This window comes from Dipodomys merriami, unplaced genomic scaffold (genome assembly GCF_024711535.1).
Source record: "Dipodomys merriami isolate MVZ:Mamm:240054 unplaced genomic scaffold, mDipMer1.0.p SCAF_37, whole genome shotgun sequence".
NCBI classification, from domain to species: Eukaryota; Metazoa; Chordata; class Mammalia; order Rodentia; family Heteromyidae; genus Dipodomys; species Dipodomys merriami.
This window is the reverse complement of record NW_027205270.1, coordinates 4,388,503-4,460,591: the sequence shown is the minus strand read 5'-3', so window position 1 is coordinate 4,460,591 and position 72,089 is coordinate 4,388,503. Positions and strand designations below refer to the sequence as shown.

Below are 72,089 nucleotides of genomic sequence, written 5' to 3'. Positions count from 1 at the left end.
TTATTTTATAGAAAGAAGTCTTTTCTGGATACTAATTTTATATTAATTATACCAAAAATTAAAATGTCTTCCAATTTTGTTGCTTGCTTTTTCTCATCCTCCTCCCAAACAACTTGTCTTTTTCTAAAAAACATTTTTATACAAGTCTTATCATATTGAAATCTTAGAGTTTTGTTTTCAGCTTTATATTGTCAAACTATTTTAGTCTTTATAATTTCTGCTGTTTTGTATCTTGTTTAAAAGTTCCTTCCCTTTCCAGGGCCAATAGATTTTTTTTTTAAGAAATAAAGTAAGATGATGATTCAGTGGTATTTTTCAGCAATGAGAAGTTTCATATGGAAATCAAGTTCCCCTAAGAACTTGTATTGCCTTATCTGCTTTATACCTAGACTTCCTTATAGCAAGGACCATTTATGGGCTATTTATTCTATTCCACTAAGCAATTTGTCCATCTCCAGGTCGCTGCTCTCTTACTTGCTTCCTGTCTTTACTATTTTATATTATATTAAGATTATATCACTTTTAGGTCAAATTCTTCATTTCTGTTCTTCTTTTCCAAAATTATCCTGGCTCTATATTTTATTCTTCCCTAAGCAATTTCAATGAAAACTTCTCTTGAGACTTTGATTAGGAACACATAGAATTTATAGGTAATTTAATTAAAATATTGTGACAAATATATTTCCTCCTTCAGGTCTATTTACCCTTCTCTATCATGATTTCTCTAGAAGAGTGGCTTTTCCTCCATTATCTTTATGCATCTCTACTTCTTGATCTCTAATATGGGGGGCTAGAAGAAGAATACTACTACTGAATTTTATAAGGAATAAATATACCTATGTTACAGTTTGTATGTAAAATGTCCCCAAAGGCTCATGGATTGGTCCCCAGCTGGTGGAGCTACTAGAGGAAATTGGCTAATAAGGATGTTAACTTCCTCAATACATTAAACCATTGATGCAAAGCTAAATAGTCTGTTAGGAAATGGGTAGGTCCCTGCCTTTGAAGGACTTATGTTGTTACTGGTTCATCTCTCTCTTTCTCTCTCTCTCTTTCTATGTGTGTACCTATATATATATATACAGTTATATAATATATAATTATATATAATAATATCTAATTATTATACATGTATATATAAAAGCTGATGGTCCATTTTCAAAGCTAAGTATCTGACCTGTCCCTGAGTTCATATTGGCAAACATACAGTGGGTACACCTGGAAAATCCCTAAGCAAACAGTGCATTAAAGGGTAGCCAGTTAATAGGAGAAGCATGGACCATGATAAAATGAGAAAGTCAGTAAACATTGGATGCATATCCAAAGGCACATACTCAGAAATGCCTTCCCACCATTACAGGACAAAGCAGGAATGCCTACTTTTAAAATTCAACCAATCCCAAAAGGTGCATATGTCAAAATTGCTCAATAGAAAACAATGAAACTTAGGTGACACCCAGGAAAATTGTACAAAGAGGAATGGGGGAAGGGGACTGCACACTAGCAGGATGAAATGCTTGCTGTAACTACTTTGGCAGTCTCCTCCCACCAGACACTTGATGCTGCGAGGTTGCCATTTACTAGTAAAATCTTATTTTCATTGTTCTCCATGTCTCCAAGTTGGTTCCTTGAGCTTGGACAAGTGAGTGAGTGAATGTGTTCCCCCTCTCCCTTTCCCTCTCCTTTTCTCTCTCCCTTTCCCTCTCCTCCTCCTCCTCCTCCTCCTCTTCTTCCTCTTCTTCCTCCTCCTCCTTCCCTCCTCTCCTCCTCTTCCTCCTCTCTTCCTCTTCTTCTTCCTCTCCTCCTCCTCCTCCTCCTCTTCTTTACCTTCTTCTTCTTCTTCCTCTTCTTCTTCCTCTCCTCCTCCTCCTCCTCCTCCTCCTCCTCCTCCTCCTCCTCCTCCTCCTCCTCCTCCTCCTCCTCCTCCTCCTCCTCCTCCTCCTTCTTCCTCTTCTTCTTCTCCTACTTATTTTACTCCCTGTCTCTGTCTGCCTCTGGACCATAGAACTCCTGATTATTCATCATTGGACCTCCTTTACTTGAACCAGTGACCTGTAATTCTGAGATTTGTGGACTTAAACTGAATAATGCTGCCAGAATCCAAGGTCTCCAGCATACAGATAGCCTAGAGTGGTACTTCTCAGTCTCATTAATCTAGAAAGTCGATTTTCCTAATAAATAATGTCTCCTTTGTCTGTATTTGCTGATCTTTCTTTTTCTTTGAACCCGATTACTAGAAGAGCTAGAGTTTTTTTTTTTTTTAATATATGACTGAGATGACAGGAGAGGTAAGCAAAAGCATTTCAATACAAATCAAACAGAGAATAAAACAGAGTATAAAACAATGGAAACAGCATCCAGGAAAACTCGATAGTATAAGTTATCATAACAGAATATTAGAAAAATAAAGATGAATTTTACATCTTATACAAATATAGGGTTCTGAAATAAACTCAGAACCAAACATATTAATGAGACCTGTTGAGTGTGAAGTATAAAGATGTTTTTAAAGCTTGATAGAGAGAGAGAAACAAGCAATTAACTGAAAAAAGCCATTTTATTAGAAACAATAAATGCCAATGACAAAATATCTTCCAAAATATAAAACAATACCTCTGTCAGCCTAGCATTTTATATCTTAATTCTTTTGCAAGGGGATAAAATAAGATTTTTGCATAAATATTAAAAGTATGAAGATTTACCTTTTATAGACTTGAAGATTTACTAAAGGATACATTTTGGCAAGAAAAAAAATGTAAATTCACAAGGAAGACCTGTGCAGGAGAAGCAATGAGCAAAAACATCAGTAAAGCATGTTGGTAACTCTAATAAAATAAACTGAGAGTGCAGTTAAAAAGACCAAACTTGTGTAAGGAAGTAGTGGATTTAATGAGAATATCATGCATGGGAAACCTTTATCTTGTTCAGGCTTACATTAGGGCATAGGAACACATAGGAACCTTAACAAGCTACAGTTTTAACCAGTATTGTAAATTTTTAGGAAGCTTTCAAAGATTGAACTCAGCTCTGGCATCTTTTCAGATGAAGGATGCTTTTGAGTTTCATCATCTTTCTGGATTTGACATTCCTAATGGAGCAGAATTCTGATTCCTGCTTTCATTTATAAATCTATAGCTTCAGAGTTTCAATTCCCCATTCACTGAACTATTTCTTTTTAGGGGGTGCAGGAACATATCTCATCTTACCTTATTTCTTCCTACAGTTCATTGTTATCTTTGGAGCAGAGAGGATCATTGCAAGCCAAAATGTCTAATGTTTCATTTTAAGTTTCACTAAAAACCCTCTCAAGTCTGAAAGGTGAAATATCCAGGCTGAGTGCAACATACCATCATCTAATTCCATGGACTCTCTATACCACCGAAGAATGACCAGGAGTGATATTCCTCAGCATCCCCTCCTCTCTGGGATTGTAGTGTAGTGTTCATCTATGAAAGGCATTGTGCTAAGAGTAGCAGGCAGAAGACATAATTCTAGAAGGACTTGGAGACAGTAGGAAAGCCAATAGAAAAGAGCGAACTCTCAAGAATCACTTCAGAGCTGCTTCCATATATAGGGAGAGTTCCCTGAAGTTCGATATTTGAAGCAGCTGCTAGGCAAGTGGTTCAGAACCTCTTTATGTCTGGTGCAGGCTAGGTTCATCATGAATGGCCTCTTTATTCTTTGTTGCAAATGCCATGTTTTTGAATCATATTGCCTTTGTATCATATTGAGGAGTCTCTGAGATGGCCCCATGATTGTTACCCCCTGGTGTCTATGATTTTGTGTATCTATGATTTGGATCTATGATTTTTCCTTTCCCACACGAACCCAGGGATGGCCTCCTGCAGCCAAATGAAGAACAGGGTTGGTGCAGGACTTCTATGGCTAAATCTCAGAAGGCATTATATGGAGGTGATGAATATGATCAAAATATATGCATGTATAAAAATATCCATTTGTATAATCAATATAACCTAATTAAAAAATAAAGGTATAACTTTTGGCCTGACCTTTAGCCAGGCTTCTTCCTGGGGAACACCATTGTCAATCCATGAAGACATGTAATCAGCCATCTAGATGATAAAAACTGAGGCCTACCTACAACCAGTACAAACCTGCCTGTCATGTGAGCAAACTAGAGCCTCCTGTGAGTCTAGCTTTAAGACTTATAAGCTGATGCAGGAATAAGACTTGGAAGCCATTGGGATAGAATGTTCTTTCACATGTGAGGAGGACATAAATTTGGGGGTAGGGATAGAGATGGAATCTTGTGGTTGAAAATGTTCCCCCCAAATTCATGTGTTAGAAGCTTAATCCTCAAAGCCTTAGGTTAATGATATTTGAAGGAAAAAAAAAAACCCTTGGCAGAGATTGAGTCATGAGGGCTCTACATTGAATGGATTAATCTATTCATGGATTAGCAGATTAATGGATTAATGGGTTCAGATGGGAGTGGCTTTATTATAAAACCCAGGTTGTTTATGCCTTTTGCTTTTCACCATGCCACCAGATACACCACAAATATTCAGTATAACTTACTCTGTGCAATTCAGTTCTAAGAACTGAGCGTGGACTGAGACATCAGCACAGCCCGACATCTGTTGTGTTCTATTCATGATACCATTACTGAGCCAGCTCAGATTCAAGAAGAGCCATACCTACTTCTCTCAATGAGGAGATTGACAATGAATTTGCCATTCTGTTTTTTGTTTTTGTTTTTGTTTTTGCTAATCATGGGGCTTAACCTCAGGGCCTGCACACTGCTCCTAAGCTTTTTTTGCTCAAGGCTAGTGCTTTACCACTTGAGCCACAGTACAACTTCCATCCTTTTCTGTTTATAAGGTACTAAGGAATCGAACCTGGGGCTTCATGCATGCTGGGCAAGAGCTCTACCACTAAGTCACCTTCTCAGTCTGCCATCATTTTTAATCCTCCTAATTTTCTAATTCCCTTTCCAGATATCTACCTAAAGTCCCTTAAGGGGTTCGTGTTTAAGCCAGGTCAGTCCATTAGCTTTCCCTAAAATACACCCAGTTTTATCTTGTCTTTCTATCCAGAACAAACTTGGCCTTTTCCACTAAGCTTATTTCTACCTTTTGGGGGACCTTTACAACTGATGAAGACATTGATGAGTGTCTCACAGGAAGTTTAATGACATCACATGTTATTTGATTTACTAAGCTTGAATCTTCATTCTCAATGTCACATTCCATTGAGTGGATTTTATGTTGTTTTTTTTTTTTACTTCTATATAAGCCTGGACATTAGCTTTTCCACAAACCATTGCATCGTATTTTCTGGTTTGTGTGATGTGCTTCAGGAGGTGTGGTAAAAGGGAATTGACAATTACTAAAAATTTAGAGTGAAGCATGATGTTAAGCATTTATGTATCTATCATCATCTTATAAAGTCAGTATTTTTATTCCCAGGGGCATATGGGAAAGCTGAGTTCTTAGAATAAGTATGAAGAGGGAGAAACAGAAGGCAGATCATGCCAAGGCCTTTATATTTTTTCCTGCCTTCGCCTTACCCACAGCTCCCTTGAAATGAAGCTCTCTGGGAAAGAAGAAAAACTATGTGAATAACTAGGGTCTGTGGTTTCTACAGCACTTGAACCGTAAACTCCCCTGGTGAGGGCATGCTCTTGTTGGCCTCGCTGTGTGCCGGCATTTACTTCGCCTGGGACCAAAGCTAAACATTAACCCACTCGAGCTTTGCCTTTTGTTTCTCATTTTCCAGCTCCCATGACTCCAGGGTGGCTTTGGTCAAATAGACCCTATCCATTATAATTCCTTTTTAAATAGCTCCTGGGCATCATGACAGCATGTTTGGAAACACTGTGGCATATTTGTGGTGATTAAACTTCACTAAAACATCTGGAATTCTGGGCTCTCACAGGCTGAGTGGCTCCAGCACTGCCCCAAAAGCCCGAACTTCTGCCTTCATTTGAAGAATCTTAAGCGAACAGTTTCCTTTTCCCTTAGCCTCTGAGGGGAGAAAAATTGCTGGTCAGGCATTTCCAGAGGGTTCTGGGGATCAAAGAGAGAAAAGCAAACACTGAGGGAAAATGTGCTATTTATTCTTGGAACAAAGTTACATTGGCAGCTTTCTCCTCTGCAGTAATACTTGTTTTCCTGAAAGGATTATATTGGTGTTTGCTTCATCCCAGGAGATTTAGCTGCCACCCAGCTCCTGACCTGTAGCTTCTCTCCAGCCTTCTCCTAACCGTGCTCTCAGTGTTCCCATAGGCTAGGCAAAAATTAAAGAGATTAAAATCATCCATGGGAGAAAGTAGGTTAGTGCAGCTGCTGTGAATGCTTGGGTCAGCACTCAAGTCAGCAGCTCAGATAAACTTGCCATGTGAGCAGTGTCCCTGGGCTGTGGGCTGAGGACCCCAGGCATTTCAAACTCTCTCTCTCCTCTGTCTCTGTCTCTGTCTCTGTTTCTCTTTCTCTTTGTCTTCTGTCTATCTGTCTGTCTGTCTGTCTGTCTGTCTGTCTGTCTGTCTCTCTTTCTCTTTAGGTTCAGAATGAGAAAAAATAGCATTAGGAGGAGGAGAAATGTCAGATGGAGATGTCTTTCTTTGTATGAGGAATTCTACCCATGCTTTTCAGGGATATTTCTGCATTTAATGGAAACAATTACATGGCCTCATGGATGGTTTATACAGTAGAATAACTTTCTGAGACATTCATTTGATTCTTCTCTTGGCTATAGAAAACTGACTTTCCAATGGGAAAGATTTCTCCATTCCTATGTCTGTTTCAGCGGGCCTTGTGATTGAGGGAAATCGGGCAGCTCGGATCTGGGAAGGGATGAGTGTTATGCATTGCTAAGGATGTACAGCCTGACTGGGATGCTAGAGGCATCCCTAAAAGTAAAAGAATGAGACCATTGGGAGTGTCCAGAAAATATGATCACTTGCTAATGTTAAGTGCTGTAGCCTTGAGTGTGTCTGTAAAATAATTCCCCAAGCTCAAGCCTCAGGTGAACTTGCTTTGTCGGTCCAGGCAGGAGCCAGGACAATAAGCTGGATGTGTTTGCGGAAATTCACACACATCTGGAAGGACTTGTTTAAATATCCTGTAGTTGAGAGTCATCATCAGCTTCCATGCAACTCTGGAGGGTATTCCCCAATAATGACTGGAATTACATTTTCCCTACAGAGTAGAAAGCTTGGGGTTAATCATGTGACAGGTGTTGTACCAATCTCTGGATTCACAGCTATGAATAAACACCTACTAGTGTCACCGAGCGTTGATCTAGGAGAGAAGTACAAGTGCACAGCTCTACAATGAAGATCTGTCAGACACTGGGGACACAATGGGGATTACTGCCTCTATCCCAGGGCAGAGAAAGCTGTTCAGAATTTCTCACCTTTGTTCCGTGTCTTGAAAGATGAGCTGGAATTCCTCAGGAGGACGCGGGTGGAGTCAAGAACACTCTGTACAAAGGTACAGAGCGTGAAATAGCTTGGCATGTTTGGGAGCCTGTGAAGAGGTTGACATGGCTGAAACATAAGACAGGTTGTTACGGGCAGGGTGGAAGAGGCAGGTAGAGGCCAACCCGGAAGGGCTTTGCGTTTTGTTCTAAGAAGTCTCCGTATCCTAGAGGTATTTTGGTGATACAAACAGAAGCATTTGTCAAGAAGCAAAGCTGATGCAAGAAGATCACCAAAGTAAGAGGGGATCTCAGAATTGAGGAAGTAAAGATGAGAAGAGAGGGTGAAGAAACGGTGGCCAATGGCGCCAATGCTACAGTCAGTCAGAACACAGCGCAGAGACACCCCAACTGGAATGACATTAATTATGTCCATTCCAGTAGAATTTGGGGACAAAATTCAGAGCTGAGGATTGAATGGGGGTGAAGAAAATGAAGATAATGAAAACATCCATTTGTCTGAGAAGGTTGGTTATTAAAAAAAAATAAAGACACAAAAATATCTAGAAATGAATCCAGAACATGGAAGTCTATTAATAATTTATGGTCATATTTAATCTTCATTTTATTTGTTTTTATATCACTATAGAATTGAATATATTATGGTGTTCTAGGTATTACGATTTATGAAATGTAGTAAATAAATCAAGAAAAGATGAACATGTCAAAACCTCAAATATTTATCTTTGTTGTTGTTGTTGTTGTTTGTTTGTGTGTGTATGTGTATATGTGTATGCCAATCCTGGGGCTTGACCGCAGAGCCTCAGTACTGTCCCTGAGTTTTTTCACTCAAGTCTAGTTAGTACTCTGCCACTTGAACGATAGATCCACTTCCAATTTGGAGGAGTGAGAGTAGTTAAATGGAAGTAAGAATCTCTTGGGCTTTCCAGTCAGGGCTGGCTTTGAACCTTCATCCTCAGTTCTCAGCTTTCTAAGTGTCTAAGATTACAGGCATGAGCCACCAATATATAGATATCTATAATTTTTTGTGGTGAGAATATTTGAAATGTGCTCTTAGCAATTTTGATTATTATTAGCTATATTTAACCGTACTCACCAGGTCTCATGTCATAGGACTTAGAAATCCTTATCCTCTTGCCTACTATTATGCACACTTTGGCCATCATATTCCATTTTTTCCCAGCCTCCAGACCTTGTAGCTACCATTATACTTTCAGAGTCTAAGTTACCTTAGAGGCCAGGTATACATAAGAATGTGAGGTGTATGAATGGTGCTCTCCATAGCCCTTCACATTCTCCTGTGCCTGGCTTATTTCACTTAGCATAATGTTCTTGAATTCGCCACACCGTAATTAATGACATTTATTTGTTAAGGGTAAATATCAATCCATTTATATATATATATATATACACACATACATACATATATACATATATACATACATATATATATATATATATATATATATATATATATATATATAGAGAGAGAGAGAGAGAGAGAGAGAGAGAGAGAGAGAGAGAGAGAGAGATTCTATTTTCTTTATCCATCTGTCAATGGATAGATCCTTAGGTTGACTCTGTGACTTGGCGATTGTGAACATTGCTGCCATACACATGGCAAATTGATTTCAAACTTTTGAGGTAATTTACCCAGGAGGATTTCTGGATCATATGGGAGTTCTATTTTTAGCCTTTTGAGGAACTTCTGTACAGCTTTCCATAGTAGCTGAAACATGTTATAAATAACAAGGGAGGTTCAGGCATGTTCAAAGCTGGGGGCAAGGAGGCAGAGGAATGATTAAAGATGAGGAAAGAGGAAATGAGGCTGAAAAGGAAAGGTCTGGCAAGCAGGGGCTTGAAGCACAAAGACAGACCCCTTATCCCCCCCCCACCCCCACTCCCACACCAAATTCCCATGTGCTCAGGGTGTTTGAAGCTATTCTTTGTGTGGAAGCTCTGTTGCCCTGTACATCTCATTGCAAGTTGGAAATTCGAGTAAACCACTAAAAATAAAGCAAATGTCTCATTGCATAATACATTATAAATATAGTAATCCAACTTGCTCATTTTAAGGTTGCTTTTCCTTTGGTGAACCAAATGAACCAGCTATTTATTTATGATCTCATCTTCTCTTAGATAAACATCTCAGATTCCTGAACACATCTACAAGTAAATGTGGAACTCAGACCAGGAACTCAGTTAGGATTGCACACACAGGAGCCTGACCAGTTGCTGGTTGCAGATACCAGTTTAGGAATTTGGATTTGAACATTGGGGTCATAAATACATTGCTACAGAGGATGTTTCATGAGATCTATCACACCATTCATCAAGACACCATGGTCTAAAACTTTCTGATACAAATAATGAAATCCTCTCTTCTGCTTAATGTACGTTCCTAAAGAAAATTAAGAGTGTGGTACACTTTATTCTCTGTACTCTGGTTGCCCATTTATTTTTTCAGACCAAATCACTCATTCCTTTCTCCAGCTTGTACGTTTCACAGTTAGAGGAAATCCATCCTTAAGGAATTTGAGACCTCTGCATGTAGACGTGTAATGAATGGAACTCTGAATTAGGGACAAGTTATGTTGTTGCACTGAGTTATTTCAGTTCAGATTTATACTTTATTCCAAGATCTATTATTTCCTTTTGTTCTAGATATGCATTGTTTTCTACATATGATGGGTGATTAAAAAATAAACTAGGTCATGGGATGAATATTCAGTGGATTTTCCAATTTTATAATGAGAATCAATGATATCTTCAATATAAGAGACATAAATATTTATCTTATTGACAACTTTATGAGGCAATGCACATTATGACTGGGGATCTAACTTGTATTTTCTTTAAAAATAAGTATTAGCAATTTCTCTAGTTCCATTGTATCATTATTTATTGTTGAATCCTCTCATTTTTATAGCAACTTCCTGTTATTAGAGTCTGTTTTATATAGATGATTTATTAAACTTCTGCTTCTGCTTAGTTAACCTTGTTAGCCAAGATGAAAGAAAGTAGAGGAGGTGTCAGCCAGAGAAGGAGACTTTCCTAATAGAAAATACAGAAGGAAAAAAGAAGAAGAAGAAAATTATACTAAAATCTGTTTATGGTTTAACTGGTGAATATGTTTTGATTTAAAACCTATCATTAATCAGAAATAATGTCATGTTGGGCAGCAGCAGGCTAGAGAAATATTTTTTTTTATTTCTACTCTACTATCCCATGCAAGATAAAGTGGTTGGATCAAGAGAATTCAGATCTCTACTCTTCTGACTGGGAAATAATTCAATGAGATAAGCTTGTACTCTGTAGCAGAACAGATATAGAGGATGCTTAATGGATGCTGTTTCCTCACTATTTCATCCTTCTGGAGAACGTTGCTTCTTAAAAGAGAAGAAATGTGATTAAAATGGAGTGCAGATTTCACTTTGTAGCTATTTAGTCTCCAGAATGTTCTTTGTGACAACTGAATGGTGCTCTATAGATCCCTTCATATTCTTCTGTTTGGGTAAATGTTCATATCTGGGAAAGGAAGACAAAGGGTGGAGAACTTGGACTGTTTTTCTTTTTTTGTGTGAAGTTGGTCATCTACATCTGGAAATTAGAGCCTCACAGAGAGATAACTGTCATCATTGATTTATTTGTTGATTAAAGAAATCCTTCAGACCTTATAAAAATTGCTGGAAGAACTATAAGCAAAGGATGTTGTATTCTTCAGCCTTTGCTGTCTAGGAGGTGTTAGTAGCTAACACTCAGATTGCCAGCTTCACTTTCACAGGCTGATGTGGAACGAATGCTTTTAAATGCCACCTGGCTAATGACTGCCCATGAGTTTTAACAGAAATCTCATTACTTTGCCATGAAATGCAATGGCAAAAATGAGTCAGTGGGTTAAAAAATAAAAGAGAGAGAAAGAGAGAGAGGGAGGGAGAGAGGGAAGGAGAAAGTAAGAGAGAGAGAAAGAGAGAGAGAGATATGTTGGTTATCCTTTCTCCAAACTAACATTTAACACAAACGTACATTTTCTTTTCAGGCTCACTTTTGCTAAGATAAACTGAAATGAAATGACCATAGGGCAAAGCATTTTTAATAAAAAAGATGAAAGAAAGAAAAAGAAAAGAAAAACTTAGCCACCTAGTTTTCCTAAAGTGACATCATTATTTGTGACACATTGGTGTCTCTGTCTGTACATCCCTTAGCCTTTCTTTGGGCTATGAAGCAATTTCCTTTGTGTTTCATTATTCCATTTACATGACTTCCATGCTCCCACCACTCCTGGAGATCATTTACTACTTCTGGAATTAATAAGAGCTGGAAGTTTGAAGGCTTCTTGTAAATAGCAGTGCCATAGTAGAAGCACTGATTCTGGTTTCAATCATTTGTACTTTCCTAGGCTGGAACCAGACTTCCTACCCTTCACTATGTGGGGATGATTTACTCACCCAAGGCAGAATCAAGCCCAGGGATTGGGGTTCGGGGAGGGCTGTGATTCTGATGTTCATTTGTAGATTGAGCTCCTTATTGTTTTTAACTTCCTATCTGTGAATTGACCCAAGAGAATTCAGATCACTACTCTTCAGTCTGGGAGAAGGACTAACTTTAAGGCCCCAGGTTTTGTCTGCATTTCCTATAAAAGTGATTGTCGTACTGACTGCACACATTATATACTGGCAAAGGAGTTTTTATGGTTATTCTCTGAAAGTCTTCCTTTGGAGATTGTGGCTCAATGGCTCAGTTTCTCTGGCCTGGAGTTCACTCTGTGATGAGAACACTCCCTGGGCTCAGTATAGTGTGCAACAAGGTTGTCCATGATCTTTGCACTCCACAGGGAAGCCCCATCTGCTGGAGTCACCTGTCCATATCAGAAAAGCTTCTCACACCAACAGCCCCAGATCACAGCCTGAATCCCTCCCTTCTCCCCATTGTGGATCGTGGGACTTGAATTCAGGGCCTGGGTATTGTGCTGGGCTCTTTCGCTTATGACTAGTGGTCTACCACTCTGAGCCACAGCTCCTCTTTCAATTTTCTGGTGATTAATTGGAGATAGGAGTCTCATGGCCTTTCCTTCCCAGGCTGGCTTTGAACCACAATCCTCAGATCTTACCGTCCTGAGTAGCTAGGTGTGAGCCACAAGTGCCCAGCTGAACTCTCATCTCTGTGTAAATCAATGTCCCTTAACAGTCTGTGGGTTGTCTACTCTACTCTCCTGTTGGGCTATGGCGTATCATACCACCACCTAATACCTTAAAAAGTGCAATCAAGGATGATTTATTTGAAAAAAAAATTAAGCCTAAAGAATTCTGATGACTTGGAATCATATCTAGTGAATAAACTGTGAAATGAGGATTCTCTCTTCATGGAGGGATGTAGGCAGGGCTGGTGGTAGATGCAGGCAACGTGGCCAGAGAGTGAACCACTTAAGAAATCTGGCCTTAGCCGGGTGCCGGTGGTGGCTCACGCCTATAATCTTAGCTACTCAGGAGGCTGAGATCTGAGGATCGCCGTTCAAAGCCAGCCCAGGCAGGAAGGTCCATGAGACTCTTAATCTCCAATAAACCACTCAAAAAACTGGAAGTGGTGCTGTGGCTCAAGTGGTAGAGCACTAGCCTTGAGCTGAAGAGCTGAGGGACAGAGCCCAGACCCAGAGTTCAAGCCCCACGATCGAACAAAGAAAAGAAAAAAGGAAGAAATCTGGCCTTCAGGTATAAATAGATCTTCCCCTCATGTAGCTTCAATTTTCAGACTTACAAAATGAGAGATCAGTAGTACTAAAGGAAAAGGCATGGACAGGACTGGCACAGGTTTGTCAGCTAAGGCTCTCATTAAAGGCAGTTCATGCAGGCACACATGTGTACACCCATACTACCATGAAGTGACTACATGCTCAGGAGTCTTATTATTTATTTATTTATTGACACAAGGTCTTGTTGTATAACTCAGGCTGTTGGCAAACTCACCATCATTTTGCCTCAGTTTCCTAAGTGATGGGATTATAAGGCTGTGCTGTTATCTTTTGTTTGTTTTCTTGCAGTGCTAGTAAGGAAAGAACCCAGGGCCTGTATATGCTAGATAAAGACATAACTTACAGATCCTCTGATGATTATTTCTGTAGAATCTGGACCACTTACTTCCCTCAAGTTTCATCTCCATGCAAGGATGGAGTCTGACCAACAGGAACCCCAGTGGGGTTCTTTACTTAGCAATGCGTGTGCTTATATCCTGCTGCTCTGGATGGCAACTTTACTCCCTCCATATCCATGATTCCTCAAAGCCATCAGAAGAGCAGGAATCTAACAGTCTCTGCTGTGTTTTAACGAAATGAGGTAATACTGATAAGTAACTCAATGATTGACATAAAATTCTAATTGTTCAACATATGTTGCCATTTGTTAGTAGTCATGATTGGTTAACATCCAAAGCTTGACTGGGTCACAGTGCATCTTCTATCCTTTCTCCAAACTGAGATGCAAATGAATAGGCTCTGGATTAGGGCCAAATAGTCACTAAGAAACAATCGTGGGAGAAGTGGTCTCATGGGAACATCTATGCTCACCTATTGGCAACTGTGTTGTATTCCATTCTCCAAACATTTACTGAGCACCAGCTATGTGTGTGGCCCTGTGCTCTACATACAAACCTGTGATCTGTGGAATCCATGCATGCTGTGTTCCAGGCAGCCACACACACTACATTACATCAGGAAACCTCAGAACTGCCTGCTGATACAGCTGGCCGGTTCAAGGGAGTGCTGAGAGCACTTGCAGGTGGGGTGTGGGAATCAAAGTCAGTCAAGTGTGTGTTCTTTGTACAGATAGGAAAATTGCTGTCTGCCTGAGTGAGGAACACGTGCCCAAGTTCAAATAGATAGTAACCTATGGGCTCTTGGAGGCTAGGACCTTGGTGCGTTTTTGGAAACAAAGTCACTTTCTACCAGACCAGCTGCCGCTGGATGAGAGTGTGATAACTTGTCTATTTTCATATGTGAGTGTTATTCTTTTCATTCTGAAGAGTTTTAGCTCATGGCTAAATGAAGTAACTCTTGGATAAGTCCAAAACAGTGGTTCTCAGCCTTGGTAGTGGTTAGATGGTGTGGTGACTCTTTCAATTAAGGAAGTATTTGGTGGGGGAGGGATGAGGTTAGGACCTCCTACTGGTTTATAAAGACTCCCAGGTGTTTTTAACATACAGTCTGGGATTCATAGCCTAATAGAATTAGTGTAACATATGGTCAGTGTTGTGGAGAGCCACAGTCCCAAACAGTAATTTGCATTTTGTTAGAGTACAGATTTGGATTCAGCAGGCCAAGGGAGGGTGGAGAGAATCTCCATTTCTAATAAGCTCCTGTGTGATATAAGTATTGCCAGTCCTGGAACCACACTGCCAGGTGCAGCTCCAGAAGTGCTCTGAGATTCTGATCACAAGTTACTCTAGCCAGAAGCCTGGGGGAAATCTTTTCCCTGTACTTCCTCCCCATCTCCACCCTAGGCAGGCATCCGCGGTAATCCCCTGTTGTAGGATTCCATCCTATCCCTGCAGGCAGCGCCTACCCTTTCCTGTTGGGCTGTTAGTGTGATGGGACCCTTACTTGCTCCTCACCATCACTCTTCACCCTGTCTCTGCCATCTACTAGACTGCCTCCTGATGGGGTTTTCTCATTCTTCCTGCCTCTGGCGAGGCCGTGCTCATTCCACAGATGGCTCTTCCACTCTTTGGCTGGTCTTAGAGATCCCTGCATCTCTGGACCCCTTTTGGCCTGCACTAATTGCCGGTGATGACTGTCTTGGAACAGAATGCCCTAGTTGATTTCAGCATGTCCAGCACCCAGCCCAGCGCCTCTCAGACACTCCATAAACACTTGTTGAATTTAACAAACAAAAACCTCAAACCCAAGGGAGGAAGGCCAAACAAAGACTGCAGCTCCTCTCTGATAAAAATGTACATTCCATCGAGATTATGCATCAGCCTTTAAACTTTTCACCGGAGGGGGGGGGGAAAGTCGATCAAACTTTTAACAAAGTAAGTGGTTATTTCCTGTCTGGGCGAGTGTTTTAATACAGGCTCAAAGCAGAGGACAGGGCAGGAATGAGAGGATGGATGCTGGCTGGGGCTGGGAGGTCTGATTTTCAATGTGGGATCCTCGCGGTAGGGGGTAAGGCTGGTGGTCCAGGACCCAGTGCGGGACGACCGAAGCGGGACCCTTCAGGCCCCGGGGACAGTCAGAAGCGCGGGGAGGCGGGCTGGAGCTGGGAGCGTGAACTAACTTGGAGCAGAGGGAGGGGCAGCGCGCGGCAGGCAGCCGTTCAGGTTTCGCATCTTGTAGGCGCCCACAGGGGCTGGGGAAGGGGGCGGGAGAGAGGGAGGGCAGGTCCGGAGCCGAAGAGGGTGGAGGAGAGGGGAAGGCCAAAGGAAATGAGACAACCTTTTCTTCCCACTCATTCGGATTCCACTAGCGTTTCGGGGATTCGGCGCGATCGCCCGTGAACGCCAAGGCCGGGACCCCGCGTCCCCCAGTTCAGTCCTGACCCGGGCAAGGCCGCTGGGATTTCTCTCCGAGGCGTCGGTGCCAACCTGGAAACTCGCGATCAGCACTTTGTCACGTCGTCCCGTGGGGGATCGGCTCCGGGTTCCCCGGCTCGGCCCCGTGCGTGCGCCCGGAGCGCAGCCCCCGGAAGTGCGCGCTCGGCGGTCCCGGCGAAGGTAAGCAGCGCCCCAGAGCGCGCGCCCAGGGCGCAGAGCACCCGGCTTTCCATGTCGTCTCCCCACCGCCCCGGTCCCTTTGGAGTCACCCAGGCCACTTCTGACCTGAGGCCGCCGCTTTGTTCTTGAACCTCTGCCCAGGTGTAGGCTGGGTTTCCCCAGGGAAATCGCGCAGGGTTTCCTTTTTCTTTTCTTTCTTTCCTTCTTCTTTTTTTTAAATACTTCCATTTCCTCCTATTTTCTTTTCTGCTTCCTCCTCTCCATAAGCTGCCTTCATTGGATCAGACAACTTAGACTGGGGCCTCCGCAGCCTGGTGTCTGGAGTAGGTTCTTCCCAAGGCTGGACGCCTCCAGGCACGAGGCTGAGCCGACCGGTCCGCGCCAGTGTCTGGCTTTGACCTCGGGCCAGGAGCTCATCTGCCCCAAACGCTCCTGGCCCTCGTTCAACTATTTACCTGGCTCGTTTTGGAGGCTCTAAGCATTCTGTGCCCATTTGGCGACCCCCAACGCTCTGAAATCTGTGGATTAGGGAATGGCAAAGCTGTTGGCGCCCCCTAAAGCCGCGATGGGACACTTTGTTCACGGAGAGGGGCGCAGTCAGCTCCCACACGGCTCGAACTCCAGCACCTCACTGGCATGGAGGTCAGGAGAAAGAGGTAGCACGGAGAGGAAGACCTACCACATTGCGCTAGCCAGTCAGTTTGCTTCTTACTAAGCACCTAAACTTCCACATCAAGTCTGTGAGTAGAGACGCCTATCCCCATTTTACAACAGGACAAAATAAAACATGAAGAGATTACTAAGTGCTCAGGGCCACACAGTTTGGAAAGTGTCCAGGCAGGATTTGTATCCCAGCTGACTGCACCGTGCAAATCCAGTCCTTCACTGGGTTTCTTACATTCACTTCGAGCAAGAACTTGCCAGCACCTCCTGCTTATACCACAGAGAAGGTTTTTTTTTTTTTTTTTTTTTTTTTTAATAGCAAATGTATTGTACTCAAATCCAAACTATGTACTAGTGTCTACTGTCTTTTTGGTTAAGTAGCTGACCCTGAAGTGCGTTTCCCCTCTAGTAAGTCATCAGTTCTGACACACAGGGCTGCCTTGGGGCTCTCCTGCCTGAAAGGAAGTTTAATGGTCAGGAATGGTATAGTTTAAATGAAAAGTAGAGTTTAGATTTAAAGTTTAAATCAACAATGGGGCTTGGTTTTGCTCCCTACGTCCAGACATCGGGTAATGTCTGGAGTCATTTTTTGGTCACCAAAGAAGTGGGGCAGGAGGCTGTTCTGATGGAAAGAGACACCAGGGATGCTGTTAAACATCTCCTATTGGAAGACCAGCTTTGCCCCAAGGCAGTTTTGGTAATAGTGCTTAGAAACTTTGGCTTAATTTAGTGCCTCGTAATCAGTGTCATTATTTCTCTCATCCTTTGCTCTGCTCTACTTATCCCAGCCTCTGGCCTCATGTGAGCCCCTGCCCTACAGCCAGAATTCTGTGGCTAAATCCACAATGGGTCCTACTGCAACTAAGCCTCAACCCCTTGTTGGTCTTCCCATTGCTAAAAGAAGGGACAAGGATCCACAGGTTTATAAGCATTAAACAGTAACCTCTGGAAGTGGCGCTGTGACTCAAGTGGTAGAGCACTGGCCTTGAGCTTAAGAGCTCAGGGACAATGCCCAGGCCCAGAGTTCAAGTCCTATGACCAATTCCCACCGCCCCCCCCCCAAAAAAAATAAAGTAGCTTCCTTTCTGCATGGGAAATAGTCTTTACACAACAAAACTAACCTGTGACCTGTTCCGCATTGCTCAGCCCCAACTCACCTGCCCAGCCTCCTTTCTGCCATTTTCTCTGGGTTCTTGTCCTATCCTGCCCTGGTCCTCACTTCTTGGAATACCCTTTCTCCTCCTCGGTTGGCAAATACCCCCATCATTCTTTAGAGTTTAGGACTGTAGACCCTTTTGGGATGAAAGATTTCTCAGTTCCTAGACAGCTCTATTGTTTCTTCCTGTCCAACCTGTGCACATTTCTTTTTTTCACTAACTCACTTGTATTATTTACTGCATCTTGTAAAGACCCCTTGTTCATCTCAATAGTGGTCTCTGCATGTCTGGAAGCCCTCGTATTGCTGTGCTCACAATGCTGGCTAAAGCTCTCAAATCCCAGCTTTGGCACTTGTTACTTCTGTGACCTTGAGCAAGGAGACTCAGTCTCTCAAAGTCCTATTGGTAGAATATGAAGAAAATAGTTTGCCTTCTCTTCAGACCCATGAGTGTGACAAACTAATGGGAAAATAATTGTTTGACTTATGTTATCATAGCAAATTGTGAGGTTTCTTTTGCTTAATCTATAATGTCTCTTTAAAGATAGCTGTGGTATTGTCCTTCTTGCCATAGTAAGAATCACATAGAGGCTGAACAGTTTGCTCAAAGACACACAGCTCACTGGTTCACAGGGCCAGCATTCACATAGACATCTGAATACCAGAACTTTACACTATGCAGGTAAAGGACTTGGTCTGGTGCTGGGCATATATTGAGTGCCCAGCAAAGGTGAACTGATTGTTTATGGAATACATTAATGAAAACCTAAATCCACTGAGTTTTTCACCTGTGCTATACCTGTGATGTAAGATGGTGCTTTTATCTTTACAATTCTTGTTTCCTTTAAACCTTAACTCACCTACAGCCACAGAAGGATGTTGGGCTGGGCCTGAGTCACAGTACTGGGTCAGCACCACTAACCTTGATGCTAAATGAAGCATCAGTGTATCTAGTCATGGCTAGAACTTATTAGAGGTGTTGGAAGTGGAAGATAGGAAATGGAGGAGGGATGAAGTCAACACTCCTGCCTGAAGAGATAGTTGTAGATGTAGGGATTGGAACTTTATGAACCCAGTTTTGTCTTTTGAGCATGTGGTCTTTGTCCTGTGCATCATATACATGAATAATGATGAAATCAGTGAACTGAGGATAGATGAATAAATGACATTGGCTGTCTCTCTCACCTTATACTTGATGAGATGTAGAGGGCAACTACTCTCCAAGAATTAGGAGGAACATTTACCTATTAAAGGTAAAACTTGTTAAGAAAATGTAATGGCCATCTGTGTTATTAGAGAGGCAAATTTGGAACCAGTTCCTGACTCCCCATGTGAGTTATGCATAACACCAGATACAAGGTTACAGCTGATCACTTCACCATCTTGGAATTTCCCCCAGAGCAGCCCTGGCTTTGAAAGCTGAACCCTTTCTTTGCTAGTCTCTGGACCACTTGGTCCGTTGGTCAGGCTAACTTGCACAGCAACCTGTGCATTTGTGTACTCTGGCTTCCTCTACAGCTGTACTACACAGCTGTAATCCCCCTGAGTTTGTTTCTTTTGGCAGATTGTTCCTAAAACTTCAATGGGATGATGTCACCTGGTATGTGCAAGGGCTAGCGTGGCAGAAATCTTCCAGTGAGAACTGTTTTATAGGGTAGAGCAGGGTGAAAACTTTCCTGTTCATTGGCCCATCTGGGACCCTGCAGATCTCATGTGGCTCTGCCTTCCTTTTCAGGCCCTAGGCATCTACTGGCTTTATCCCATCTCCTAGGTCACCAGCTGGCTGATCTGAAAAATCCCTACAGGTTGTTTTACTGGGTAAAAAAAAAGCTAGACTCAAGATCCTTGAGCACCACTTATATGTAAACTGATGCTTTTATAGCCTAGCCAAGATGATAAACCAGCTCAGATGGCAAGGTGGGCTACCAGGTTTGGTGCCTGGTCTTCAGACCTCTATTGTCACACTTTGTTGGCTGCCACTGTGGATAGCTCCTCTTAACTGGGCAGATTTCTAATGCAGCTGTCTTCTGGCTTTAGGGAGATCCATGTGGATGGACCTTAAACTATGCTCTTCAGGTGAATTCTGTTAGGTGCAGTCAAAGGCACTTAGGTCTCAGACTAGAGTAATGTTAGAATTTTGAAGTTGCCTCTGGCTTGGAACCCCAGTGCAAGGAAAGCTATATGCTGGGTACCATGAACACAAAGATGAAGAAGGAATGGCCTGTGTCATCCAGATCATAAGATGAACATGTGAACAGGCCATTTGATGGTGATCATTAGAATAAGAAATCTGCTCAAAGGAACCAGCCACCACAACCTAGGTGAGTCAGGATAAGGCATCAGAAGGGGTATTTCAGCTAGGCCTTAACACATAGGAAAGAGCCTGCTGGCTTTGTGAGGGCTGGTGATCAAAGGGCATGATGGATTGGAAAGAGCTTAATGAAGTAGAAAGTCAAAAAAGAAAGGGGCTGGCAGATGTGTGAGGAGGATTAGAGGCTTGGAGATGAGTCTGGGGAGGCTTTTCAGCAGTCCTGCTTTCTGTCCCAATACTGTTGGGAGACAGTGGTGAGGGCTTGTATAGCTCAGGTGTGCTGAGATCTTTGAATGGTGGCTGTGCCTTCTGTCTCTGCTGGCTTTGTTTCCTCCAGGGACAGTGGACCAGAGTGGGGGTGAGGCAGAGACGTAGACTGTCTCCTGTAAGCAAAGAAGCCTCAGCCCAAACAAAGCTAAGCTTGATGGCCATGTATGGTTGTTTTGTTTTCTTTCCAAAGCCCTGGCTGATAAACTATGCTCAGGGCTCTCTCAGAGCCTGAGTTGTAGAACAATTACTTTTAGAGCAAGGGGGGTGAGGTAAGGAGGGAGAACAGGAAAGAGAGATACCGAACAGTGCACAGAAAGATGGAAGAGAGGCTAACTTTGATACCCAGATATATTTTTTTTAACCTAAAAACCATCCTGTGATCCAGCAGGTCAGCTGCTATCAAGACCAATATGTTTTCTGAGAATTGTGTTCTCATTTACTGTCCTCCTCAGAGAGGGACTTTTATGGTGTCTGTTGCACAGAGTTTCCCATAGACGGCAGGTACACGTGCTTTCTGATTGGGCAGTTGGTCTTCTACAGATCATCCCCAGGTTTGATCCCTCTTATACTTCTGTGCTAGGGATTGGACATTTGCACGTGCCAGACAAGTGCTCTACCACTGACATATATAACCCAGACCTTCAGATAGATACTTTATTGATACTTTATTCACCTCTTAGTTACCTCCAGGGCACATGGAAGCACTTTGTGAGACATGTGAATGAATTCCTCACCTCCAAGATGTTCATAGCCTAAATGGAGAGATAGATGAGAAGACAGACAACCCAGCATAGTGGACCAATGCCAGGACAACAAGACACAGACAGACATGAAGGAGGGACTCAGTCCAGTCAGAGGTGAGAGAGTAGAAGTAAGGAGAAAGAGGTGAGGGAGTAGAGGAAGGGAAAAGACTGCCCTATTTTGGGGCCAATCTGTCTTCCTCCAAAGAAATGGTCTCATGACCAGCTCCCATCTCCTTTGGTGGATGCCAGGCTTTGTGTTAGGGGCTTTGGATGCCTTTGACACATTAATCTCACAAACCCCCTCTAAGGTTAGAAAAGTCTGTTTTCAAAAAGTGGTGCAGGAGTGTGGGCTGCTGGGAATGGCTGCTTCCTCCTGTTTTCCTTTTTTCCTCTGCCCTGCTGAATGTTGGCAACTGTACCTGGGTAGTTGCAAACTCTTTGCTCTGGAGTTCAGTGACTCTCCCTCCTCTTGCCCCTTCTTTGATCACCAAGACAGTCTGCACTTTGTCCTCCAAAGCCAGGGGAGGCGGAAATGCAGCATCATAAACTTGGGAGGAAAACAAGGGTTTTTACAAAACACCTGCTCTAAGTGAAGCCTCTCCTTTGCCCTGGGCCCTCCTGCCTGTCACTCAGAAGGACATTTTCTATAGGGGACAGACTTCAGGGATCTTGTTCTTGTGTAGGGCCCTGTGATTACAGAGGGCTGGGAAAAGCTGATTTTCCTCAAGACACCTATTCAAGCACTGCTTGATTTTCCTCCTGCCCACTTGTCTTGTTAGGATAAGACAGACCATAGCAGCCCAAGAGAAGAGGTAGGTAATGTCACATGTGTTCTTTCCTGAGGCTCTTACCCTGAGGGCCTCTTCTCTGAGCAACCTCTGACAGTGACTCTGTTGTTCTGCAGTTGGACAATGAACCAGATGGTGGGTGGAAGGAGCATTGGGTCCTTCATTTCTCAGGGCGTTCCATGGGGCAAGAATGGTTAGCTTCTAGCTGTTCACCCTAAGAACTTCATGAACATTTGGAAACTAATGACTTAGATATTTGGTCTCAACAAGACACATGTAAAACTGAGGAATGTCCCTGTGGGGGACCCTTTATGCTCACCGAGACTGCTTGGTAGCCTTGGTTTGTTTCCTCAGCTTAACCTGTCACTATTTGCTGGTACCTTAGCCCTGGGGATCTAGAGATGAACAAGCTTATTTTGTTGTTGCCAAAAGACCTCAGTGATCCACATCAGATAAGGAATCAGAGGGACTAATACTGTGTGCTGCTATCCATCCCTCTCTCTAAGTTCTCTAGAAGCAGAGCATATGTCTGGTTGATTTCCTAGGACACCACTGCCTTACCTTGAGCTGTGGTATGCAACAGGTGTCCAGCCAGTGAATATTGCCTTACTTCCTTTTCTGTTGATACAAAAGGATACCACAGACTGGGTATTTTATAAAGAAAATCATTTTATTCAGTTCATAGTTGAATAGCCCAGCTTGGCATCTAGTTAGGGCTTTCCTGTTAGATGGTAACATGGTGAAGGGTGTCATATGTCCAGACAGAGCAAGCATGCTAGCTGGAGTCTCTGCCTCTTCTTCTCAAGCCACAAATTCAGGTGTATGAGTCCTACACACATGACCTCATCTAATCCAAATTATCTTCCAAAGGCCCCACCTGCAAATACCATTAACTGTGACTATGGGGATTAACTTTCCATCTCTGGCATTCTGAGGAACACACCCAAATGATTGTAGTTGTATCTTCCTCAAATGCAGTGCTCAAGGCAATCACAGAGGGTTGTGAGTGCCCAGAGGAGGAATACTTCAACTCAGCTAACTGGCAGGTCTAGGAAGACTTGTAATGAGGAGAGTGAGACATGGACTTTTGGACCAGAGAGAAAGGGGAAGACAGGCAGAAGGGCTGTTTGGGAAGCCAGGGTGGCCATTTGGGTAGATCAGTACTGCCTTGCAAGAAAGAAAGGAAGCTAGGTAGGTGGCTGGAGAAGCAAAATAACCACACCAGGGAGGGCCTTGCTGAAGAATCCTAACTTTGGAGGGACATGGAAGCCATTGCAGGGTTCCATACAGAGAAGACATAGGGTCCAAGTATCTGTCTCTGACAAGACAGAAGAAGACATGATGGCAGAAGAACATTCAGGTTGCTATTGTAGGGAGAGTAGAGAAGGCTTGGGGTTTGGAGTTCAATGTGCCTCAGATTACTTCCCTGCTTTGTAACATCGGTGTGCAACTTAGGCTGTGCAGTAAAGCTCTCTAAGCCCCTATCTTCTCTGAAAACAAGTACTGTAATTCCTCCCTCCTGGGTGATATGGTATGGCTAATAGTCAGGGTTATGAATGATGAAGTAGATGAAATGTCTAGTGTAATGCTTTATCCATAATTGGATTGTGTTAATAGTGGCCAGTATGTTTTACTAGGGTTGCTATCATCCAAGTGAGAAACAATGAGGTTCTGACTAAGACACTAGTGATAGGGCTGGAGAATTGGGCACAAATTCAAGAAATACTTTGGCGATAAACTCAACATGATTTTACGACTGATTGGATGGGGGAGTAAGGGAGGGGCAGGAGACTGCGATGATGACTACAGCATTTTGGCCTGGACAACTAAGGTAAAGCTATAGTAGGCCAATTCATTAGAAGAAGTGATGGCACCAAAGAAGGAGAGGAGGAGGTCCAGAGAGGGTGATGAGCTCAGCTTGAGACATGCTATGTTTGAAGACTCAAAGCTAGTCAGGGAGAGGTGTCTGTGGGCAGATGTTTTCATAGGTTTGACATTTAGCACAGAGGTCTAAAGATGAGGCCAATTTTAACAAGAGGTAATGAAGTCATGGTGGGGATGAGTTAGTTGATCAGGAGAGTTATAGAGTTTCAGAAGAGGAATTATAGTGGATAATACTTACTGAGTGTGTCCTGTGTGTTCTAAACACTCTTGTGTATGAATCCTCAACAACCATCACCAGAGTGACTTCTGTTGGTATACCTGTTTCATAGTGAGTACCCTGAGATACATGAGTGGTAAATAATCTACCTAAGGTCTACAGATAGTAGTGATAGCTAATGATTGGATTTTAGCCCAACTTCAGGATCTGGGCATGTGCCAGCTTACTTTGAATGTGGGTTCCTTGGGTATAACGTTTTTCAGTTCTGGGGAAGATGACTTAGTGAAGCTCACATTAGGAGGTGACTTGCAGAGAGCAGGAGGGAATGGAACACTGGAAAGTAGAGGAGGAGTTCCCAGGTGGAATGGATCGACAGCATTGGGTCATGTACAACTCCATGTGCTCTGAAATATCCATGTGGAAATTAGGAAGTTCTTGAAGCTTTAGGGAGGAGAGTTTGAGAGAAAAGTGGCTAATCAACCAATGGAAGCTGAGGAAGTAGAGATACTAGGCAGAGTCAGCTATTTCTAGAGCTTGACAATGGCAGTCAGAAGGGAGAGACAACAGCGGGATTAGATAGAGACACTGTTTGGAGAAGATCGGCCTGTATTTATACACAGTCGCCCTGGAGAGCTGCCACCAGCCCACAATGTTCATTTTCCTTTCCACAGAGGCCTTTAATATGTCACCCCATGTTCTGGATGGCTGCCATGTGTAGAGCTGTACATCCTTAAAGAGGTGCTGGGTCAGTGTTTCAAATCTCCAACTTTTAATAGGTGGAACAGAGAAATTTTCACAATGCCTAATGACAAATTATCATAGCCAGACACTATCAGGTTCATGTATAGTGTATCACCCACTGAATTTGCTTTCAGAAGAGTTTCTGAGACAATATAAAGTGCTACGGTTTCATGCCCGGCACGGGGAACTGGCATCTACTCTGTAGATGGGAGGGAGGTGATAACGATGGATTGTATAGGTCTTGAAGAAGAAGGAACATACTGGAGTTTGTTGGGAGGGGCCACCAGCTTTGACCTAGACTTGAGATACCTGGTCTGCTGAGCAGTGGGAAAGGGAGTGGGCATGAAAGCAAATTTCTGGCAGGAAACAGAGTGGCTTGTTATTTTGTAGGAAATAGAAAATATAGTGTAAACAGATCTGCTGGGGTCACCATCCTCTGTGAATGGATGGTATAGCTGCTGTCGTTTGTTTGTTTTTGCTGGCACTGGAGCTTGAACTCAGAGCCTGTATGCTGTCCCTACCGGGTGGTAGATACTGATGCTCTACCACTTGAGCCACAGCTTCACTCCCAGCTTTTTATTTTGTTACTGTTGTTGATGAATTGAAAGTGAGAGTTTCATGGACTTTCCTATCTGGGCTGGCTCTGAACCACAATTGATACTCAAATCTCAGCTTTCTGAGTAGCCAGGATCACAGAATTGAGCCACTGGTGCAGAGCTCAGTTTAAGTTTCCAATAATGAAAAAGATTAGCATTTCCATACAAATGCCATGAGCAGGCATGCAAGTCGAACAGGATCTGAGATAATTTATTTTTACCAGTAGCAAAGGCAATCATTAAGCGTTCATGTCTAGAATCCTTTTATTCAGATCACAGGCAGATACCACAGAGGGTTAAAATGACTTAAAGAAGAAGCTCAGCTTTGCCTTGATTCCTGGTGCTGACACCCTGAGGCTCAGGGCTAGAATTAGGGTTTGGCTGCCAACCTCATAAATATGCCTTGGTTGAAATGGCATTTTCCCTCATCTTGGAAACATCTCAGTGAAATGCACATACCTTCACAGAGAGCCTTTATAGATGGAGCACTCCCGGTGAGGACACTGTCCTCAATCAGAAAGGCCACACAGGAAATGGCCTCGGGGTGTGTGTAAGTTTTTTCAGCAATTCAGCTGAATTATTTGCTTGATGTGAAGGTTTGGGACATTAAGAAAAGTGAACAAGGCATCTTTCAAGAGTCATATTTCAAGCTTGGAGGTTCCTGTGGTCTCGTTCTATAACCCCATCCTACCCAGATCCTTCGCTTGGATGTGATCTTACGCAGACTATTTTTGGCTGTGTGTAAGTATGACAGACCTAGGGACAGAGAAGGAGCTGCTGGTGCTTTGTCCTTACTTTTCTCAGCAGGTGACAGGGAAGGACACCCTTCTTGAGGAGGATGTGGGTAGAATACTCTATTGCTCAACTCAGTGAAGATTCATAATCCTACATCTGGCTTGATTCCAGTTCTTCCAGAGCTGAATTTTCTGCCATGGAATAACAGAACAGAGAACAGAAGGCTGCTTATGGGCTTGTTTATTCATACCCAAGCAATCAGTGATGCTCTGGTCCATCCAACCATCTGAATGTAAGGTTTGGTGAAAAGAGACTGCCACATGGCTCAGGCAGAAAGGAGTTTATTAGGGGGAAGAGCAAAATGCCAGCCTGCATGAGATGGAGGCATGAGAGAGAGAAGAGAAGAAAGAGGGAAAGAGGAAGAGGAGAAGAGGGGAAGAGAAAAGAGAGGGTCCAGACAGAGAAGAGAAGAGAAAAAGAGGCAGGAGACTGTAGGTGAGTGGGATTATACAGGCAGAGGTAGGAAGGTGTGACCACAGTGGATGCAGAAGTGACCTCAGCGTCTGGGGTCCTTTGCTGACTCACATTCAGGTGATTGACAGTCAGGTGATTACTGGTTTCAAGCCAATGAACAGGAAGAGCTGTTCTCCCAAGCCAATCTAACACTGAACTATGAGCCTCCAGAGGGCCCCAGAAAGTAACAGCTTTGATATTCCTTGCATTAATTCCCTTTCATTTGATTCATTTATAAAAGTAACTTTGTTTTATTTTGTTTAGTTTTCTGCTTGTTAGATTGGCCAATCATTTAGTTATTCCAAAATCTGAACAATTTCTAGTAGCTTGCTCCAGACTGGATTGATGAGAAAGTGGTGGCGATTCACTCGTCTTAGTGCTTGCCTTCTTCAAACTAAGATGTTGGGTGATAGACCTTAGGGAAATAAATATACTGGTAAGCACACAAGAACAAACTATAGAAAGTGCTGTGATGGATATGAACAGGATAGTTTCCGAGGCAATGAGGGAGAAGTCAGTTCAGGTCATTTTTTAAAAATTGTTTTTGTTGGTCATGGGGCTTGAAATCTGGGCCTGGGTGCTGTCCCTGAGCTCTTTAGCTCAAGGTGAGTGCTCTACTACTTGAACCACAGTGCCACTTCCAGTTTTCTGGTAGTTAATTGGAGAAGAGAGTCCTATGGACTTTCTTGCCCAGGCTGGCTTTGAACTGCAATCCTCAGATCTCAGCCTCCTGAGTAGCTAGGATTAGGCATGAACCATTGGCACCCAGAAATCATGTGTTTTTTCTTAAAAAATTATTATAAAGATGATGTACAGAGGGTTTTGCAGTAATGTAAGTCAGGTAGTGGGTACATTTCTTTTTGAACAGTGTCACTCCCTCTACTTTCTCCCAGTTTTTCTGCTCCGGATCCCCTCACCAAGTTGTATAGTTCATTTCCAACATAGTGAGTATTTGCTAAATTAGTTCACCCTTTATCTCACCATTTCTGTGTTTCCTCTTCCCCTCCCCAAATTAGACAAACAGGCCATGTGTTTTGAGGGAAGTAGATAGATGTAGACCTCTAGTCAGTGCATGGAACATACTGTTTATTCAAAAGATAGAAAATACAAAGTGGTAAGGCAGCTCCAAGATAGGTGCTGACTCTTGGAGCAGACCAAGAGGACAGTTCTGGAAGATTCTGATGGGTTTTTTAAAAAAAATTATATTTTCATCACCTTTCAGTATTTGTACAAAGGAGTATAAATCAGCTTATGAATACAAGACATCTTGTTGACCTCCCTTTTCATCATTTTCCCCCTTCTGAAAGGGACATTCAAGAAGAGTCTTGAATTCAAAGTTTTCTGGTAGAAAAAGGAGAAGCAGTATACATAGTGGAGAGGACCTAGTGTGTTTGAGAGGATTCTTCTCAGCAAGGGTAGAGCTAGGAGTGGAAAAAGATGACCTGGGCCAATTAACATGATTCATAGTTTGGGGATTAGAAACAAGGCTCTGGAAGGAGTGACAAGTTACCATTGTGTTAGAAAACTTTTTCTGTAAAGGGCTAAAAATGCGTTTTCTAAGCTTTGTCTCAGCTACTCAGTTGTGTCACTGTAGTGTAAGAGCAGCCATGGGTGGCTACATATATGAATGAGCCTGGCTGTGTTTCCAATAAAACTTTATACAAAAACAAGCAGTAGGTGGGTTGCTTGTAAACTATGGATGACCACTCCCTGCGCCAGAATGATAATTCTTGTGGTTCAGGCAAGGCTAGATTAGAGGATGGAGAGAGGGTAGATACAGAGAGGTCAGTGAGGAGCTACTTTTTTCATTTGGGGGAACTAAGCTGGGTGCTGGTGGCTCACACATGTAATTCTAGTTACTCAGGAGGCTGAGACTCTTATCTCTAAATAACCTCAAACAAGCTGTGGCTCACTCAAAGAGTAGAAGCACTAGCCTAGAGTACAAAAGTCTAGACAGTGCCCAGGCCCCACTCTTATGTGCGCGCGCGCGCGCGCACACACACACACACACACACACACACACACACACACACACACACACACACACACACACACACACACACACACACACACACACACACACACACACACACTTTAGTTCATGGAAAGTTAGGCACAGACAATGGGAGAAATGGTTTATGATGCTGTCAAGGTAAGAATGATGAGACTCCATGACCAGGATGATGGAATTATGTCTAGTTTCTTTAATGATTTGTGGCTGGATCTTTCTAGTGAAAAGAACAAACAATTATGGGCATTTTGGGCCTGAACTCAGAATAACATGCACTTTCCAGAAGGTAACTTGCTGGTCACCAGAGACTATGCTTGATGCATTTCAGAGTTTATTTCATCATCATTAAACATAATTATTAAGAATCCATAAGGATATTAAATTGTATTTACTTTCTCAAACTCAAGTTTAGGAATATCTCATGTGCCTCAAATCTTGTGGCTGGTAAATGGATATTTAACTGGAATCTGATGGCAGGGCCTGGGCCATTTCTCCAGGGTGTAGGCAACATGAATCATCCTCTCTGAGCCTGTACAGTACCCTTCTTCCTCTTTTCCTCTTTGTCTTCCCCCTTGCTTTTTGTGCTGGGGCTTGAACTCAGGGTGTGGTGTTGTCCCTGAATTGTTTAGCTCCAGGCTAGTGCCATTTAAGCCACAGCTCTACTTCTGGCTTTTTGGTGTTTAATTGGAGATAAGAGTCTAGCTCCTGCCTAGGCTGGATTTGAATCATGATCCTGAGACCTCAGCCTCCTACGTAGTGAGGATTACAGTTGTGAGCCACTGTTGCCCCATTCATTGTTGCTTCTGAGACCCCTCCAACCTTTTAAGGTTCTAAATTAGCCTCTACTGGGACAAGACTGGACCTGTGTTTAATTTGCCAAACTTAGAGGCTTCCAAGGAGATGTAGCAAAATTCACACCTACACAGTATTCCATTCATGATGTGTGGTGTGTGTGTGTGTGTGTGTGTGTGTGTGTGTATGTGTGCGTGTCTTTGTGTGTGTATGTTATAATATGGACAAGGCATGTTGGCACTGAGTTATGCCTTGACTCAACTTTTCAAAGATGGCCTTCCAAATATTGTAGTGTTTGAAGGTATTAGAGATGGAGATTTTACCTTATCATAACTGAGCCCTTTTCCAAGAAGAAAGTAAGAAGTTCCTCAAACTGAGGTGCCTGAGTGGGTCTCAGCCTACTTTTCTACTTTAAGATGTCTAGTTCATCTGTGGTCGTTTTCTGTCCATTTCCTATTTGTGATGCTGGGGTTGTAGAGATTCTGTGTGTATTTGTGCATCATTTAATTGTTCTCTGTCAAATGGCTTTCTGTCCTAATTAATCAGTCTTTGCCCTTGCTAGTGTGGTCTAGTCCCTGTTTGCTACATCTGCCTTTGTGGCCTCTCCTTTCCTTGCTTTGCTTTTCCCCCCATTTATTTGTTAGTCCATGTAACATGTTGACTTCCTGTTTCATTCCAAGTACTGCCTTAAGCTCCAAGAATGAAAAGGTTAAAAGATGAAAAAGGCAGTTTCTGCTCTTGGAGAGTTTTTCTGAGGGTGCCACATAAACGAATAGTGTAAAGAAATTGAGTCAAGAAGTTCCACTTCTGGTTTTCTAGTGGTTTATTGGAGATAAGAATCTCATGGATTTTCTGGACCTGGCTGGCTTTGAACCGTGATCCTCAGATCTCAGCGTACTGAGCAGCTAGGATTACAGGCATGAGCCACCGGCGCCCAGCTCTTCCACACATTATTTAAGAGTCATCTGTCTGTATGACCACTTCTTTCCAGGAGTCAACTATAGGTCCTTTCCCCTGGCTTCCTCTTAGCTCTCTTTGGTAACAGCCTCTCCTTCCCTAGAGACCCAGGTCTGGCTTGTTTTCATGGTTATTCCAGTCTTAGTGTACTGTAGGTGCCCCCTTTGTCTCCAGTAAATGAGTGGACAAGTGAGTGTTGTGTTCCTGGCTCTGCTAATGCACTCTAGGCTATGTTTTCTCCTTGGCCTCCCTCCCCTGAATCACACATCTGGTTACTACTTTTTTTTTGCTCCAACTCTAGAGACCTCACCTCTCATGCTTACTCAGCTGCGTTGTCTCTAATGGTCAGTGGCCACACATGGCTTCCACTGGCCATCCACTCATTGGTCTGAACTGCTAGCTGGGCTGTAGGAAGAGAGACTTTCTAGGAAAGCAGAACTTCCATTATGGCCTTCTCTTTTTCCTATTTCCAGAGCTTCTTTTTCTTGATGAATTCGACAAGCATGATTTTGAGCTCCAAGTGTGTAAACTTAGGGCTATACTAGAAGCATACTTACTCTCTTGTAGTTTCTACCTTTTTAGCCAAAAAGACATGTTTCTTTCCTGCTCAATATATTGGTCTTCCATGTATTCAGTGGCATAGTGACTTTCAAAAATATTTTAGCATTAGAACTCAACGAAATATGTAATATCAGTCCATTGAATGAAAGAAATCAGCATTATGTGATGCATATTATTTGCTTTGACAATTCTAGATGATTAGGTACAGTTCGTTAACGAGAACAATGAAGGTTGAGATGAATGTGAAAGCTGGAATACAGCCTATTGTACTCTTGCTATCAAGTGCACCCCTGTATTGTGCCTTGGCTTTATCGCCTGGTGAAAACTGACAACTTAATATTGAGAGTGATAGTGCTTTAAACAGGGTACCCTGTAGATTCAAGCTATTCTGATTCAAACAGTCCCAAAACTTGAAAGAATATAGGAAAATTGGTTTTAATTTTGACTCACTAACACCAAAATCATGTAACATAGTTGCATTCCTTAATTTTAAGGGATTTAGCCAAAAGGAATGGATGAACAAGTTCTCCAACCAGGTTATAACGTTTCTTGGCAGAATATAATTCTCCAACTTACGTCATTATAAGTGGTTAACAGTGATTATTTTTAACAAAGTAATTTGAACTTAGGACCATATGCTTGCTAGTCACATGCTCTAGCACTTGAGCGAGGCCTTCAGCCCTTATTCTATTTCTTTTTGTGCCATTCCAGGGCCTTGAGCTCAGGGCCTTGGAACTGTCCCTGACCTTGTTTTGCTCAAGGCTAGCATTCTACCACTTGAGCCACAATACCACTTCCAGCTTTTTCTGAGTAGTTTATTGGGGATGAGTCCCAGGGCCTTTCCTGCCTGGCTAACTTCAAATCATGATCCTCAGATATCATCCACTTGAGTAGTGAGGATTACAGGCATGAGCCACCAGTGCCCAGCTATCCTTTTTTTTTTTCAATGAGAAACTTCAATACTTGTACCTCTTCAGTTATCAAGTCTTTAATCGTCTTCAAGTCTTTAATACAGCAAATATTGATTAATTTGGCATATTGAGCCCAAACATCAGACACTGCGGGTCACAGGAGACCTGCATTAGAGTGGACCTACATTAGGGTATGTTTTGTTCAGATATTGAAAGTCTGCTGAACAATGTAAGAGTAAAACAAAAGCTGTAGTCATACTTACAGCTGATCACCCATTATTGTAGGGGGCATATATCTTTGTACATGGTGATATAAGATAAGATGTTTATATCTTTATAAGGCATGCACTCAGTGAGATGTACTGAGCCTCACCTGGCATTTTAATTGAACATGAGACTTGGCAGCCAAAGTGGTGACGGTATTCTTACTTACAGAGTTTTACAGCATGAAAAGACTTGCCTGGATCCAAGCTGTTGAAAGACCTTTATGGAACTGCATATTTCCTAATTCATGATAGAGCTACCTGTTTTCTAACATATTCATGGTTTGAGTAGTAGAATCTTTATTCTGAAGTGGATGTAAGTCTCTTAATCTGTCATCTATAAATCCATGGGGTCAGTGATTATTTACATTGTGCATCCAATACTCCAGTGTGTCTATTAACAATTTTTAACTTGAATCAAATATTTGGAGAGCCCTTGAAACAAAGTAGGTGACCTCCTTTGTATGGGAAGAAGGTTTAAGACAATCTAGTCTCAGCTGGGACATTTAGCAGGGCTGGCTTGGAAAGACCTCTTTGTTGAAATCAGATAAATGTCTGCCCAACGCAGAGCTTTATACCTCCTGTGTGCTCAACAATTTGTCTGCATTGGATTGAATTGAATCAAACGGAGCAAGTTTTGCATGGCTGTGGAACTAGCTCCCTCTGGTGAAGAATGATCAGGAAGGTCTCAGATGGGAGCTGCCTGGTTCTACTCTATCCCTGTCCCTCACCTCCCTGGTTTAGAGCTTCTGTTTCCTCTATCTATTGGGAGGCTGTCCTAGACTTCAGGCTGTGTATAGACAGGGGTTTTGACACCTCCCTCTTGAATTCCTTAGGCTTTCTGTGCTTAGGTTCTAGTTTTAATCATTGCAGTGTCCCTACAGGACACTTCTGGAACTGGAAGGCCAACATGGAAGAGAATTTGATGCTTCCTTTTCCCACTGTGTCTTTATATTGTTTAGTTCTCCACAGCTGTAGATGTCTCAGGGTTACGGGGCTTGAGAGGCCTTTGGTAGTAAATGGTGCCATTTCTCAAGAAAGTCTGGTCAGGAAAAATGTACAGCAAATGTATGGCCTTTATTCTCTTGAATCAAGGATCTACATTGTCTGCTAGCATGTCCTACACTACTGCAGTTCTAGAAGGAAAATTCATATGTTTGGTGAGAGTTTTTCAGGCACATGAAAATGTGGTTATATTCTTTTCATGTCTGGTGTGATTTGAATGTGTGGTTGTCTTCCATTCCATACAACTGTTACCTGCCAGTTTTCATGATGGCTCCTTTAGTTTCCAATGGGTATTTTCAGACTGGGGTTCTGAAGGTCATTGGCTTACTCCTTATACCTGATACTCATTCTCAGTTCCATATTTGTGCTGATAACTCTCAAACACTTTTAACTATCACTTTGGAGTCACAATAAGGATTCCAAGATAATCTTTCCAAAGTCATTCCCTTAAATTCTTTGTATTTCTTACCAACTATTCAAACTCAATGTTCTTGGGTCCTCCTGTGCTTCTTTCATGAAGGGGAATCTGAGCTTAGATCTTATTTTCAAGAAGCTTCAAGCCCAGTGGAGTAGCAGGAGCAAAGCACACACAGCAGGCACTTTACATTCAATTGAGATCTTGGATGTAAGCATCTTACATTCTACCTCTTGAATTTTCAACATTCCTTTGGATTGTTACCCTTCTGTCCCTACCTAGGTGGTAGGAACTTGCGACAGGACCCCTGACCTGTGTGTCATACTTGAGGGCTTTGGATAGCAGGTGCTTGTGTCTCCTGTCCTGACTACTTTTGCTAATGACTGTACCTTAGCTCTGGCAGTATTCTCATCCTGTTCCATGAGAGCTTCCTTTGTGTTTATGGAAATAAACTGAAACTGGAGAGAAGTCTGGGAGCATCTAGGGCCTCCATCACAGCTTTAGTCAAACATCTTCCATCACTTTCTTCTCATTCTAAAAACTTCACATAATTAAAACCATTCTCAGCCAAACACTAAATAAATTTTGCACATGCTGCTTGAATTACTGTGCAATCTTATCCCAGTGTGGCTTTCTCAGAGATTAATATTTCACTACAACTATTCCTCTGGGTAAGCTGAAGCCAGCAGCTGTGGAAACTCAACATTTGCTTTGTACAATGAAATGTTAGGACGGGGCTGCTATTCACATTTTCGGATACCCTGCTCATTTGGAAAAAATAAAATAAAACGAACATTCTTGGCAAAGTCCACGTGGCATGAGCCCCAGCTTGTGTTTCTGTCTATTCAGATATAAAATGGTGAGAAAATATGCTTCTGAATGCTATCATATAACATTGGCACGTAAAAATTATAATTACATTTATTGAGCACTGCGATGGTTTGGATGTGGTTTGTCTCCCGAGGGTTCATGTGTTGGAGGCTTAGTCTCCAGTGTGGCGATGTGGGAGGTGATGGAATCTTTAAAAGATTGGCCTAGTGGGAGGTCGTTAAGTCATCTGGGACACAACCATGGAAAGGATTAATGTAGTTCTCAGGGGACCCCCAATTAATCCCCAATTACCCTTTGGTGTCCAGTCTGCCATGTGATCCCTCTGGTTTGTATGAGCTTTTATTGCTCTCATGCCATCTTCCATGATGTGTTTCAGCCAAGGGCGCCCTTGGCAAAGTTGGGCTCTTTGGACTCAGTCCTCAAAGCTGAAAGCATCAATTACTATGACTTTTCTTCTTTTATCTATTAATATGGTTGATAAAATTGAAGGACTTTTTTGAATAATGAATAAGCCTTGCATCCGTAGAATAAGTTCTACCACAATCATGTCACAAAAAGTATTTTTCACTGTGTTGTCAAATCCTATTTTCTGATATTGTGTTAGGGATTTTTATGTCTGTGTCCCTGAGGATTTTGAGTTTTCTGGTTTTTGTATTGTCATTGTCTGGGATGGGTATTAGGGTCATGCTAGATTCCTGAAATTAATTAAGAAGGTGTCCCTTTTTCTAATTTTCTGGAAGAGATTGTTAATGTTTTAAGTATTTAGTAGAGTTTTCTAACAAAAAAATTGGTCTAGAGATGAAGGATTAGTTTTGGGAATTCGATTTCTTAGTAGTTATAGTATTAATTGAGTCATGTCTGTTATATTGGGTGAGTTGTGCTGGTATTTTATGTCTTTTAAGGAATTGATTAAATTTGCTTAAATTGTCAAATTTATATAAAGTTTTTTCCTAATTTCCTTATTATCCTTTATATACCTGAAAATCTTTAAAAGATATTTTGAGTTTTATTCTTAATATTGGTAATTTGTCTTGTCTTTTTTTGTTAGTCTTACTACAGTTTTATTAATTTTATAGGTATTTTTCAAAGAATCTCTTACAGTTTTCATTGCATTGAACTTCACTTTATCATTCTGCCTTACTTTCATAACTTTTTTCATGATAAAAAATTGTATCCTTTTTATTGAAATTTGTCCATATTATAAGATTTGAAGTTAGTTTCTTGTAGACAGCATAGAGTTGGGAAATTTTTTTTCATCTGCTCTGCCAACAATATCTTTAATTGGTTCATTTGGATTATTGACATTTAATGGAATGATTGAGATGGTTGGGCCATATCTACCTCCCCTGCTTCTGCTTCTGTTTTTTTTTTTTTTTTTTTGTCTTTCCCTGTTTTCTATTTCTGGCCTTTCTTGGATTACTTTAACAATTTTCCCAATTTCAGTTTGATTTGTCTGTAGTATTTTTGAGTGTGTTTCTTTGTCTAGTTTTCCTCGTGGTTGTTGTAGGTATCACGTTATATAGTCGAATGTAGCACAGCCTATTGGTGTTTTATCACCAGTCTGAATAAACTATAAGAAGTTTTCCCTCTTTTAAGTGTTTTATTGTTCTCCAATTATAATGTAATTATTGTAGATATTTCCTTCTCATACAATTGCAACCACGTCGAAAATGTCCTTTTTTTTTTTCTCCAATTGTTAAATACAGTTTAGAAAACTCATGAAGCAAAGGAAAGTCTATTCTATCTACCCATATTTTTGCTTTCATTCTTCCTTCCTTATAATTCATTCCTTTTCCTTTTTCACTTTTCTTTCTGTTTAGAAGACTTCTTTTAATTATTCTTGTAGAACAGGTTCACTGGTGACAAGTTTTCTTAGGTTTCCTCCATCTGAGAATAATATTTATTTCACCTTTATTCCTGAAGGGTGGTTTTTGCTGAATATGTATTGTTGGTTGATAACTCTTTTCCTTCATCAGCTGAAATGTACCTCTCATGTGTTGGTCTCCCTGGTATCTAGTAAGAAATTTTCTATGTTTGGATTGGCTTTTTTCTAGAGCTAAGGCATTATTCTCTGACTGTTTTCAATATGTTTTCGTTGACTTCTGGTTTCAAGTCTTGGCATTGAGTTTTTTGGGTTTACCCTAACTGAGGTTTGCTCACCTACTGTACCTGTGGGTTTATGTTTCTCTTCCAATTTGGAAATTTTTGTAATTTATTTTTATTACTTTTTAATAAGAAGATATAAAAAGGCTACAAAGGGATTTCAATTCAACATTTTCAGCATGTCAGTTTCTGAGAATGATGTAGATTGATCAGTGTCACTGCTTCTGCAACATTTGGAATTTTTAAAGCTGCTTTTTCTTTGTACTCTTTTAGTTCCTCATGCTTGTCTCTCTTCTTCTGGACTCTGATAATACAAATTTAGTTTAATGTAGTTTTTTTTTCTTCTGGTATGTGTGTGTGGGGGGGGTCATCATTCTAAAAGTCTTTAGTTTTATTTTTTTTTCTTTCAGTTGGTGTTTCTGTTGATAATTTCTGTTCTGTCTTTCAGGTCACTGATTGTTTCCTATGTCCACCCCATTTTGCTTAGTTTATTTATTAAGTGTTTTCTATTGATTGCCATATTTTTAAAATTCTATACTTCTACTTTTTTCTTTATATTCTCTAGTTTGTTTTTCTGAGACGGTTTCTTTGCTGAGACTTTCAGCAGTTTTCATTTGTTTCAAACATCCCTCCCCCACGGTATAACCCCTGCTTTCACTGTATTTGATGTCAGTATAATTTGTGGAGGGGAAGGGGAAAAACAAATCGTTTAAATAAGGATACAGGTGGACCCATTGCAACAATGAGATGTACAAGTCGTTATGTCAAAAACGAACTTTACAACTTTGGAGGGGGGGGAGGGTGAGAAGGGGGGGGAGGTTGCGAAGGGATGGGAAGGGGAAACAAAGGAGGAAGCTACAATGCTTGATAAGAAATGTACTCATTATCTTGCCCATGTAATTGTAACCCCTCTGTACAGTATTTTCACAATAAAAAAAAAATAAAACATCTTCACAATTGCTCACCAAAACATTTTTTACTGGGGATGTTCAAATATCCTGTCAGATAATTTTACCTTCTCTGTTGGCATCTGTTGGTTGGCTTCTCATTGCTTTTGGATAAGAATGAAAGTTCTGGATCCCATGTAGTCTCCTCTGATGTAAGGCTTGTAACCACTGTAACCTCATTCTCTACAAGGTCTCCCTCCTTTCTTAACCCAAAATAGAGGGGTAGGGGTGCCTTATTTCTGGGTCAGGGTACATTGTGGGTTGAATGTCCCCAAAGTTCATGTGTTAGAAACTTGATCCCCAATATGCCAGCATAGAAGGTGGGGCCTAGTAAGAAGTGATTAGGTCTTAAGGATTCTGCATCATGACTGGATCAATGTTACTGCAAGAGTGGGCATATTTGCTATAAAAATGAGTTCAGCTTCTTGGTTTCTTACTCTTTCTTGAACTTCCACCTAATTCCATGGGATGATATAATACATAGTCCTTCCTCAAGTTGCTGGTATCTTCATCTTATCTTTATTAGCCTCAAGAAATTGAAGGCAAATTTCTGTTCATTATAAATTACCCAGTGTATGATGATTCTGTTATAGCAATGCAGATCTTCAAAAGGGACCAAGACAGGGAGAACAACCAAGTTTCCCTCCTGGCCTTCACTGATATGGCATGGATGAGGGCTCATTACCAGCTATCTGAGATGCAAGTTTCATTTCTATACTTGGCCTCCTGTTACATCAGTCTGGCAGGGATGCTAGGTCTTTCTTGTTTATAGTATACCAAGAGTGGAAGTCTAGGCTCTTAACTTAGGCTTTGCTCCTGTGGGTGTGGGTATGGGTATGGACACGTCTTTTTTCCCCCCCTATTGATATTTAGCTGTAGTAGAATAGTTGGCTAGAAAGATTTTGTCTTAATAGGCTTACCCTGTTCTCATCTTTTGGCTAGGAAACACAAGCATTTATTGGATGTTTCTATGCCCTTGTTGGGCTGAGTTTCTGGGTTGCTAACTTCTTTAGCTACCTGATCCTTTTGGTTTCTGGTGCTCATCATTCTTAATCTGGATTTGTCAGCCCCTTAATGAACATTTCAGACCATCTGTGACTTCTTCAGCATATCTTTCACACTTAAGCTAGCATTTTCTTCATAGAAAGCAAAAGAGATTGTATTAACCTCTGTTTAATGTTCAAAGTTCTTTATTGTCTGTAAAATACAGCTCAAATTCTCTTTTTTTTTTTTTTTTTTTTTTTTTTTTGGTCGTGAGACCTGAACGCTGGGCCTGGATGCTGTCTCTCAGCTCTTAAGCTCAAGTCTAGTGCTCTACCACTTGAGCCACAGCGCAACTTCCAGCTTTTTTCTACTTATGTGGTGTTGAAGAATTGAACCCAGAGCCTAATGCATGTGAGGCAAGCACTCTACCACGGAGCCACCTTCCCAGCATCAAAGTTCAAACTCTCTAAGGTACTGTAAATCCTCCAATGTCCATTCCAACTTCATCTTTCTTGTTTCTTGTTTCAGCTTCCTTTGAGTCACTCTGTATACCTCAGTGCTCCACGGGTGCTATATATTCATGCCCTTCCTTCTATCTCCAGCCCCTTTCTTTACTCTGGGTAGAGATAGGTTAAAAGACAAGACACTTAGCTGGGCACTGGTGGCTCATGCCTGTAATCCTAGCTACTCAGGAGGCTGAGATCTGAGGATAGCTGTTCAAAGCCAGCCCAGGCAGCAAAGTTTGTGATACTCTTATCTCCAATTAACCACCAGAAAACCAGAAGTGGCACTGTGGCTCAAGTGGTAGAACACTCACCTCGAGCTGAAGAGCTGAGGGACAACTCCTAGGCCCAGATATCAAGCCCCACAACCAACACCACTAACAAAAAAGACAAGACACTGGAATAGTGCTTCTTATGTTTAAATCACATCTCCAGTGTTTTATAGCTTAATAACATTAGGTCTTTATCAATTTCTTATCTAGAAAAATAAGAGCAATAACAAGCCTAGTGGGAGATTTAAATATTCCTCACAAAGCATTCAACAAACTGAGTAGTTGGAGAAGGTTTCAGTAAATGTGAACTGTTAACATAATTAGTAATGGATTTAGTACTCAGTAGTTCAACTTTCAAGTTAAGTGTTATCTCTGTCTATGGAATCTTTATGAGTTCTCCCCATTGCTACTCCATTATTAGAGTTAATTACTCTTTCCCAACTTCTTCTGTACCACTTAATTTACATTGCCTCATTCTGTTTTCGTTGTAGGAAACTGGACTGCAAATCTCACTGACCACATTATTCATTTCTAGGTTCACTTATTCAAAGGAAGCACTTACTACGAATCAGGCACTGGGCACATAAGTGAGTAAAATGTGGACCTTCCTTCAGGTCATTCTCAGCCTTTTGCTAGCAGTAGTTTGATAAACTAAATTAGAACTAGTGAGATTTAATGAGTATTTATTGACTTAGGAAAAGTAGGTCTGCCTTGGGATAGGAAAGCAGTCTGTTTCCAGGCCACAAGGCATCAAGCCAAGAATGCCAATTTTTGTAGGCCAAGAATTAAATGATGGAGGTAATGGCTAGAAGAAGTATACGTTTGTATGTTTGATCGTGAAGGAAAGGAGAGTGAGTACCAAGAAACTACAGAGGAATTAAAGGATGTTTGTAATAGATAAAATGAGCAGAATTAAATATAGTTCAAGAAAGAATAAGAAAATAGTTGATCAAGAAAAATATACCAAGCAAGGCACTGGTGGCTCCTATCTACTCAGGAGGCTGAGATCTGAGGATCGTGGTTCAAAGCCAGCCCTGGCAGGAAAGTCTGTGAGACTCTTATCTCCAATAAACCACTCAGAAAACCGGAAGCAGTGCTGTGGCTCAAGTGGTAGAGTGCTAGCCTTGAGCTGAAGAGCTGAGGGACAGCTCCTAGGCCCAGAGTTCAAGCCCCACAACCGACAAAAAAAAAAAAAAAAGAAAGAAAGAAAAACATGCCTACATGCATGTATCCATTCTTCCACTTAACTTTTTATATAGGAGCTGGAAATCAATTTAAAGAAGGAAAAGAAAAAAGGAATGTATCATTGATGGAACCATGTTCTGTAGAAGCAGGAAATGATTTGATGAACAACACAGGTGACAACTCCTTAGAGACAAGATGGAAGAAGGCCAAGATACTATGGAAGAGTTCATGTAGATGGCCTCTTTTTTTTCAGGGAAGCTGGGAGGTTGGAGAGTAGGAGGGTGGAGAAATAAGCTTCAGAAAAAAAGAGCTGTGGTCTACTTTCTCTAGGAAATGAAAAAGTAAGAAGATGAGATGTCAGAGATACACATAGGATCAAGTGCCACAACTGCTTGTCTTTATACACCAAACATCTGCAATGATGCAAGTACAAATGGTATTTTTTTTTTCAGAAGCACTTAGCCTGGAGAGCAGGCAGGTGAGGGTAGAATAGTTTGGGGGTTAAAGCTGGAGAGAGGAGAAGGGCAGAAGTGTTCTGGTGAAAATAGGGAGTGTTGAAGTTGTTATACCCAGGCTGTGTGTGGGGGGGGGGGGGAGGGGAGAAGTGAGCCTAGATAAGAATGGTAATTCTGAGTGAGCTTAGAGGTTGAGAAGTCATTGGGAAGTTGGAGAGCACATCTGTTTTGATTCTAGATGTGTGAGAAATTGGAAAGAAGTTTCTGATTAGAGAGCGGGAGTTCTGAGCATGAGTCCTTCCTCCAAAAGTTGCTGGACCATCAGCTCTGACACTCATGGTAGGACACTTGGAATGAAGAGAAAAATTAAGACAATCCTTGCCCGTGAGAGGTTCACAGCCCAGCCCTTGGGTGAAGTAGACTTTCTAGGTAATAACGGGCTCTACAATGTGTCTCTGGAAATGATTAGCTGCAGTGAGTTGGAAGAATGGAAGCCATCTGGTCCACAGGCAAGCGTGTTGCATGAGTCTGTCATCTGTGGTGTTATCAGTCCTCTAGTAAAAATAATACTTTCTATTTGCTTAGTTGTTTCTCTAGAACCGTGAGCATCTCTGCTTAGCCCTTATGTGGGAGCCATTTGCTCTGGGCTCTGAGTGACCATCCTGAAGGCAGTCCTCAGTGGCTTTTATGAGTGTAGCGTGGCAGTTCAGAGATGTGCTTTCACTTGTGAGTGCATGAGCCTATTGAAAACTACTGATCTTGTGCCTCAAGTTTCTCTTCCTTTTTGTCCTTAATTTCTTGACAGGAAAAATGGAGATAGGAACGTGCTGTAAATCCTTTGTAATGCAATAGCAGCTAAGTATCAAGGAAGGTATCGACAGGCAGGAGTTAACTGCTGTAGGATAGACAAGGTGGTATGGTGACAATGGATGAGTGTGTGTACACAGAGCAGTGCGGTTTCTCTATGATCCATCTTGTTCTTCCTATACACTCCCCAGTAAAATTGGGGGTAGAAAAGAGCTCCTGGCTACCCAAGAGAGGTCATCTGTAGAAGGAACAGGTTATGGGAAAGCACATGTCAGCATTTCCAAGGGTTTCGTGCCCACACAGAGCCGTGTGTAAGACATTATTTCATAGTCCATCTGAGCATTGCTATCTGGGAACTGAATCCCCTCCCTTCCTGTTCCAGAGTGGTTGGCCTACAAACTCCATTGATGAAGAGCCAGACCAACAACATCCCATTCTAGCTGCGTTTGTGGGTTTTGGCTGATGAGTAAGAAGAGGAAGCACATGTCTTTGTTCTTTTACCTCTTGCTTCCTTTCTGCTATGACCTTGGGAGGTTGGTTTTTCTGGCAGTCTAGTCCATGTTCCTGTAGCAATGGGCTTTGTCTCTGAGGGGACCTTGTCTTTCCAAGGATCCAGGTCCACACCACCCGTGCTGTCTGCTATGTTCCTGATGACATCAGGCCTAAAATATGAGATGATCTCTCAGGTATGTGATGATTTTTGTGTCACCTCTTTTTTCTTTCAGAACCTGAGAAACCAACTGGCACCAACCAAGTTCAGAATTTTAGCTGGCTGAAACGAATATCATCAGAGATGACCTGTCTTTATCAGACACTGCTCTGTTCCTGACAGCACATCTCTTCCCAGGTAGCTAACAAAATGAGGAGATTTCTACCCTCTGTGCATTATGTAATGAGATACCTACTGGCCTGGCTCTTATGTATCAGAAGGTGTTCACTACTGCTACTTTCCACCTCACACCTTTCATTCAGTGGTCACATTCAGTATAGATGGTCAACTCAAGGCTACAAAGAATAGTAGTGGAATAGCAAAATGAAAGCCAATGACAATAACATATCCAACTAGCCATTTAGAATGTTTCCACACATGCCACACATCCAGGTTTCTACCTTCGAAGCTCAGTGAAGTCCAGGTCATTGGTCAACTCTTTGCCCACTTTAAAAAGTCTGGCAACAGGTGGTTCCTTCCCTGCATGACTACTGGCTGCCCTTAAGAACTTCTGGGTCATAGCTATGAGTTTGCCTCTCTTCTTTTGATCTCCCTGACACCTGCTGCACTTTAACCGAGTGAGAATCGTCTTTTCTGTTACAATCTATTCCCTCCACCTTCTAGAACTGCAGCTTTCTGAGTCCCCCAAAGCTAGCACACATTACTGATGTTTGTAACTAGACAGCCAAAGTTTCTTTCCCGAGAACTGGAGCCTTCTGCTCCTCCAGTCAGCCTGTGCCTTGGCTCCCTGCTTTCAGCTCATACAGCATGACATGTGAGTTACTGGGGTCTTGGCCACTTCTTCCATCCTCAGGACCTCTCTGTAAAGTCTTCTGAGTGTTGGGTCAGAGGAAGATGATGGACCAGGAACGTGTTGTGCAGATCCATACAAACATTCCATCCTTTCAGACTGAGTTAGATCCTCATCCCTGTCCTGCCCCATGGAAGGATGCTATTACCTGCTGCCAGGGAGGAAGTCTGTGGGCCATGAGTGTGTGTGTGTGTGTGTGTGTGTGTGTGTGTGTGTGTGTGTGTGTGTGTGTGTGTGTGTGTGTGTGTGTGTGTAAGAGAGAGACAGAGAGAGAGAGAGAGAGAGAGAGAGAGAGTGCACACACGTATGTGCACAGAATGCACCCGTAAACTGTCCCACCCTGTCACACATTGGGTCATGGAATTGGGGGTTGGGAACAGGCCAACCTTACAAATTCTTATGAGGATTTTAGAACTATTGCCGCTTTTTATCGTTCTGGAATAGCCACCTCTGACCCATTGCCAAGGGGGCAGTTTTTGACCTGATAGGCAAAGCAAACGAGGCAAAGTACATAAGCGTCATCAGTGCGAGCTCCAAGGAAAATGGAAGCGGAGCACATTGTGATGTGGGGTTAAAATGCAGTGATGTGGTGATGATTATGATTTGTACCTGATGGACCAGGAAGGTGGAACTGAGCGAATGCAGTAGAGTGAGTGTCAAGAAAGGTAATAGGGGAGGGCATGTTGAAGTCAGGAGTTGGAAAGAGAAAAGAGAAAGGCCAGGAGGCTCAGATGTAAAGCCCTACTGCCTCCCTGAAAATGAGGAAGCTCCTTGAACAAAGACTACAAGCTCTTTTTTCTGGGATCTTAGTGGCTCCCTGCTGGGAAAGGTAAGCGGCATTTAGGAGACTAGCTTTTGGTTTGAGTCTAGGACACCTGGAATAAAGCCCCCTGGAAGCAGAATGCATATCATCACCACTCTTTGTCTCCAAACAGAAGAGAAGAGAGGTAGAGCGAGAGTGGCCAGGTGGACTTGGCTGAAACATCTTCAAGAACTCTCCTCTGGATGCCACATGAGGCTGGCCATCAGGCCCCACGCCGAGACAGCGATCACACAGCACACAGACATGAGTTTGCTCAGCAATATCCTAGCTGCCTATTCCTTTGTCTCAGGTAAGTTCCTGGCATTGGCTGGGCCAGGGCTGAGAGCTGGGGCAGGGTCCAGGGCTGCTTCTCCATCTTGTAGTAGGAGAGAATGCTATGTAATCACAGTAAGAGTTCTGCCCTGATGAATTTTGAGATAAAAGGGTCTTCTGGTTGGGAGTCAAGTTTGGCATTCTCTGGAATTTGGCAGATGAAGGGTTATGAGAGTTTTATCTTGATGGAAATGTTTGGTTTCTTTTCAGACAAGTGGGTGATTGAAGTAGCCTGGGGCTACTGGTGATGTCTGTCTTAATGCATCAACTCTGATGAGGGAAGTTGCTGATTGCAGACTAGGTGATTTCTGTGTGGGTTTCCACCCTACACAGGTTGTGTGTGTGTGTGTATGTGTGTGTGTGTGTGTGTGTGTGTGTTACTGTGTTCACGGGCTATTTCTTTCTGGGAGAGATGGCCACAGAAGGTATGGGAAAGTCAGGGACAGTCTTGTATTTCCTTCTTCCTTGATTCAAAGTTGACTACTAAGATAGTTAATTTTCTCCTCAAGATTATTTCTGAGGAAAAAATGCTGTTCAGATCAAAGAAGCCTCTAAAATTTACATGGAAATCCACTATCTGTGTTGAATGCTCAACTTGCTCTTGTGCTGCTTGCGGGGGTTTTAAATTTTTGATAGTTTGCTTTTGTTCTGTTTTGTTCTGCCTGCTGTTTCTAGATAGAGTGTGGAAAGAAAGGGACTGCGGTTCTTATTTGATTTCCCATAGGGAAGGGATGTTTTTTGCTTTCTGATTTCTATGATTTCTTTTCCTTTGATGTTCAAACATAAAAGCTGGTATTTCTGTTTATCATGGCCTGTTGAGCCAAAGTTGAGAATAAGGGAAGCTCATGACTTTGTTTGGTGAGGGGAACGTGGATGACATACAACCTGTTGGTTCTCAGGGATTATCCTGATTGAAAGGTTGTAGTTCACATGCACGACCCATCCTGGGTTCTGTCTCAAAGCTCAGTGAAGTCCAGGCCATTGGTCAGCTCTTTAGCTCCCTTAAAACCTTCTGGTGCCAGGTGGCTCCTTTCCTGCATACCCACATATCTGAGGAATTTCATTTCTGGTATTTTCCTCGAGTCTCTTTTAGGGATAGTGGAGCTGAAGCTGCAATAAGGATGTTTGAAACCGGCATCTTGTCTTCTCAGGTGGTTGGATAATGGTTTCCTGACATCCTGGAGGTTTGCAAGTTCTTAAAATATACCTGTACACCAGCAGTTGCAAGAGAATATTTCTGGTGAGAGCAAACAGAGTACTGGACTTTGGAGCTCTGCTCAGCACAGGAGGTCCCTGGCAATTGTCCATTTCAGTCAGCATGACCCTGGAATGTGACTACTGAATGTGGAACTCGTTGAATGGGCTGGTGTTTTACCAAGTGCCTTGTGAACTTGTCAGGGCTGAAAGGGTACATGGCCCTGTTTGTCTGTCCTCTCCTGCTTTCTGTCTTTCCATGCCATACTCTGGAATTAAAATGCTGCTAGGGATGTTGGAAGATAGTGCTTCTTTTAAGTAAGTGTGGTCTGGGATGCAAAGAGTGTGCCAGGCAATGGAAAATAGAATGGCTAAAGTAACATTTGTTAGATCTGATTGAATATCAATGGTGAAATAGGGAATAGCCCTGATTTTAAAATAAACTAAATAATAAAGTTTAAACTAAGAAGGTGAAAATAATAGTTTCCAAGGAAAATATAGTAAATGGGGTAGCTAATGTTGCAAAGTATGACATTAGAAATTGTGGGAAATAGCCCAGTCGAGTAGTTTTCTTATGATCTCATTTTGCTATATCTAGTCTTCAACTGTTGAAAAGTCTCTCACCCCTTCTGTTTTCTTTCCATGTATTAATTGTGTGACGGTTCATCTTGGTTGTCAACTAGACTGGGTTGTCAACCGAAATGGATAAAGCAAACTTCTGGTTCTGTTTTCAGGAGTGCTTCTAGCAAGGAGTGGCATGAACCTCTATGAGAAAATGACTCATCTGAACATGGATGGGACCATCTGATAAGTTGGGGGCCTAGATAGAACAAAAACGTGGAAGAAAGCTCGTGTTTTCTTGTTGGAAGTTTGTGCTCAGGCATGCTCTATACTTCTTAAGTAGGTGCGCTTCTTGCTTCTGCCATTTCCTATGGACATCTTTGGCCTTTGAAGGCAGATTTGAACCAGGGATTTTTCAGGTCTTCAGTTTCTGACTGGCACTGCATCCTGGCTCTACTAGTTCTGAGGCTTCCAGTCTCTTGGACTGGCTCTCTAGCCTGTGGATGGCCATTCTAGAACTGTCCAGATCTGATTTGTGTAGACAAATCTAATAAATTCCTTCTTATAATTATATGTGAACTTTATTGGTTCTGTTCCTCTGAGAAGCTTGAGTAATACAAGTTGACTCTTGTCCTGTTGAAGTGGTCCATTGAGTTAGTAACAAACTTGCTAATACACAAAACTGCCTTCTTCCTTTGTCCAGCTTTTCATTAAACCAGCAGAGTAAAATCTTGACGTGTGTGTGTGTGTGTGTGTGTGTGTGTGTGTGTGTGTGTGTGTGTGTGTGTGTGTGTGTGTGTGTGTGTGTGTGTGTGTGTGTGTGTGTGTATGTATGTACTGTGTTTGGGGCTGTCTGTGGTATTTATCAACAATATTCTGGGAGAGAGGGAGCTAGAGGCATGCCTGGTCTTTTCCTCTTTCTTGATTCAAAGTTGATTTTCTGTTAAGATGGCTGCCTTTCTCCTTGAAGATTATTTCTGGAGACCAGATTCTGTTCATATAAAAAGAGCCATTACAGATACGTGGAAATACTCTATGCTTTGAATCCCCAAATTGTACTTATGCGTCTAACGTGACTTTTTAATTTTTGATTGTTTTGCTTTGCTTAATGTCTCTGGATATCTCTCTAGACAGACAGTTAGATATGTGACCACTTAAAAAAGGTGACTACTTTCCTTCTGCCACCAAGCTACCAGATTTAGTTGCATTTGCAGGTTGAAACCAGTAGAAACTCATGACTCTAATTTCAGTTGAGCCTTTCAAATAGTTCTGTAGTCTTTCTGTTTGCTTCTGGATACATTTTGTTTCCATTCTTCACAACAGCCATTTCAATCACAGACTTTTCCAGTAATGAACAATATTTACTTAGCAAGTACAAGGGCTTGGGATCAATCTCCAGTACTGAAAACAATGTAAACTTTTTTTTTTACTTTTAAGAAAAAAAAGTGCAGAGGGAAAAAGAAAACTGGGAGAAAACAAGGGAAGAGGTGACACTAACTGTAACCCTTTTTTACAATAAAAGAAAATATATGTCACATTAACTATGCATTGTTAAAGTTAACAAAATAACCACTTTTCCAAATTCCTAACAGAAAAATTAACAAAGGATAAAAATTAACAGTTTGCAAAAGGAAGAAAACAAAATATCAAGGAAACAAAATAGTTTAAATTCTAGCAAATAAATTCAAGATGGAAATATAGAGAATATGAGTAGAGATGAGGACTTGTATATATAATGTCAATGGAATTAGAAATGCTACAGCTTCTCAAGACAGTAATTTGGTAGTAAAGTGTGTGTGTGTGTGTGTGTGTGTGTGTGTGTGTGTAATATAGTAATCCATCCCACTGTTAAGAATTTGTCCCAAGCAGATAATTAGGGATGTAGAACTTTAGGGATGTAGAACTATTCTACATCCCTATAAAGAACTGTTTATATAGTGGAAAATGAGAAAATAGGGAATGTAAATTGAAATAGAAATATTAATGATGTCTTATTAAGTGAATAAAGCCTCCTATCACTGAGCACATTGAATACAATCTTAGTATTTGTGTACATTCGTATATAAGTGTAACCATGTTTTGCTGCAATTTATATCTGAGTTCTCGGATTCTACAGGTGTGTTATGTATAGTTTGTATTTTCCTCTGTTTATAAACCATTGCTTTGACTTTGTAATAAATGTGATTTATTGGAATATTGATTTTTATTTCTAACATGTACATTAAACAGTTACCATCTTTTTATCTTTTCTTAATTTGTGAGCTACACATTTCTAAGTGTCCTGGATGTGTTGTGAACCTAGAATAGAATACTGTCCTCTTTAAATGTACTCTTTCTGTTGTGTAGCTATGTAGGGCTGCTCACTGCCTCTTTCCAACTGGCTAAGGTCAGGCTGTGAAGCAGCCCATCAGTGACATCCCCTCTGTTCCTTCTGGCACTGATGTAGTTGATGCTCATCATCCTGCTTGAGTTGCCATCACGGCATTTTCCTTAGTCTTCCTTTCTCCAATCTTACTTCATAGTCCACACTTTATAGCAACCTGTTCTTTCCAAAGATGCACCTGTGATGATGCCATTCTTTCTGATTTTTCAGAATCCCTCAATGCCCCTCAGTATCTCCGAGATAAAATCCAAACACTTTTGTATTATTTAACAGGATTTTTTTTCAGCTATGAATGGTAGAAGCTTTCAGGCCAATAGCCTAAAGCAAGCACTAGGAGTTAGTTTTCTTTCCATCCATATTTCCCCCAACATGGGTTTTATTTTCTTCTTTCTCAGCACTTGGATTTAGAGTTAACTTTTCTTATTTTAACCGTTTGCAAGCAAGCTATTAGAACCAGAACATAACGCTTTATAATGAAGATAATACTCTCATTAATAATTATAGCCTCATGAATAACTTTGAATAGCGTCATTAGAAAGAGTAAATGGAGCCGTTACTCATTGTAATTGAATGATTTGAATATTAAATATGATCACCTGGATTAAGTTTTTCTTTAAAAATAAATCACCTTTGTGGTGAGTCTCATGCTTGTCAATCCATCTACCTGCTTATATCTAAGACTTCATCTCTGTTTCTCCTGTTTTCTCCACATCCCCTTAACACGATATAATATACTTGGTTCATAATATATTTAGTTTGTTTATTACCTATGTACCCTACTAGAAAACAAACTCCCAGGAGCAGAGAGATTGTTGTTTCTTTTATTAGCTACTGTACATCCTTAGCATATCCTCTGATAGTTCATAGAAGCTATCAGAGGCTTAGTAAATCAGCAAGTGAATGTACATGGCTCAATAACCATACAATATAAAAAAGAAAACAGACATGTAGCAAGAAGACTAAAACTACAGCCTCCCTGTCCATATCATTCACAATCTCTTTTTAAGTTTTTTATTGTTACTATAAAGGTTCAGAAGAATTACATTTACATAAGTCAGGCAATGGATTCATTTCTTTTTGGACACTGTCACCCCTTCCCTCGCTCTCTTCCAGTTTTTCCCTCCCATCTACACCCACAAGTTGTGTAGTTAATTTTCAACATAGTGTCTAGTGTGTACTGCTTGCTGTATTTGCTCACCTTTTGTCCCTCCATTTCTCCGTTCTCCCCTTACCCTCCCAAAGACAGATAAACAAACAAATGGGACAAAAAGAAAAGAAAACAAACATAGCAACAAAGGAAAAAAACCCTCTTGTTTCTATTTGCTGGAGTTCATGTCAATAAATATATATATATATATATATATTTTTTGGTCCGGTTGTGGGGCCTGAACACTGGGCCTGAGCACTGTCCCTCAGCTCTTCAGCTCAAGGCTAGTGCTCTACCACTTGAGCCACAGCGCCACTTCCGGCTTTTTTCTTTTTGCTTATGTGGTGCTGAGGAATCGAACCCAGGGCCTCAGGCATGCAAGGCAAGCGCTCTACCACTGAGCCAACTTCCCAGCCCCAATAAATATTATTTTATATGATTAGAGGCACAGAGACATTACACCTCTGTGTTTCTCTCCTAAGAGCATCTTTCTTTGCTCTTACTATGTTTTAATGCATATAATCCTATATAATTGAACATTCTCAGTGCATTTTAGATCTAGCTTCTGCACGTGAGAGAAAACATGCATCATTTGCCTCTCTTGAGTTTGGCTTACCTCACTTAACATGTTCTAGGTCCATCTATCCGCCTGCAAATGACATCTTCTTATTCTTTCTAATGCTGCATAAATACTTCACAACCTTAAGTTATCACTATGCTACATACTCATGATCTTCATGCAGATGTGAAGAAATATGAACTCACGATCTCCAACTTTCCTATTTTGTGCACACAGTATATCAACCATATTGGAATTTTTTCCTATTTTTTCAAATATATTGTTTTATGCTTTTCTTTTTTCACTGAACAACCTACCCTGGAGCTATTTTAGGTCATCCTACAGAGACAACCATCATTCTTTTAGACAGCTGTATACTGTCTCTTGTATGGATGGATCACCCACAGTTTAACCAGCTGTTTACAAATGGCCAGTGGAAATGGGCCAGATATTTTCCAACAGGAATTATTACACTTTAGTTCACAAGCCAAATCCGGCCAGATCCCTGTCCTGAAAAATAAAGTTTTATTTGAAAGACAGTCATGTATATGCATATATATATTGTGAGCACCTGCTTTTACATTGCATCAGAGCTAAGTTGTTAGAGCAGAGACTGGCCCTTTATAGATAAAGGTTGCTCATTCTTGATCTACAGAAACAGAAATTAAATGACACTTAGATATTTTTTGTGAATGTATCGATCTGTAATTACCGTCTGTGACCTAACTGTTCAAATGCATTTGCAGAATTCTTTTTCTTTTTTTGGGGGGTGGGAGGGTCCGGTTGTGGGGCCTGAACTCGGCCTGGGCGCTGTCTCTCAGCTCTTCAGCTCAAGGCTAGCGCTCTACCACTTGAGCCACAGTGCCACTTCCGGCTTTTTTCTTTTTGCTTATGTGGTGCTGAGGAATCGGACCCAGGGCCTCAGGCATGCAAGGCAAGTGCTCTACCACTGAGCCAACTTCCCAGCCCAGCATTTGCAGAATTCTTAAAAGCAACCTTGCTGGATTAAAGTGCATATGAATTTTTAGGGAAAAAATTGACACGTTGACATTTAAAGAGTTTTATCAATTCACTCCTTAAAATATGTTTAAGAAACAGCTTTACCAGTGTTTTCAATGTTTTTGGAGTTTTCATAATCTGATGAACTAAAAAAATGACACCTAAGTGTTATCTAATTTGTTTCTTCAGGTCAGGGGTCTGCCACCTTCCCTGTAAGGGGCCAGAGAGTAAATCATCTCTGTTCTAATAATACAGCTCTTTCTCAGCCTAAAAAACAAAAACAAAAACAGAGACACTGGGTTTGTGAATGGACAGAGCTGTATTCCAATAAAACTTTATTTATGAGAACAGGAGTATATGACCAGATTTGGCTTGTGAAACATGCATGCCAAGCCTTGTTTTTTTCATTTTTATAATAAATTTTTTTTATTGTGAAAATACCGTACAGAAGGGTTACAATTACATGAGCAAGGTAATGATTACATTTCTTATCAAGCATTGTTACCTCCTCCTTTGTTTTTCCCCTACCATCCCTGCCCTCCCATCTCAAGACTACCTCCCTCTCCCGCCCCCTGATAAGGTTGTAAAGTTCATTTTTCAACATAGCATTTTGTACATCTCATTATTGCAATGGTCCACCTGTATCCTTAATTAAACAATTTGTTTTTTTCCTTTCCCCTCCCCAAATTATACCAACATCAAATACAGTGAAAGTAGGGGTTATACCATGGGGGAGGGACATACAAAGCAACAAAACAATTACCTTATAAATATGTTAGAAACGATAGCAAGAAAGAAAAAAACACTTGTGTCCTTATCTTGGGTTTCATTTCGCCTAACATCATCTTATTTGACCTTTTCTGCTTATCTCAGACATATACTAGTTATTTATTTATTTATTTGGTTGGTTGGTCATTGGGTTTGAACTCAGGGCCTGGGTGCTGTGAGTTCCTTTTGCTCAAGGCCGGTGCACTACCACTTTGAGTCACAGTGTCATTTCTGGTATTTTGGTGGTTGATTGGAGATAAAAATCTCACAGACTTTCTTGCTGGGGCTGCCTTTGAACCACAATCCTCATATCTCGGCTTCCTGAGTAGCTAGGATTACAGTCGTGAGCCGGTATCGCCCAGCCACAAACTTTGTGTATTTCTTCATGTGTTGAAGAGCCATTTTATTGCTGTTTTTGTGATGTGTTCATATGTCTGTTTTCCTTTTTCATTCTAGGCCTTTTTCTTGATGCTCTAGATGTATTAGTCCTTTGTGTTACATTTTACAAATATTTCTCCTAATTTATCTTTAACCAGTATTCGTTGAGTGTGTGCTAACTGCATAGTAGCCAGAATTTGAATCACTTTGCTTCCAAGCTTAGTATGAGGGAGAAAGTCTCCCAGGAGTGACAGAGCTTAACCTTCCACAACTTAACTGATGCTAGTCACGAATTTGGACCATTGAGAAATGATGGATTTATTATTTATTCCTGTGAAGTTCTGGGGACTTTTATGTCTTCAGGCCCTAAGTAATGCTCAAGGCACTGTATATCCAGAGTAAAAATTGTGGAATAAATTATTCCACAAATAATTGAACTTCATTATTTGTAAGCCTTTTAACAATGGGAATATCCCCTGCTAGAGGAAATGTTCTGAAAAAGATTTTGGTGAAAATAATACTTTCACTAAGGGAGACATAGTGACAATATTAACATAACAAAAGACCACTGGGCAATGTGTATCTAGAGCTTCAATAATGTATATTCTGTTTGATATTTTCTTTTTCTTTTTTCTTTTTCTTTTTTGTCAGTCATGGGGCTTTAACTCTAGGCCTGGGCACTGTCCCTGAGCTCTTCAGTTCAAGGTGAGTGCTCTACCACTTGAGCTACAACACCACTTCCTGTTTTCTGAGTGGTTTATTGGAGATAAGAGTCTCACAGACTTTCATGCCTGGGTTGGCTTTGAACTGCGATCCTCAGGCTCTTGAGTAGCTAGGATTACAGAAACGAGCCACTGGCCCCCTGCTTGTTTGACATTTTCTTTTTTGATAATCCATTGAAGATAATGAGCAGCACACAAGTTAAAAAGGAAATAGTATTAAGCACAAAAATATTTCTTTCCTCATTTTTTGTAATTTTTTCCAACAACCTAAATATCCACAGACAGGAAATCACTTTTATAAACTGTAATTCATAGAATAGAATACTATATCACCACTGTTAAGGTGTGACTGGGGGAAGACTATGGAACAATGCAGAATAGTGGTGCATGTTGTAGAAAAGTTATACCCAAAGAAGAAGTTGATAATTACATGGAGACTGACTGTGGCCAAGTAAATGCAAATAAATATATGCATATTTCTATAACAGACAAAGAATAAAAGGTCTACATGTTATAGCTGCATTCAAATTGTGAGATTATACTGATTTAATATATTTTCTTTTTTAGGGTGTTTTTCTTTTTTTTTTAAATGTTTTTTATTGTAAAAATACTGTACAGAGGGATTACACTTACATGAGTAAGGTAATGAGTACATTTCCTATGGAGCATTGTTACCTCCTCTTTTGTTTTTCCCCTACCATCCCTTCCCTCCCACCTCCCCAACTCCTCCCTGCCCCCCCAAGTTTGTTTTCACCATAGTGTCTTGTACATCTCATTGTTGCAGTGGGTCAACCTGTATCCTTATTTCAGCATTTTGTTTTTTCCCTTCCCCTCCCCAAATTAGAAAAATGTATATACAAGATGCAGGGCACTGATATTAAATACAATGAAAACAGGGTTATACTGTGGGGGAAGAACGTATGAGAGAAACAAAAAAAAATCACATAGTACATTTTAAATACGTTAAAAACAATAGCAAGCAAGAAAAAAAAACACTTGTGTCCCTTACATGGGGTTCATTTCACTTAACATCATCTTATCTGGTCATATGTACATAGCCTTTGAGCTTTTCTGCTTGTCCTAGACTATACTAGCTATTGCAAATAAGGGAAACCATGGGACCTATGTTTCTTTGGGCCTGGCTTACTTCACTGAATATAATTTTTTTCCAAGTCTTTCCATTTCCTAACAAATGGGGCAATGTCATTCTTTCTGATGGCGGCATAGAACTCCATTATATATATATATATATATATATATATATATATATATATGTATATATAATATAAGGTATATATAATATATATGCCACATTTTCTTTTTCTTTTTTTTTCCCTGAACATTTTTTATTGTGAAAATACTATACAGAGGAGTTACAATTACATGGGCAAGATAATGAGTACATTTCTTATAAAGCATTGCTGCCTCCTTTGTTTCCTCTTCCTATCCCTTTCCATCTCCCCACCCCCAGCTCCCCAACTCCCTCCTCCCCCCCCTCCCCGCCAAAATTGTAAAGTTCATTTTTCAACATAACGACGTGTACATCTCATTGTTGCAATGGGTCCACCTGCACCCCTATTTAAACAATTTGTTTTTTCCCTTCCCCTCCATAAATTATACCAACATCAAATACAGCGAAAGCAAGGGATATATCGTGGGGAGAGACATACAAAGCAACAAAGAAGTCATCTTATAAATATGTTAGAAACAATTGCATGAAAGAAAAAGCATTTGAATACTTGGGGTTCATTTTGCCTAATATCAACTTATCTGACCTTTTCTGCTTGTCTCAGACATATACTAGTTATTGCAAATAAGGGAAACCGTGGGGCCTATGTTTCTTTGGGCCTGGCTTACTTCACTTAATATAATTTTTCCAAGTCTTTCCATTTCCTAACATATATACCACATTTTCTTGATCCATTCATCTACTGAGGGGCATCTGGGTTGGTTCCATATCTTAGCTATGGTAAATAATGCTATGATAAACATAGTTGTGCTGGTAGCTTTAGTATAGCCTGTTTGTGATCATTTGGGTAAATAAATGCCCAAAAGTGGGATTGCTGGGACATAGGGGAGCTCTATGTGTAGTCTTTTGAGGAACCTCCACATTGCTTTCCAAAATGGTTGAAAAGTTTACACTCTCACCAACAATGCAGTAGGTTTCCCTTTGGCCACATCCCCTCCAGCATCTGTTGTTATTAGATTTCTTGATTATAGCCATTCTACTTGTTACTGGCATAAGAACAGACCTGAGGACCAATGGAATAGAACTGAAGACCCAGAAATGAACCCACAGACCTATAGCCACCTAGTCTTTGATAAGGGAGAAAAAAAAATAGAATGGAAGAAAGACAGCCTCTGCAGTACACGGAGCTGACCAAAATCGGTTAATTACCTGTAGAAAACTAAAGCTAGATCCTTATATATCACCCTGCACCAGAATCAACTCCAAGTGGATCAAAGACCTTGAAGTAAAGTAGACACCCTGAAAACATTACAAGAATGAATAGGAGAAACTCTAGGGCTCCTTGGCACAGGCCAGAATTTCCCTAATAAAGACCCAGAAACACAACAAATCAGAGAAAGGTTGGACAAATGGGATAGCATGAAACTCCAGAGTTTCTGCATGGCTAAGGACATAGCTAGCAGATCAATAGAAAGCCTACAGATTGGGAGAAGATCTTTACTAGCCATACAAGAAAGCCTACAGATTGGGAGAAGATCTTTACTAGCCATACAAGAAAGCCTACAGATTGGGAGAAGATCTTTACTAGCCATACAACGGACAAGGGTCTCATATCTAAAATATACTTAGAACTCAATAAACTAAATCCCCCAACAGCAAATGTTCTTCAAAGAAACAACTTTTCTAACCATAAAAGAAATGCAAATCAAAACAACATTGAGATTCCACCTCACCCCAGTTAGAATGGCTATAATTAAGAAATCTAATTAATATATTTTCTCTTCCTTGTTCTTTTAGTGTTATGTATGTGTATATATGTACATATAGACCACGTATGTAAGCATGTACACACATACATGCACACAAGCACTTACATACACAGATGTGTACCAATTCACCAGAATTGTATTAACTGAAATTAATGTCATACTAGAAAGGAACAAATATGCAGAAGTATTTGTAAATATTTGCAAATTTATTACATAAATTATAATGCAATATTAAGTGAACAAATGTTCAACTGAAAGTTTAGAAATTATATGCTCCTGATTTAACTTAATAACTATTTGGGAGAAACCCATCATGGACAATGCACTGTGCTGGAGGTTCTGGACGTCCACAGTGAGTCACATGGGCTCTACCCTAAAAGCTTCTTAGTGACATGTGGAAAAGTTAACAGTTATATCACTAATTATAACAAAATTACATGAAGTGCCAACTAGATCGAAGGAACCAAATTATCTGCTCTTCTTTCCTTCCAACCCTGAGGAATCAGAAAACATCAGACTGCATGGACTTTAGCAGTGAGAAAGCCAAATTAGAGAGCAGGACAAGGTCTTCTCTCTGTCTTCTTCACTTGTATCCCAGGGAGGCTGTGGGGATGAAGCCTTTTCTCAGTGCAAGTAGATTCAGATGCAGGCTAGAGAAGAAATAAGGAAGTAAAAAAGGAAGAAAAGAAGGGAAAGGAGGAAAGGAGGAGGGAGGAGGAGTAAGAGAGACAAGGGAGAGAGAGAGTACAAATAGATAAAGTATCTTTGACTGAGTCTTTGCCAGGATCTTTTTTTTTTTTTTTTTTTTTTTTTTGGTTGGTCCTGGGCTTGAACTCTGGGCCTGGGCGCTGTCCCTCAGCTCTTCAGCTCAAGGCTAGAGCTCTACCACTTGAGCCACAGCACCACTTGCAGCTTTTTCTGCTTATGTGGTGCTGAGGAATCGAATCCAGGGTCTCATGCATGCAAGGCAAGCACTCTACCACTGAGCCAACTTCCCAGCCCTTTGCCAGGATCTTGGAGAATCCTTTCCACTGGACATCATCACCAGTGGATTGGGAAGAAGCCTAGGGAACTGGGAGCTTTCTTGTGGGGGTTTTTATTGCGTAGGAGATGAGATTTTGAAAGGGGATGAAATCAAAGGATCACCCTCAGAGCTGTGCTGGTGGAGATAATTTTTCTCGTATCCCTTTTTCCTGAGGGGTAACAGTCCAGGACGGAAGGAGGAAGGAAGTTTTCTCCAACATGTCAGAGAGGACAGAAGTGTGAGTGAGAGTTTCTCTTTTCTATGGATTGGGGCAGATACCATAAAGAGACATCCTTATAATGCCCTAAGAGTTCATCAGAGACATAGCTCAGTCCTCCCTCATTCCACAGAAGCTCTGTTATTTAAAACAAAACAACAAAACAAAGTTTTAATCTCTTCCACTTAAAGGACTGAAAGCTTCAGGGTCAGCAAGATAGCCAGAAAGGGAAAATGTTACCCTTTCATGGAGACCTGGCCTGGCGTGGTTACTGCTGTCCTTTCCTGCAGAACCTGCTGGGCATCATCTGACCTCCAAGGGTGAAAATGAAATTAGCCCAGGGACCTCCACATAGGGCCTCTTCCTGCCCTTGAAAACAATGACCCTGCAGGAAACAAGATTCAGTAATACAGTTATTTTTATTTATTAAGGGAAAACAACCAACAATAGCCCTCCCCACTGGCTTCCTGGGTAATTAACAGCAGTCTGGATTTGGTCAAAACCAGGGTGGATCACTGGTGAAGAGGAAGTGACCTGGAGCAGAAAGGATTAGAGGAAAGCAAAAACAACCATCACAGGGCTCCAGTTTTTATATCTTCATAAACATGAGGAAGAAGCATGATACAAATTACATCAGAGATGATAGCTGTACTAAGACATGAGTCAAGGGTCCAGTGAAGCCAGACAAAACCCCTTGCCCTGTGTGGTTGGACATCTGTAGGAGTCTGTGTCTAGGATACTATGTGAATAAGTGAATGTATTCTCATTCAAAGGACCAGAATAGGATCAAGAAGTTAAACTAGAATAAGAAGAACAATTTCCAAACTAGAGTTCAAAAATGATTTCAATGTCGGGCCTAGGCCTGTGAGCCAGGAATGGGGACACATCCTCTGTAAGCACTCAGGAGGCTGAGACAAGAGGAATGAGAGTTCCCGGCCTACCTGGGCTACATAATGAGGCCTTGTCTTTTAAAACCAAACCAAATATCCCAGAAAAAGTTAGGTGGGGTAAGGGCAGGACGTGATAGTATGATTTAATTTTCTTCCTTTACTGTTGAGTAGAGTTTCCTTTCCTGATAAAAGTATATAGACTTGCCTCACTCACACGAGCCTCCTATTTTAAGCAAGAATAACAACACTTACCTGCTCTGCCAAGTTGTAGTAGTGGATACAGGTAGATGACCAGCACAAAGGAATTTTTTGAGAATCTATTAAAGATTCAGTAAGATGAGAAGGGCTATCTGTCTTTCTCACCCTCCTTTCCTTCGTCCTTTTCTCATCCCTCTCTTCCTTCCTTATTAGTGTATCTCCTTTTCTTTATGTAGGCACATATGCCAATTGTATATCTGTACATGTATATATGGCTTGATCTGTAGTTCAGGCCAGCCTTGAATTCACCGGGTATCTCCAGGTAGGCTTCAAAAACATTCACTCTTCCTGCCTCTATCTCCCACATGCTGACATAACAAGAATGTCTGACTATATGTATTTTTAAACATTCTTAAGTTCTAATGTTAGGGAAGGGGACATAGAGAGATTCCACTTGTGGTGGGTTTGGAAAGTGAAGGAGTTGTTCAGTCTTTTCCACTCTGTCTGACCAGCATTTACAGGCCAGTGCTAGCATATGGCCAATGTGATTATGGGAACTTTCTATTTTGAAAACTCTAATAGAATATATAGGTTAAGTCTGCAAGAAAAACAGGCAGAATCATGGCATTCCAAGATTATGCTCCATTAGAGAGGTACATTGTTTGTTGCCTGAGTGGATACCTAAACTCTTGAGAACTTAAAAAAAAAACACAAAAGCAAAAAACAAGATTTTAAATTCCCAGCATGCATTGCATAGCTCAGTTGGCATAGAGAAGCTCTTGGCCAATTTCATGTTATCTTCAATTGTTTTTAAATCATGCCATCTGTCCAGTATTTCCTTACCTTGTGTGAATATATGCTTTCCCAAAAGCACATGGTGCCCCCCAAAGCAAAGTAAAAATTGTTGTGCTTAATTTAAATAACAAATTGAAAATTTTACATTCATTTAAGGCAATGTGTCCTTAGTGGAAGTTGGAGAATGGTTATGGGAAAAATGAATCAAGCAGATTCACTTTTCAGATAAACAGTATGAAATAAGAATTAGTTTTTTGTTAACAGTATTAATGTATACAACAATAATGTAGTCTATTCCAAGTACCAAGTATGGAATTCTCTGCATCCTGAACATCATTTTTCTGTCAATGGCAGTTTCCTTGGAACCATGTACTTGCTAACACCTAGTGTCTGCTATATTAGTGTCTCTCCCCAGGTCCATGGGAAAAAAGCTAGAGAAGAGCCAGGTACTGGTGGCTAATCCCTATACTCCTAGCTACACAGGAGGCTGAGATCTGAGGATCATGGTTCAAAGCCAGCCTAAACAGAAAAGTACGCATGAGACTCTTATCTCCAATTCACCACTCAAAATTGTAAGTGGAGCTGTGGCTCGAAGTGGAAGATTGCTAGCCTTAAGTAAAGAGCTCAGGGACCTCACCCAAGTCCTGCATTCAAGCCCTACCACCACCAACTAAAAGCTAGAAAACAAGAACTGGGTCTCACAGTTTCATCCAAAGGAAATGGACACCAAATGTCATTCACAGTGATTTACTTTCACTCCTCTACCAGTGCTCCTTCCCCATCCATGGGAGCAGCTCCAGCTTCATGTTGATGACTGCTCCTTCAAGGGTGTTATATTCAAAACAGGACTGTCCCTCTCTTTTGTGCATTTAGAAAAGCCATGGCTTAATTATAATTGGCTCAACCTCTTTAGCTTGATGAAGAAGGCAAATCTCCCCAATGCCAGGAATCAAAATCTTTTTATTGCCAAGCCCTACTGAGTAATACAAACTTATCTCTAATTTATATGCTCAAAGTCATACTTCCTAAACCAGCCCATTCTAAATTCTTTTCATTAGGGAGAATTTTCATAATAGCCTTCTGTAGAATGTTAATGAAGCGATCTTTTCTCCATATCTTTAAAAAAAATTACTGGAATTGTATAGCTACTCTGTCTTAATGTTTTGTTATATTAACTTTCAAAACAGCTCTATTTATTTACTATTAAAGATGTAGGTTTTAGTGACTATTCTACCTTTGTGACTTAAGTTCCAAACTGAGATTTTTCCACATTAGAATGAATTCAGTCCATAACTGCTCTAAAATCCAATAATTCTACATTTTCAAATATTTATAAACTCCCTACACATCTTCATTGCCAACAGAAAAATAGATTTGGCATCATTCTTATCAGATTAACATAAATAAATTTAGGTAGAGCTTTATAAAAATCAAAGCAGAATAGAGACAATTATATGAATAATTCAGAAGCAAATAAAGCAAATAAAGCAAAAAAAAAAAAGAACTTCCAGCTAAAGGTGTCTTAGTTCACTTAATTTATAAGTCTATTCAAAAATCACTAGAACTGAAGTGTTAGGTATTAATGTTTAAGATATCTGTAATGTTGCATCTTCCTTGAAATTCAACATGTTCTTTTAGAGACTCCAGACCAAAATCTTGCTTAAAGAAATATTCTTGCTAACAGCAACTTAAATATGTAGACAAGTGCCCTTCAAATTAGATGATTCTAACCTAGTATTTTATTTTATTTATTTATTTTTTTGTCGGTCATGAGGCTTGAACTCTGGGCCTGGGTGCTGTCCCTGAACTCTTCAGCTCAAGGCAAGCGCTCTACCACTTAAGCCACAGCACCATTTCTGGTTTCTGGTGGTTAACTGGAGATAAGAATCTTTCAGACTTTCCTGCCTGGGTTGGCTTTGAATTGTGATCCTCAGATCTCAGCCTCTTGAATAGCTAGGATTACAGGCGTGAGCCACCAGTGCCCGGTTTAACCTAGTATTCTTTTTTTTTTTGGGGGGGGGGGGTCCGGTCGTGGAGCCTGAACTCTGAGTCTGGGCACTGTCCCTCAGCTCTTCAGCCCAAGGCTAGCACTCTACCACTTGAGCCACAGCACTACTTCCATCTTTTTTCTTTTTTGCTTATGTAGTGCTGAGGAATCGAACCCAGGGCCTCATGCATGCAAGGCAAGCGCTCTACCACTGAGCTACCTTCCCAGCCCCTTCCTCCCTTCCTTCCTTCCTTCCTCCCTCCCTTCCTTCCTTCCTTCCTTCCTTCCTTCCTTCCTTCCTTCCTTCCTTCCTTTCTTTCTTTCTTTCATTCTTTCATTCTTTCTTTCTTTCTTTCTTTCTTTCTTTCTTTCTTTCTTTCTTTCTTCCTTTTTCTTTCTTTCTCTTTGGCAATAGGGTGATAGGGCTATTTTCAATTATGTTAGTTTGACAGCCTTGAAGTGATCTTAACAGAATTATAAGAAAACTTGTTAGAATATTTCATACTATCAAAATGGAGAATATTTTGTGAAGTTCAAAGCATATCATTTTAAGCAGCTGCTACACTAATAAGAGGAGGATTCAGTTTTGCTTTTTTCCCCCATTTTGGTTTTTCTCCATTTTCTTTTCTTCATTTCTACTTTCTTTTACTTTTTACTTATTGTTGGTGGTGGTATAGGGGTTTGAACTCAGAGCTCACAAGGCAGGTGCTCTACAACTTTTTTCCCATCCTTTTTGTTTTAGCTCTTTAGTTTTGAATAGGTTTTTATATTTAGAGCTGTGGGCAAGTGTGGACTGAGATCCTCCTGTTTATGCTTCCCTCATAGCTGGGATATAGGGAAGTGGAGAAGGAAAGAAGGAGAAACAGGATGACTTGAAGTAAAAGATTCTCAGTGTAAGATAATGTTTTATATGAGGCTGCAAGGTAAAAGAAGAATTTTGAAACACAAAATTAAAGTTTATAAGAAATAGACATCATAAAGGGATGAATGAAGCTGGGCACCAGTGGCTCACACCTGTAATCCTAGCTACTCAGGAGTCTGAGATCTGAGGATTGCAGTTCAAAGCCAGCCCAGGCAGGAAAGTCCAGGAGACTCTTATCTCCAATAAACCACTCAAAAACTGGAAGTGGCACTGTGGCTCAAGCAGTAGGGCGCTTGCCTTGAGCTGAAGAGCTCAGGATCAGCACCCAGGGCCAGAGTTCAAGCCCCAAGACTGACCAAAAAAAAAAAAATCAAAGGGATGAATGAGTCCCCTCATTAGCTTCTATCTTGATGGGTATATATTGCTAATTGCCTTTGGGTATGGTAGCATACATTTCTAATCCCAGCATTTGAGAGGCAAAAGCAGGAGGATCATATGAGTTCCATACTAGCCTGGGCTACATACTAATACTCCTCCTCCTCCTCCTCCTTTTTTCCCTTCTTCTTCTCCTTCTTCTCTGCATATATAAATGTGTATGACTTATTTTACAAGATGAGGCTCAGTGATTCAATGAAAATGTTATTCCTAGTTTTCATTTTTATGCATTTAGTTGTTGAGAAAGTTGCTTTCAATAAATATATAGAAAAAACAAAAGTCTTGTTATAATAGTATTATTCAAGTTTTTGAATTAAATTTGTGTTCTATGCCAAAAAAGTGATTTGTCATCAAAAATTATTTTTAATTATCCATCAGCTGACAAGTTGATTAGGCCTTTTTCTGTTCTGTTGACAACCAAGAACTGGAAACAGACTTAGAAGAGGATGTATTACCCAATCTTTAGAGGCTGTGGCTTCCTGACCTCGATAACATATGCTGAGTTAATTTGCTTGCTGGCTATTTTTGCACTCTGGGGAAAAATATGGTTCAGGTGGCAAAGTTCAAGTGTGAAAGGTTAATCTGCTTCTTACGACATAAGGGAAGTTGCAAGGTATGGAACAGGTGAGCACATCCCTCTTCTCACTTAAATCCAGTAGGAAACAACAAAGAATCTGCCCACTGAAAGGCATTACGTTGGTTCCCTTCGTGCCAGGGTCTCCTAGTTCTTGGTGTCCACATTCCTATGTCGGAAGGTATTCCCATTGTGAACATGGCCTGTCTACAGAAAAGTACACAGAAGTGAGGTGATACTCAGGCCTTTCTGAAACCATAGAGATCTGGGAAAGTCAGTAGCTTAATGGGGCCCTAGGAGGACCCTGGGCTCCCTGGCTAGCTGTCATATCAAATACAGTGACGTCCTACTTGAGAAGTCAGTTTGCAAGCTAGGTGCCAGTGAATCACGAGACTGTAATCCTAGCAATTCAAGAGACTGAAATCTGAGAGTCGAAATTCAAAGACAGCCCTGATAAACAAATCTGAGAGAGTCTTATGTCCAATTAACCAGCAAAAAAAAAACAAAAAAACAAAAATGTAGCTGTGTCTCAGGTGGTAGAGCATCAGCTTTGAGCAGAAAAGCTAAGACAGAGCACAAGGTCCTGAATTTGAGCCCTGGTACTGGCGCGCACGCACGCGCGCGAGCACACACACACACACACACACACACACACACACACACACACACACACACACACACAGTTTGCAGAAAATCAACTCTGTTAGCAATTAAGAATAGATTTCTGAGGACAAGTCAAGCCTGTTTTAGAGTGAAAAGACTCCTCCTAGAGACCCTAGGACAAAGCAAACAAGCCAAGACATGAGTAGGAAAGACTTTATGTTGATAAACAGCTGCTACAACATTCAGGCTGACTTTCTCCTTTACTGAATGCTTTTTGGATATACCTTCACAGTGAAGCCAGATGTGTGCTTTATTACCAAGGCGCACTCAGTCCATTCAAGTTGGCTATCAAGACTGACCACCATAGATCTTAGCTTCTCCATCCAATTGTGTTTCCAGAGCTCCCCTTTTACTTCTTAGCAGTGGAATGGGAGGGAAGAGAGGGAGGCAGGAGGCTAATTCCCTACTGCACTGTTGGTGCTTTAAGGCCTGCGTTCGCTTGGTTCTCTCGGTGTTTACTGGTATTATCTGGATAGAATCCAGTCACAGCCTGCACTTGTTGACTGCTTCACTTACTATGCTTGTCTTCTGCTTTCTTTTCCACTGAACTCTTTATTCTTTTAATTTACATGGCTGTTATTTTGATAAGGATTTCAGAGAAAGCAGGAATACTTAGACTGACAGAGCTTTTGATTTTATACAGTTTAAAATATATGAACTTAAAACCGCCTATGGTCTTGATGCAACTGTTCCATTTCTAAATAACAAACCTACATAAGTGATTCTATGAGTACATGTAGATATTAGTACGTTGTCTACAGTATTGATTGAAAGTGTGAAAAATTAGAAACAATTTGCATATTATTGCTAAGAAAATGATTGCAAGCCAGGCATGATGACTGATACCTATAATCCTAGCTACTTGGGAGGCTAAGATCATAAAGATCAGTGTTCAAGGTCAGCCCAGGCAAACCGTGTGCAAGACTCTATCTCAACCAATAGAAAGGTATGCATGGTGATGCACACTTACCTTTTTTACTTTGGAGTTGTAACTAGAACAATCATGAGGGGCTGGAAAGGTGGCTCAGTGGTAGAGCACTTGCCTTGCATGCCAGAGGCTCTGGGTTCGATTCCTCAGCACCACATAAGCAAAAAGAAAAAAGCAGGAAGTGGCACTGTGGCTCAAGTGGTAGAGCGCTAGCCTTGAGCTGAATTGCTGAGGGACAGCGCCTAGGCCCAGAGGCTCCACGACCGGACCCCCCCCCCCAAAAAAAAAAGAACAATCATGAGAAGAATGAGAAGAAATACTTCAGTAACCCTATGCTACAAAACTCTATGTAATAATAATTTTTTAAAATGTTGTTGACCTAAATACACAGATACAAAAATCTAAGTAATATTCTTAAATTCAGAAAGCAAATATGTCTCATCTATGATTCCACATGTATCATTCTAAACCACAAAAACAGAATTATTGTGATTCATACTCACAAATGAATGTAGAATATGGGAAATTCACTTGGCCAAATCCTCATTGATCTTCAGCTTGGGTCAGACCTGTGACCCAATGGCTGTCTGTCATTCACAGGAGCCATCACTGGGCCTACTAAGCATATTGCTCACCATCAGACTGATGAGATTCTTCACTCACCAAGGAAAAACTCCCATACTTACTATTCTTCTTTCAGTTAGCTTGATGAGATCATCCCTAAATGCCTATACAGTATGGGTTTTAGATGTGTGATTGATGCTTTTAGTTCTCTTTTGCCATGCTCAAATGACTCTAAAACCATAAAGGTTTAAACCAACACACTTACGTCTCTTCCTGTGGTTCAGAAACCTGGGCTGTGGCTTAAGTGGCTTCTCTGGCTCAAGGACTCTCATGAGGCTGCAGTCCAGATCTCCCACAAGGCTGCTTGCTGCAAAGTTGGGCCTGTGGTCATCCCAAGTCTTCACCAAGGGATGACTCACTTCCAAGTTCATCCATGTGGCTATTGGCACCACTCAGGTCCTTGAAGGTTGTTGGCTAGCGGCCATCCTTATAGCTCCCTGAAACTTGGGCCTCTCTGTTGAACAGCTCTCATAGGACAGATAGTTTCTTCAGAATGGGCCAGTAAGAAGCAGAGCTGGAGGAAAGAAGGGAGAAAGGGAGGGAAGAGGAAAGAAGGGAGGGAGAACAAGCAAAATGAAATCATATAGCCTTATGCAAATGAATCTTAGAATCACCCAATGTGTTTGCTATATTCTGTTTCTCAAAAGTAAGTCTTTAGGTACAGCCCTTAAGAGAAAGAGATTACTTCCCCTAGGGGCATATACCAGGATGTGGGGACTTCATAAGCTGACTATCACAGTGATTAAAGATAATTCAGATGTTGCATGAGAAATTCACAAGCCCCCCATGCACCAAAAAAATGTTGATACAGGTAAAGAGTCTTTAGGCAGATACATCTTAAACATGAGATGTATCTAAGCCCCATTGTTTGCATATGTGTTTTTCTTCTCTTTGAACTTATTTGGAAATAATTCCAAAGTTGAAAAATAAAAGAAGTAAAAGAATCCCCTATGTACTTATCATCCCTTGCAGAATCACAGTTTACCACTAATGGGGAACTGAAAACATGAAGTTTGCCACCTGGGAGGACAGTATTGGTAACCATCGAAGTATTGGGGCCTAGTGAGAGGCATTGGACCCCAGCCCCATTTGGCCCCCCGCAGATGAAGTTGCCATGTCTGCAATCTTTTCTTCTCCCCCCTCTCCCTACAGAAAACCCTGAGAGGGCAGCTCTGTACTTTGTCTCTGGCGTGTGCATCGGCCTGGTCCTCACCTTGGCTGCCCTGGTGGTGAGGATCTCTTGCCACACAGACTGCCAACGGCATCCTCGGAGGAGGTTTCTGCAGGACCGAGAGAGCAGCGACAGCAGCGACAGTGACGATGGCAGCGAGGACACAGCATCTGACCTCTCGGTGCGGAGACACCGGCGCTTTGAGAGAACTTTGAACAAGAACGTGTTCACCTCTGCGGAGGAGCTGGAGCGTGCCCAGCGCCTGGAGGAACGGGAGCGCATCATCAGGGAGATCTGGATGAATGGCCAGCCGGAGGTACCTGGCACCCGGAGCCTGAACCGATACTACTAGGGGAGCAGCTGGAACCCCTGGTACCGCTGGAAGGGAAAGGTCCTGCAGGGACGGGTGGAGCCAAGGAGGTGCACCCAGCTCTACTAACATGGTGGTGGCAGAGTCATAGCAGGGCATGGCCATTTTCTAGCCAGGAGGACTGTGTTCTCCCTTTCAACTTGTTGTCTATGGAGAAGTAAAACAAACAACTTTTGCAGGACTGGGGATGATGCTGTGCTTCCATTGCCAACCATGGGGATGGAGATTTGAGAACCAGGAGGATGGTTTCGCTTCATTTCTGAGGTTCTCAGAAGTTTGTGCAGACTTCATGGCTGTGGTATTCCTTTACAAAAGGAGCGATTCTCAGCATGAAAGCTGGAGTTATCCGGGTGACCTTAGCCCAGGAAATGTAATTGTCTAAATGACTCTGCTAGGGAGGTGATTCTGATTCAGGTAGCATGACCTGTGCTTATTATTTAAAAGTAATTTCTAAAGATCTCACATTGCAATAGCAACCTCTCCATTTTAACTGGAACCTCAGGGATTAAAATCCTATTTTTTTAATATAGCTCCCATCACATTCATGAAAATGAATAGAATTACTTTATTTAGGGCAATGTGTCAGTGGACCAGACAATGTCAATAACCTCTAAGGATGAAGGGTTTTTATTTTAGATAGTTTATAAAATTTATATATATGGACATGCATATTTGAAAATGCTGCATAAAACTAAAAAAGTGTGTGCCCTCCCTCTTTGGAGAGAAGAAAGATTTATGACGGTTCCAGATAATCATGAGTTTTAACCATTTTTGTTTTTTGAAAAAAAAAAAGTCTTGAGTTCCAAGAAAAGAATGGAAATGGGAGGTAAAGATTAAAGCCAAAATTAAGATGAATAAAAAAAATGTTTCATGAAATGTTCTTTATTTGTTTGTTTCATATTTGTCTCTGGAGCTGGCCTTTGCTGGGCACTTTGAGGATTAGAATGAGAAAATGGACCCTGTGTGATTATGGGGCTTCTCATTTTCTGCAGATTATATGCCATGGCTGCAAAGTAATTGAATTATCGAATTATTAAAAAGAGGACTAGAGTCAAGTGTCGGTGGCTCATGCTTGTAATCTTAGCTATTCAAGAGGTTGAGATCTGAAGATTACCACTGAAATCCAACCTGGGTCTGTGAGACTTTTACCTCCAATTAATTACCAAAGAAAAGCTGGAACTGGAGCTGTGGCTCAAGTAGTAGCCTTGGGGGCGGGGGGGCAGGCGGAGAGGGGAGAAAAGGACATCATTCAGGCCCTGAGTTCAAGGCTAATGACTGTTACATTCATGTGTGTGCGCGTGCGCGCGTGTGCACACACACACACACACACACACACACACACACACACACACACACACACACACAAAGTAGAGTAGAAGACTTATTTAATAACCTGACAAAAAAGATGGTGACTACCACATGGAGAGAGGAATTGGGAAAGAAGGGAAATTGACATAACAAGGCTGTCACATATAGAAATGAGTCACAGAGAGTAAAATTCTCTAGATGGAAAAGAAGTAATGGTGTAATCTATCTGTTGGTGCCCTTCTCTTGTGAGAGAGAAAGTTGCTTAGTTCATCTATATGGCTGATCTAGAACCTTCCAGTTAAATCCTGCACATTGACTTTGTCATTATGCCTAACAGAATAGGCACGAGACAGCCTCCTATGAAGTCTCCATAATTCACTTTCAATTATGGGGCCTTACAGAACTGTCCTAAGAACTAAACAGTCATAACCTCTCATTGCCCAGGCACCAATTCAGTTTGCTTGAAACAAAACATTGTTAAGCCAGCATGACCTTGTTTGTTATGCTTACTACTCTTACCGTATTGTTGTAAATCCAACCATTTACCTGTTCTTCAGAAGCAGAGTCTGTCTTGTTCTTTTTGAGTCCCGTAAGATATACAGTTTGTCAAATATTATATTTTCAGAAACTTTGGTGTTGGATTATGAAGTATTAATTAAACCCTGTTTCCTTCATTTCCCGGGCACATAGATGTCACCATTTTCCAGCCACCTTTGTAGTTAGATGTTGCCATGTGATCAAGTTCTGCCTAGTGGATTATAGAATGTCTATGTAATTGACATTTACCTGTTCAGTGTTGTCTGATTCCTAAAGACTACTTCTGATCCTCTACTCTTTTTCTGTCTCCATCTCTGTCTCCGTCTCTGTCTCTATCTCTCTCTGTCTCTTTATCTCTCTCTCTGTCTCTCTCTGTCTCTGTCTCTCTTGTCGCTCTCTTTCTTTCTCTCTTTCTCTCTCTCTGTCTCTCTCATTTGGAGGATCTACAAGCTAGTAGAGCCTAGGTTTTGAGTCACCAAAGAAAGCTACTCAGGACCAAGAACATCTACATTGTATTTTGAGATCTGATGAAATAGAAATCTGAATCTGGGTTTAGGAGGGCTGTTAAGTCTCTGTTTGCAACTCCCTAGATCTAAATAGGCATATTCCTAACTCATTGTTCATATGTAAAATTGATATCAAAACTTCAGAGGGGATTCTCTAAGTCAGAGTAACCCCTAGAATATATTATGATGTATGCTTATATATAGTATATTATATAAATTATGTGATATTAAATAATATACAAATAATATGTAATTATATTTATATTATATATTTATAATTATATATTATAATATGTTATATTATATAACTTATATTAATATACTGTACTATATATGATATATATTACATATTATATTACTATATAATATGTAATATATAAACTTAAGGGACAAGGAATAATACTTAGCCCAGCCCAAGAAGTCTTAGAAGACTTTCTAAGAGAGGAAACATGTCAAGTATTTAGGATGAGTAGAAGAGTGGAGAAGAAAATAAAATTTTATTTTGCTAGCCATTTTCTTTGACTGCTTTTAAGTTGTTCTGCTTTAAAGTTACCTTATATTCATAAAGCATTTTATCCATTGTCCTTTATTCATATCTCATATTACATTCTAAATGTTACCTCCAAAATCTCATTTTTTACCTAACTTCTTTTTGAGTTTAATATTTTGTGTATGTGTTACTAGGAATTGAGCCCAAGGCCTTTGCATACGAAGCAAACACTGGACCATTTCAGTTACACTCCCAGACTTCTCCCTTTTATTCTAATATCCATTTTGAAGTATTCATCTCTTGAATTCTTTTTTGTTGAATAAAGTGAATGTGGCAATACCTCCTCACTCAACACCTCCCTGTCATAGCTTCAACATCACACTTCTCAAGTTTCCCTGAGCAGGGAAACTTGCTCTTGGGCAGAGCAAAAATAGCCTTGTTTTTGTTTTTTTATGTTTTTCTTCATCTTCTCAAACTATATTGTTATTGCACAAGTGGACTCTTCTAATTGTCAGCCCATGTAAATCTTTATAGTTTAACATGTGATTCTTTCTTCCTCAAAATACTTGTTTAATCAACATTTTAAAACCGTATCAAAAGTATCAGCCTTCAGTGATAGGTGGTCCTTCTAAGTCTTTGTGAAAATGTGTAGCATGATCCTACCTTATCACTGTAAATTTGAAAATGTATGGCTCTTTTAGGTTTAAAAGATAGGAATTGCACTTTTTTTTAAGCCTGGGATATAACTGTGTTTCATTTTCCAGACAGAGTGAAACACTTTTATTGTATCCTCACCATTTTTTTTGTACCTTTAGACTCTAGTGTCTGAGCCACTGGCAGCTGAAATGTATTTTACTCACTTCTGTGTTCTCAATGCTATCAGTATGCATGTCAGATGTACCTCATAGTAACATATTTGTGGGTTTTGTTTTCTTCCTTCCTTTCCTATTTTCTATCTCTCTCCTATTTCCCTCCATTCTTTCCTCCCTTTTTTTCTCCTTCCCTCTCTCTCCTTGCCTTCTTCTCCTCCCCCCTCAACTCTCTCTCTGTGTCAGTGGTAGGGCTTGAACATGGGGCTTGTGGCTCTCCCTGAGCTCTTTTGATCAAGGTTTGGGCTCTACTGCCTTGAGCCACAGTGCCACTTCCAGTTTTCTGGTAGGTAATTGGAGATGAGTCAAACAGACATTACTGCCTGAGCTGTCTGAACCATGATCCTCAGCCTCCTGAGTAGATAGGATTATAGGCATGAGTCTTCTCTTCTTTTTTTCCCATCCCCTCTCTCCCTTTTTCTGTTTCTTCCTCTCTCATTTTCTTTTTATCTTCTTTTAAAACCTTTTGAGACATCTTGGTGTTTATTTTTCCACTGACACCTGTCTCCCTGGCCTCCCAAGTGGCTAGAACTACAATACATGCTGCTGCACCCAATACTTTTTGAACTAATAAAGCTAATAATTGATAATGAATAAAGCTAATAATAGATAGCTAGAAGTATATCAAGTGATAGGGTATGTGCTTATCAAGTGCAAGACCCATAGTTCAAACCCCAGTACCAATAACAATGAATAAAGTCTCAGAGTATAACAGAGCCTTTTCAGCTATTCCAGAGTCCCAAACACTGATTATTTGTGACAAGGACATTCCATTTATTTATTTATTTATTTATTTACTTAGTTAGTTAGTTAGTGCCGGGGATTGAAATCAGGGCCTGGGTGCTGTCCCTGAGCTTTTTTGCTTAAGGTTAGCACTCTACCACTTGAACTACAGTTCATCTTCAAGCTGTCTTGGTACTTAATCAGTGATAAGAGTCTCCAATAAGATCAGAGTCTTTCCTGACCAGGCTGGCTTTGAATTGGGATTCTCAGATTTCACCCCCCTGAATAGCTAGGATTACAGGCTTGAGCCACCACCTCCCAGCTTCAAGGATAAGTTCTTAAGTCTAAGAACATCTCTTTTATTCATCTCTTCATGCTTCCTTCTACTACTAACCATTTCCTTGTCTCTTTAGTCTGTAGGTTCTCTCTAGTGTTTCGCTATTATCTGCTAAGATGTGACCAGTTGGTAGGGTTTTCATTTCATTTCTAATTTCAATTTATCCTATGGAGTTTTTAAGACATGTTGTAGGTTAAAAGCAATAGGTGTTTCTTCTTGAGCTACAGTGGTTATTCTTGACCTCAGTGATGACCAATTTCCAGTCGTTTATGGGTTGAACAAATAAAAGAAAAATCCTCAAACTTATCCTCTGGGAGTGGGCTCTATATTTCTCCAAATCAGTCACTCCTGTAACCTTTGTTACTCCTGCCTTCAAGATAATCTCAGTCTCACTCATCTGGTTTGATAAATTTGACCTCAGGCGTGGTTTTCCCCTTTTTCATGGGAAAACCCATCATTCAGTCCCTGAGAGAAGAAAGTATGGTATAAAAGTTTCTTTTTCTAGCCATCTGCTCTCTTTTGGTTTTATTGCCT

At 41.0% G+C, this 72,089-nt stretch overlaps 1 protein-coding gene across 16 annotated transcripts; it reads left to right on the top strand.

Moving 5' to 3' along the window:
• The first annotated feature begins 15,459 nt into the window (after positions 1-15,459).
• Positions 15,460-67,649, top strand: Eva1a (eva-1 homolog A, regulator of programmed cell death). 16 transcript variants are annotated; one of them, XM_069989082.1, is made up of 9 exons: positions 15,460-15,556; positions 15,858-16,104; positions 38,776-38,972; positions 39,768-39,863; positions 40,536-40,634; positions 40,792-40,884; positions 42,449-42,570; positions 44,179-44,355; positions 66,397-67,649. In XM_069989082.1, exons 8-9 carry the CDS (start codon positions 44,256-44,258, stop codon positions 66,765-66,767), a joined length of 471 nt encoding a protein of 156 aa, XP_069845183.1. In that variant the 5' UTR covers positions 15,460-15,556; positions 15,858-16,104; positions 38,776-38,972; positions 39,768-39,863; positions 40,536-40,634; positions 40,792-40,884; positions 42,449-42,570; positions 44,179-44,255; the 3' UTR covers positions 66,768-67,649. The 16 variants fall into 16 exon arrangements, 12 of the variants coding, with proteins under 12 accessions (XP_069845183.1, XP_069845182.1, XP_069845181.1 ...); XM_069989081.1 differs by lacking the exon at positions 40,536-40,634 and having other exon boundaries at positions 39,812-39,863; XM_069989080.1 differs by lacking the exon at positions 40,536-40,634.
• Positions 67,650-72,089: the final 4,440 nt, after the last annotated feature.

Excerpts from the sequence above, each read along its gene's own strand:
- Eva1a (XM_069989079.1), top strand. The coding sequence starts at position 44,256 with ATGAGGCTGGCCATCAGGCCCCACGCCGAGACAGCGATCACACAGCAC. Across the intron at positions 44,356-66,396 it reads TGCCTATTCCTTTGTCTCAG|AAAACCCTGAGAGGGCAGCT; the intron begins GTAAGTTCCTGG and ends CTCTCCCTACAG.